Source organism: Pituophis catenifer, unplaced genomic scaffold (genome assembly GCF_029215685.1).
Source record: "Pituophis catenifer annectens isolate HBS135680 unplaced genomic scaffold, rPitCat1.0.hap2 SCAF_19, whole genome shotgun sequence".
NCBI classification, from domain to species: Eukaryota; Metazoa; Chordata; class Lepidosauria; order Squamata; family Colubridae; genus Pituophis; species Pituophis catenifer.
Genome location: NW_027256899.1, coordinates 3,605,250 through 3,677,338, shown reverse-complemented (window position 1 = coordinate 3,677,338; position 72,089 = coordinate 3,605,250).

The following is a 72,089-nucleotide window of genomic DNA, read 5'->3' as shown; positions in this document are numbered from 1 at the left end:
ACAAAGACGTTGACTTGTCTCCACTTAGAGAGGGAATCCCTGAAGGATGCTGTGTATCCAGTTGTTGAGAACAGTTGTGATATAACCACACAAATTCCACTCCTGACAAGCATAGGAGGAAAAATCCTCATGAAATTCTCTCCCTTCTCTGTGTCTGAAGCAAAGAGGCCAATCAGGGTCCATCTGAAATGGAGGAGCAGCTGAACAATTGCTGGGTACTGGATTCCTTCTTTGGGGAGCATCCGGTGGAAAAATGGGAAATGACTTTTATCACTCAGAGCCTCTGAAACAATTGTATGACTGATCTGAAAAAGCAATGAAGAAAATTGTGTTATATTTGAGATCAGATCAAGTCCAAAATATTAGATTTTAATAAATCCAACCTCGTTCTCATGAATGTATTAGAATACTTTGTTAATCAGACATTGTTTAAAATATTAAATACAGACTATTAGCAAGATAGTATAATTTATCACAATTAGATTAACACGTGAAAATGCCAACTGGAATATTTTATTCCAATAAAGGGCCTATAATAATTTTTGAGGATTGCTGTATCTTTTTTTGCTTCTATATCCCAGATTCTTTCTGGAGGAAATTTTTTAACTTCTTTCTCCAGTTATACAAGAAACAGGCAGACCTCAAAGCCTAATAAGATTTGTCAGTTGCATAATCCAAGTTTGGTCTTTCATTGAAGTTTTGTCTGTTCCAACAGCCACAATTTTCAGAGTCTGTCAGTTTCCATATGTTAAATTTAATGCCAATGCCCATATTTTCTGAATTTAGACAAAGCAGAAATTGTGTAAATTCCCAAATCAGCTCTGAGGGCAGCAGCTGGAGTCCTTTTACCCACCCAAAGATCCTCCTCAGAGGCTGAGATTGGGTTGGTTCTGCTGGTGGTTTCTCTCTGGAGCCCCAAACATCAGATGGATGTAAGAACATGGGGGAAAACTGGGCCTCAGATACTTTAATAGTTTGGGGCTGAGGAAGCTGGAGAGCTATGAGGTTTTCATTTAAGCACCACTTTCACTCCTGCCCTTTCTCTAACTGAGCTCCTTGGATGATGAGGGAGCCAAGATTCAGGCTCAGAGAAAACAACCCCAGGTAAGGAAAGGTGTTACTTGCTCTAATGGCTGATCATTTATGGCTATGATGTCATTTCACAAAGACCATAGCTTTTGAACTTGCTTTATAAATTATCAGATAATTATTAAGACAAAAGAATCCAAGTCTACCCAATCCAATGTGTAAGTATGATAATATCACATTATCTGTATAAATCAGTGTATTCCAATAGGAATTTAGCAGGCTAAACATGTGTACCTATAACAGAACTTATAACAAAATAAAAGGGTTGGAAGGGACCTTGGAGGTCCTCTAGTCCAACCCCCTGTTCAAGCAGTAAACCAGGCTTAATAGCAGTAACTGTGAGAGGATCCTGGAGTCTTAGTGGACAACCAATTAAATATGAGTCAAGAGTGTCCAGCGGCAGCCAAAAAAGACAATGTAATCCTAAATCGCATTAACAGAGGGATACAATCAAGATCAAGAGAGGTACTTATACCACCCTATAAAGCCTTAGTAAGACCACACCTAGAATCCTGCATCCAGTTTTGGTCACCACACTATAAAAAAGATGTTGAGACTCTAGAAAAAGTGCAGAGAAGAGCAACCAAGAGGATTAGGGGACTGGAGGCTAAAAAATACAATGAACGGTTGCAGGAACTGGGCATGGCTGGTCTAGTGAAGAGAAGGACCAGGGGAGACATGACAGAAGTCTTCCAATATTTGAGGGGCTGCCACAGAGAGGAGGGGGTCAAGCTAGTTCTAGGTTGTTTCTCTCCTTGATTAGTTTCCATCCATTGTTTCTTTTCTTGCCTTCTAGTACTTTGGAAAATAGGTGGACCTCCTTTTCTCTGTGGCACCCCCCCCAACCCAAATATTGGTACATTGCTATGATGTCACCCTTAGTCCTTTTCACTAGACTAGACATACTGAATTCCTGCAACTGTTCCTCATAAGTTTTAGTCTCCAGGCCTTTAATCATCTTTTCTGCACTCTTTCCAGAGTCTCTACATCTTTTTTATAATATGGAGACTAAAACTGGATGCACTATTCCAAGTGTGGTCTTGCCAAGGCATTATTAAGCGGTACCAATACTTCATATGATCTTGATTTTATCCCTCTGTTAATGCAACCTAGGACTGAATTAGCTTTTTTGGCTGCTGCCACACATTGCTGGCTCATATTTAGGTGATTCTCCACTGGGACTCCAAGATCCCTTTCACAGTTACTGCTATTGAACCAGGTTTCACCTCATCTGTAAGTGGACATTTGGTTTTTCTAAGTGTAAAACATTACTTTTCTCTACAATGAATTTTATTTAGTTAAATAGGCCCAGGATTCAAGTGTATCTAGATCCATCTGGATCTTGAGCCTATTTTGATGTTGGCTATTCCTGCCATTTTAGTGTCATGTGCAAATTTGTTGATTTCCCCATTTCTCCCCTCATCCAAATCATTCATGAAGATGTTGAAGAGAACTGGGCCTAAAATGGAACCTTGGGGTCCCCCACTGCTTGTTTCCCTCCATGCAGACGTAGTTCCATTAAGGACCACAGGCTGAGCCCATCTGGGTGTGATGCTGTCTATCCCACATATTTTTAGTTTCCTGAGAAATAGGTTGTGGTTTCTCTGTCAAAGCCTTTCTGAAATCCAAGTACTGTATACTACATGCCCTGCATTTCATTGGTCCACTAATTTAGTCATTTTTGTCAAAAAATAAAATAAGATTTATTAATGATCTGGTTTTTTTTTATCCTTCATTATTCCTAGTAAGTCATTCATATTTACACTGAATAAGAAGGGTTTAAATATGCACTCCTTCTCTTCCTCCTTGGTAAGTGTTATGTCCTTATAAGGACATCCGCCGGGGGATTGGCTGATTCCACCGGCGGGAACTTTAAATAGCTGTCATTGGCCGGCTGACTTGCCGGAGCCGCATAAAAGGAGGCTCGGCAGCTCACCCGGCAGTTCGTTTTCCTATTGAAATAAAGTGCTGATCGGACTATAGCTGAGTCGCGTCTCTTTTCCCTGCGCCGATCTAACACTGGCGACAAAGGATGAGGAAAGAACCGACAGCAGATCAGCGGGCACGATCGCCACCACCACCCAGAAAAAGAGCTGATCACTGAAGCGGAATCGCCAAAGCTGAGTCACAGAACCATGTCTGGACCACAGATCTCGCTGGCTCCGTTCGAGCCGAACCAGGAGAAATGGAAGTCCTTCATGGTCTGATTCAGACAACTCCTGGTGGGCAGCGGATTCACCGATCTGGATGACAACAGGAAGAGAGCCCTCTTCCTGGCTCACTGTGGCTCAGGGGTCCTGGAAATGGCCATGGACCTCGTGACACCGAGAGACATCGAGCTGATGCCATGGTCTGAGCTACAAGAAGTCCTTCAGGAACATTACGCTCCATCAAGCACCCCGTTAGCCAACTGGTTCGACTTCCATCAGTGGAACCAGCACGATGGGGAATCAGTCAAGGACTTCATATTGGCGCTCCGGAAAATCGCGGCCAGCTGCAAGTTCGAGAATGTGGACGTCCAGCTGAGGGACCGAATCGTCTTCGGAATGAGGGACAGCACAGTCCAAAAGAAACTCCTCAGCCAGAAGAAAGTGTCCTTAAAAGACGTGATTGAAGAAGCTACAGCCGCCGAATCTTCCGACAGAGCAGCAGCCGCGATGCGGAGATCCAAGGGGATCCACAAGATCCACAGGGATCCACAACAATCTTCAGACGAGAGCACCACCGGGTCTGACTCTGAATTTGAAATGGCCGTCCATAAGGTCACAAGACCCCAAAGGCAGAAAAAGCCTCAAGATGGCAGCCGGGAGGAATGCTGCGCCAGCTGCAACGGGGACCATCCACACGCCAGATGTCGCTGGTGGGATGCAACCTGCAGGCGCTGCAGGAGAAAGGGCCACATCGCTGAGGCATGCAGAGCGGCAGAACCAGTCTCAGAGGCTCCCAGGACCACGGACCGCGAATACCAGAGGTCATCCAAATGGTCCCAATACCCTCGGCAAGACGGAGAGAGCCACACAAAGAGCAGAGGGGTCCATCAGACCACTATAGCACACGCCGCTGCCAAGGGATCCGACAAGTTCCACATGACCGTCCACGTGGAAGGGACACCATGCCCCATGGAAATCGACTCGGGATCGCCTTACTCGATCATAGACTGTGGGAAGCTGCTCAAGCCGCAGCTATCCAAAAGACACCTCGAACCGCTGCAAGCAAGACTGGTGGATTTTGGGGGCCATCCCATCGGAATCTTGGGGAGGACCAGGATCAAAGTACAATTCAAAGACTTCGCAGGGGACCTACCCAGCGCTGTTGTGAAGGAGACCCGACTAACCCTTCTATGAGTGGAGTGGTTCAATCCTCTAGGGCTCACCATTGGCGGCATTAATCAGATCCGGCAGAATGCACTCGACCAGCTCCTAGACGACTTCAAGGACGTCTTCGACGGGAGCCTTGGTAAATTTCAGGGGAAACCCATCACTTTCAATTTAGACCCAACCATTGCTCCTATTCGGTTTAAGCCTTGCAGAGTTCCATTCGCCCTCCGGCCTAAAGTTGATGCCCAGCTGGACAAATTAATCGCCCAGGGCGTTCTGGAACCGATTGATCATGCAGCATCATGGGAGAACCCCATTGTGTTCTGTCCCCGTCTCACACACGCACACAAACAGTCAGCCAGGAGTTAAATAAAACTTGCAGACAATAAATTCCTTCGATAACAGGATTGGCAGCAACCCAGTAGCTGCTTGCCAAGAACTTTACTCACAGAGAACCAAAACAAATACACAAAGCCACAGAATTGTCAAGTCCAGTCCGTATTAAATCCAAGGCAGGTAGATAACGTAGTTTCAGACATACAATGTGACTCACTAGTTGTTTAGTTTTGTCTGTCACAGAGCCTGAATGGCCACCACACCCCCTTTTATCCCCTGTGGGGTGTGGTCCAGTGACTCAGCTTAATCTCTGGCACGCCTCCTTTTCTGCTGCGTGCGCTTGTCTCTCCGACGCTGGCGTGGATCCAGCCAAGACTTATCTTCATCACTGTCCAACTGCAACTGCTCGGCGATACCTGGCTCCTGGCCAATCTCTTCTCCTTTGGGAGACACCTGAGGCATTGCCAGAGAGGAGGGTCCTGGACAGGGAGGCCTGGCCAACTCTTCTCCTTCACTTTCGGAGCCTTCTCCCTCCGATAAGACGGGCTCGGGGGTCGGAGTCACAACACATTGTGACCCCAATGAAGCATGATGGATCTGTGTGTATCTGCGCAGATTATAAGTGTACCATTAACAGGGCACTTCAGCAGAGCGCATACCCAGTGCCAGTGCTGCAACATCTGTTGCATTCACTTGGTAGTGGGACCGTATTCGCAAAACTGGACCTGGCCCAGGCTTACCAGCAACTGCCAGTCGATGAAAAAACTGCGGAGGCACAGACCATTGTCACACACAGGGGCGCTTTTAAATGCAACCACCTCCAATTTGGAGTCAGCGCTGCCCCGGGCATTTTCCAGTCGATGATGGAATGCCTGCTTCAAGGAATTCCAGGGGTGGTGCCATATTTCGATGACGTCTTGGTCTCTGGAGATTCGGAAACCCAACTAATGGAACGGCTCAGGCTTGCCCTGCAGCAGTTCCAGGCGAAGGGTCTAAGAGTCAGGAGGGACAAGTGCGTTATCGGAGTCCAGGAGGTCGAGTTCCTGGGCTACCTAATTGATAGCAAAGGCATCCACCCCACCAAAAGCAAAGTAAAGGCAATCTACGAAGCTCCAGCCCCCAAAACCAAAATGGAGCTTCAGGCTTTCTTGGGACTACTGAATTTTTACAGTGTCTTTTTAAAACAGAAAGCCACCGTTGCTGAGCCACTCCACCGACTCTTAGGGAAGGCGGTCCCTTGGAAGTGGGGAGAAAATGAAGAGGCAGCCTTCCGGAAAATCAAAAGACTCCTCTCCTCAGACAGCGTCCTCATGCAGTACCATGAGTCACTCCCCCTGTCTCTGACCTGTGATGCCTCACCGTATGGAGTCAGAGCTGTCCTCAGCCATCAGCTGCCCAACGGCTCTGAAGCCCCCATCGCCTTCTTTTCAAAGACAATGTCCTCGGCAGAGCGGAACTATTGCCAGCTGGACAAAGAAGCCCTAGCAATCCTAGCTGGCATCAAGCGATACCACGAGTACCTTTATGGAAGGACCTTCACAATTATCACAGACCACAAGCCGCTGCTGGGACTACTCGCAGGGGACAAGCAAACGCCCACCTACATGTCGCCCAGGATGACACGCTGGGCCATCTTCCTCTCCGAGTATTCCTATAAGCTAATCCACAGATCCGGCAAGAACATTTGCAACGCCGATGCCAGGGCCGGATTTAGATGAAAAGAGGCCCTAGGCTATTCCACTTATGAGGCCCTTTCACCTATAGTGAAAGTGTAATTTTAATTTTGCTAACAATTTGAATATAGGCCCCTCTTGATCTTGAGGCCCTAGGCTGAAGCCTAGTTAGCCTATAGGAAAATCCGGCCCTGGCCGATGCCCTCAGCAGATGTCCCATACAAGAACCAGTGGTAGACTCGGCACCCACTCTCGGGCTGTTACACATCGATGATGACCAGCTTTGCCCAGTTTCATCAACTACAGTGGCAATTCACACCCAGAGGGACAAAACCCTCAGGCAAGTTCTGTCTTGGATCTTGAGGGGCTGGCCTACGGGGAGAGTGGGCGAAGAATTCAGCCCATTCGTGCGAAGGCAACAAGAACTGTCCGCCATGAAAGGGTGCCTCCTCTGGGGTGACAGGGTGGTGATTGCTCACACCCTGCAGAAAAAGTCATTGGAGACCCTGCACAGTGGCCATCCGGGCATAGTCAGGATGAAGGCACTGGCACAGAGCTATGTCTGGTGGCCAACGCTGGACAAGGATATCGAGGCTTGGATCGCCAGATGTGACCCATGCCAAGCGGCGAGACTGGCGCCCCCGCAAGCCCAACCGACGGAGTGGAAACCACCCAGCAGCCTATGGTCAAGAATCCATATCGACTTCGTGGGGCCAGTGGATGGAAAGTTCCTCCTTATCGTGGTAGATGCATTCTCGAAGTGGCTGGAGGTATTAGCGATGCCCACCACCACGACAGAAGCCACCATCAAGGCACTCCGCTGGCTGTTTGCCACGCACGGCCTGCCGGACGTCCTGGTGTCGGACAACGGCCCGCAACTCACATCCAAGACTATGGAGGCCTTCTTGGCAGAACAGGGCATCAGGCACGCCCTCATCGCCCCGTACAGGCTGGCTGGAAATGGACAAGAGGAGAAAATGGTGAGACTCACCAAAGATACGCTCGCCAAAATGGGCGCAGGGGACTGGCAGGAAAAAATTGACAAGTTCCTGTTCGCCCAACACATTACTCCGCACTCTACCACCAAGAAAAGCCTGGCAGAACTCCTGATGGGGAGACGGCTGTGATCACCGCTAGATCAGCTTCACCCCCAATACAACCCACAAAGCAAACCGAACAACTCACAGTCACCGCGGAGTTTCGGAAGCGGAGACCTGGTGTTTGCACTAATCTTCCAGGGCCTGCCGAAGTGGATAAAAGGCCAAATCAGAAGAGTGACCAGTCTGAGGTCGTACAAAGTGGAGCTGGACGACGGACGAACCTGCAGACGGCACATCGACCAGCTCCGGAAAAGGTGGAGGGAAGTCGAGGGAAACCACCCCAACGAGGTAGGCCTGTGCCACCCTGACGAGGTAGGCCTGCAATACCCCGATGAGGTAGGCCTACAACACCCCGAGGAGGTAGACCGGCACTAACCCAGTGCGACGGGCCGTCATCTCACCAACAACGCTGACCGGCGATTCCTCAGCGAAAGGGACTCCCACCACCATGACAGGGTAGACCGGCGACAACCCAACACGGCAAGCCTACTCCGACCCGGCGGGGTAGGCATCCGCCACCCCGGCAAGGGAGACCAATACCACCCCATCGGGGGAGGCCTACCTGACCCCGACAAGGTAGGCCAACCCCACCCCAGCGGGACCGGCCAACAACAACCACAACTACAAGCGGGAGGACATCCATGGGGATGTTCCGCCACTGCCGACGGCGAGAGACCCAGAACAAGAGGCAAAGAAAAGGGAAAAGAGCCAAGGGTCCTACCGCGATTCAGCTGTCCAGTCTGAGCGAGAAGCGAACGCCAGGAACCGAGCATCTGTCATCCCGGCCAGGAAGAGGGACCTCACCGACCGCAGAACGATTCCTCCACTCCAGCCGGAGGCGCTAGGCGAGGCCCCGCACACTCAACGGCCGAGTCCCGGGATGTTCCACCACAGGGATGGGAGAGAGCAGGAGGCCAACTCATTCGGAGCAGCGTCGATGAAAGAACTGAGCCGCACAGGTCAGGTAGGACTATTAGCCGCCCCGCCTACCTGCGCGATTACGTGACCTACGTCGGCCACGGATTGACTGACTAAGAACTAGGAGAGGGGGGTGTTATGTCCTTATGAGGACATCTGCCGGGGGATTGGCTGATTCCACTAGCGGGAACTTTAAATAGCTGTCATTGGCCGGCTGGCTTGCCAGAGCCGCATAAAAGGAGGCTCGGCAGCTCAGCCGGCAGTTTGTTTTCCTATTGAAATAAAGTGCTGATCGGACTATAGCTGAGTCGCGTCTCTTTTCCCTGTGCCGATCTAACAGTAAGCATGGATCCTTTTTCTCTTGGCTCCATTGAGCCCAAACCTCCCTCTCAAACAAGGGCTTGGATCAGGGCCAACAGTCTAAGCTCCATTTTGAGGGCAAAACATTTTCTCCATCATATTTCTCTGTTTATTGAGTCAAATGTTGCACTAACATCTAGAAAGCCTGCAAACCTTATTTTACCTTAATGATATAGATTAGACATTTCAAGACAAATTTGTTGCCAATATTAGATTGTTAACTTGTGCATTATTCCTTATAAAATCTATATAGCTTTTAACTCTACCTTCTGGTTCTTCTGCAAGGAATGATTTTTTCTCAAGTTTAACTAAGAGGATCATGGCATAAATTTTAACGACAATATCTGCTAGTCTATTTGGCCTATAATTTTTATTCCATTTTTTTAGATAGGTAAAATGCTACTATTGCCAATTTCAATCCGACTGGATAGGGCAGGCATCATTTATCTGTGAAAATGAAGATGCCAATAGGGGCCCCAACAACCAAGGATATTTTTTGATCGGTTAAATAGTTGGTAGAATGTCTTCTCCAGGGAATGTATTGCTTGAATTTCAGGCCTTTTATGATTAATCTCAACATGAACATAATGGGGTAAAATATTGAGAATATGGAGAAAAGCAGCTATTGAATTCCATGGAGGAGACATGATTGCATCTATTGCTCACCCACCACCACCCACCCCTCACTTTACCAGAGGGAGAAAAACACATACAAACCTGAGGGACTTTGTAGGTGCCTCCTAATGTTGACATCTGGATGGAGATGTCCCTGTCAGCTGCATCAAGAAGAGCCAGGAGGTTCTCCTTCCTTCCACAGCTGTAGTTGGGGACATTGGCTTCTCCAGTGGAGAGAATGTCCAGCAAGGCATCTGAAGTGCGGAAAGTGCTCAAATGGTTGTCATGAATGTTGTAGCCAAGTGTGAGATTGTGCAAGAGATGGGAATTCTTGTTGGCCAGTTGAATGTTGAAAATGAACCGTAAGCCATATGAAAACCAATGAAGACTCCTATTGTTCAAACATGTTATTATAATCAAAAGCAACAATAAATACTGATTTTAATATATAATCCTCCACAAGTCTACAGAGCCTTAAGCCAACATTTTTCCAAAAGTAATGATCAGTTACACAAATATGGGAATGGGCTGAGGTATGGCAACTACAACTGATTTCACCACTACTTTAAATTCATTATTCAAGTGATAAATTAAGGATTGAAGTGAGAAAGGAAAATAATCTGCACCCCTTTCAGCTTTTTTTCAGACCCCTTTTTGAGTCTCTTTCACAAAATCAGACCAAAGAGAGAAGCCATGGAAATCAAAATCATTCAGGAAATTAGACATATTCCCCAATACAGGAATAAATGAAAAATAAAAAACTGAAAAGAAGGAGGGGGTTAGAATGGATGAATGACTGAATGACTTACAAATCATGGAAAACAAACTGAAGAGAAGGAGCCATGTTGAAAAGCAACTTTCTATGCAATCTTTCACTTCCAGTGATGACTATACCAATGAGATGGTCTCCTGGGCTGTAAAAGCTCTGTGGTTGTTTTCCATCCTGGTTCTCCAAACTCAGCGGGCATTTCATTCCAAGCTTCCCAGAGACTGGATGGGACGAAAGCAGCAGCAGAAGCAGAAGCAGGAGGTCCATCATTCATAGCGTGAATCAATGAATCCCTTTCCTGTCTCTAAAGAAGAATTGGAAGAATCAAAGGAGTCTCACAAGGTGGAATCTGAGGTGTCTTTCCTGATTCAAACACAGAGAAACACTCAGCTTTATCTTGAAAGGAGAGAGACGTACATTCAAGAGCACAGACTCTGCCTCTCCCAAAACTCCATATTTCTCTGCCTTAAGTCTCCCCTGGAGGATTCGGCCAAAGAGCAGAGCTGAAACTTTTACCATAATTCTCCCTCTCAGGAGGGATCCCTGGATAATTCAGCTAGTTCTTGCAGTCAGAGATTGTTGGGAAATTCTCTGGAGGGAAATGAAAGGGAAATAATTTCCATGTGATTCATAATAACAGGGGCAGAGATGGAATTAAATCGGTCATCTAGAATTGAGAGGTTTGGGAGCTCCATGCTTGAAAGTGGCCCCAGAGGGAATATACGACACCTGTGGCTGAAGAAACAAATAAACCTGATATTTATTTGCATAGTGATAAAAGACAAAACTCCGGGGGCCAGTTAATGCCGGAGCATGTCACAGATCTGAAATAGCTGCCAGCTGAGTTGGAGCCAAAATTTACTTTATTTTGAAAGCTAATACTCAAGAGCACCACACAAAAGGGCTGATGCAATAGTGCAGCCAGTCTCTAAGAATAAAATCAACCTTAGTGAAAAACTAGTTTTTCGAACTTTGCAGAGTTAAATAAATCACATCCAGAGAGACAGAGAGAGAGAGAGAGAGAGAGAGAGAGAGAGAGAGAGAGAGAGAGAGAGAGAGAGAGAGAGAGAACCTGATGGTTACAGAATCTAGTATACCAGTATATCATATTCTAGTATTATTTATTATATCCTTATTATTGTTTCCCTTCATTCCACACTTTTTATTTAAATGATGGAATGCTTTCCATCGCGGGAATCATGTGACTATTCTTTGGATTAAAGGAATGAGACAAGGGAGAAGAAGGAGACCTCCAAGGGTTAACAATCATCAATTTTGCAAACAAAATATGTGAGATTAATTTTTCCATACACACCTACTTTTGCTAACAAATAGTGTACAGCAAGTCTATTCTGGGAGATTGCTGTTTTCAACAGAGAGTGCTGTTTAACTAAGAAATTTAGAGCACTAGCAGTTGTATTAGGTATTATTGCAATCATTGGCTGTAACCTTACAATTCTATTCAGCATATAAAGGGAGTTCTGTACCATCTTCTGCCCGGGTGGCTGGTCCGTATACCTGAACTATTATTTCTGGAGGCCACTCATCTTTCTGTGGCCTACATCCACATAAATAGGTATTATTTAGGTAATAGGTATTATTATTGTATGGGCAGTAGAAAAAGGAAGAAAAATAGATTTCACAGTTCCTAATACACATGCTTCATACCATCGTCTAGGCAATTGCACATAGGCAAATTTTCCATTTATCCAATATAAGCCATCTGGAGCATGCCAATTAAGAGTTACCACATCCGTCCATAACCCACTCAGTCTAGGTATATTTTCAAATGGGTTACTAGGTTGTGTCAGGTTAATTCCAGACTAAAAAGTAACAATAAGCAAAGAAAACACCCTTACGTGTAAAATGATTTTTCACACTGATCATTGCATTATATTCTCCTCATATTAGTCCTATGCAGAAGAAAATTAGTCCCAAATATTGAACCATTGCATTAAATCAAATATAGAATTGAATCATTCTATATCTTCAGGGATCATGATATCACTATCTCCTAGGACTACTGTGTTCAAGTCAGATTGACCTGATTCAATGTCTCAATTCTCCAGTGTAGGACAGATATATACATAGGAATAGAGTTTCTATGGGGAGCCATCCCTTGCACATTTACACAAGCACAGTGTCCCATTATTCCCCACAGGTGCGTATAAGTTCACAATTACAACAAGAAAAACAATAACATTCAGTGATACAGTTACAATCATGGGACCAACACAATCTGGAGAGTGTGAAGTTGCACAGCTACTTCTGGGATCTTCAGATGGAATAAAAGAGGCCACCACTCAGGCTGGAAAGTCCAAAAAGTTGCTACTCCTGCAACAAGAAAAATCACAAACAAAACCCATTCATATCACAATGACCACACCAGTTTTTGGAAAAGTTTATTCTCAGCAGGTCTTCTTCAGGAATCACTTACCACTCTTTAAGTTCTTCCACTGGTCCTTTTACATGGGTGTAGTGGTCCACCCTTTGTCTTTAGGTTGGACTGCTGTTTCAGTAGTCAGCAGGACTTGGTAGGACCTGTCTCAGGCTTGGCTAAGTTTGTCCTCACGTCAGGTTTTATCAGGACCCAATCACCAGGCTGGAACTTATGAATGGCAAAATTAAGAGGTAGGGTTTGAGCTAGGAGTCCTTTGATTCTGAGGTAAGATGAAGAAGAAGAGAGGCCAAGTATACAGTTCTTTACAAACATTTCTTTAGTTTCATGGTGTGGAATTTCCCCCATTCTGTCCAAGCGTGGTAATCCAAACATCATTTGGCAAGGCAAGCGTAAAGATTTGGATCACAGAGAAGAAAAGATCTGAGTTGGAAATGGAAATAAAGAATAAGGAACAATTACTTATTAAAAACCCAACAGATGAAAGAATACGAAGTGCTATAAAACTTTTGAAAGACCAATTTCAAATGCTTATGGCGGAACAAGTTGCAACAAGTTTACAATACGCGAAGCATAATACATTTTGCAATGCCAATAAACCGGGCAGATGGTTGGCTTACACACTGAGGAAAAAACAAAGTATACGGACTATTGATAGTATTAACATTGGAGGGAAAGAAATTTTTCAACAAAAATTAATTAAAGAAGCTTTTGTGGATTATTATACTAAATTATATGCCAAAGAAGAGGTGCAGAATGGACTTATAGAAAAATATTTAAAGGATAAGAGAGTTACAAAAATTACTGATCAACAAAAGGAAAGAATGAATTATCCTATAACAGAGGAGGAGATAATAGCAGCAATTAAGCAGTTAAAAACAGCCAAAGCTCCTGGCACGGATGGTTTGACTGCAGTGTATTACAAAACTTTACAAGCTGAAATGGTGGAACAACTTAGAGACTTATTTTGCAATATTCAACAAGGGGGTAAAATACCCCCATCTTGGACAACTGCTTATATATCTCTGATACCAAAGGAACAAGTTGGTCCTAAAAAACCAGAGAACTACAGACCAATATCTCTTTTGAACACAGACTATAAAATTTATGCGAAGGTATTAGCCAACAGGTTGATGCCAGTAATCCAAAAAGTAATTCATGAGGACCAAGCGGGATTTATTGAGGGCAGATATATGAAGGATAATGTAAGGCAAGTAATAGACTTATTGGAATATCTTGATAAGAATAAACAGATTTCTGCAGTGCTGGTTTTTTTGGATGCGGAGAAAGCCTTTGATAGAGTGGATTGGAACTTTCTACTAAAGACTTTAAAAAAGATGGGCTTTGGGGACCAATTTATACAGTCGATCTCAGCAATTTATCAAGAGCAAAAAGCACAGATTATTATTAATGGAAGTTTGACGACAGAGTTTAAAATTGAAAAAGGAACAAGACAGGGATGTCCGTTGTCCCCACTTTTATTTATATTAACATTGGAAGTCTTGCTAAATACAATACGGGACTCAAAAATTTTGAAAGGTATAGTGATAAGGCAAGAGGATTATAGAATAAAGGCATTTGCAGATGATCTGGTTGTTACCCTATCACAACCAATGGAATCAATAATCCTGATGAACGACATTATACAAGACTATGGTAGAGTTTCAGGTTTTAAACTGAACTCAAAAAAGACTAAAATGATAGTTAAGAATATGACACAAGATCGTAAACACGAGCTTGAAAGGAGGGCAGGTTTTGAAATTGTACCTAAGGTAAAATATCTTGGAATTCAGGTTGCAGAATCAAATATGAAATTGTTTCAAAATAATTATGAGGTGTTGTGGCGAGAGGTTCAGAAAGACATGGAGACTTGGAAAAAGCTGCAACTGTCTTTACTTGGAAGAATAGCAGCAGTTAAGATGAATATTTTGCCAAGATTTCTGTTTTTGTTCCAAATGATTCCGGTGCTTAAAAGTGACAAACAACTGAAAGTCTGGCAGTCTGGTGTGAATAAGTTTGTCTGGAACGAGAAAAAGCCGAGAGTGAAATTGAAAATTATGCAAGATGTTCCAGAAAGAGGAGGCCTTAAACTCCCAAACCTACAGTTATATTATGATGCAGCAGCTTTAACTTTAACAAGTGACTGGTTTGGAAATAAAAAGGCTGGAATATTGAATGCAGAAAGTTTTGATCTTGAATTTGGATGGCATGCTTACTTATTCTATGAAAATAAAGTGGATAAAGTATTTAAAAGTCATATACTTAGAGACTCCTTGATGAAAGTTTGGAAGAAGCACCGACTCAAATGGGATTATAAAATACCGCTATGGCTGGATCTTGGTCATACCTTGTGGAATACAAATATAATGTCACTCGGGGGGTTTTTATATAAAGAGGTTCTTTTTACAGATGCGGGCAGATGGCAGCTGAAGACATTGCAGACACTGTTGGACGAAGGGATTAATTTAACCTGGTTACAATATAATCAATTACAAATGAGATGGAAAGAGGACCAAAAAACTGGTATTATGTTGCATGAGGAAGAATTGGTTAGACATATAAGAGAGAAAGGTCCAATGCATATTAAAAGGCTTTATAATGTTTTGTTAGAAAGAGATTCAGAAACGGAATTAGTTAAAGATTGTATGATTAAGTGGGCACAGAATTTTGAAGAACCAGTGATGCTGGAAACTTGGGAAAAAATTTGGGTTCAGAATGTTAAATTTACACAGTCGCAAAACCTGAGAGAAAATTTTTATAAAATGTTTTATAGATGGCATTTAGATCCTAAAAAGTTGTCATGTATGTACCCTAATGTTCAGCCAAAATGTTGGAGATGCGAATGTTTGGATGCTACGTATTATCATGTATGGTGGACCTGTAGGAAAGTTAAGGCTTTTTGGATAAAAATTTGGTGGGTCATGCAGAATGTTTTGAAGAAAAAAATTCAATTTTCTCCACAATTGTTTTTATTGGGTATAGTTAAGGGTTTTACACGGGGTGAAATAAAACTAATATTGTATATGATAACAGCAGCAAGATTGTTGATAGGTAAATACTGGAAGAATGAAGCTTTGCCTACTATCGAGGAATGGACTTTGAAGATGGCCAGTTTTGCAGAGATGGCGAAGATTTCAGCGTATTTAAAAGATTGTTCACAAGAGACTTATGAATGGGAATGGAAAAGGTGGATAGAATATGTTCAGAACAAATACCAAACTAGAAAGTATCAAATAGTTTTTATTTGAAAATAATGTATTAGAAATATTTTAACGTAAAGAGACAAAGAGGAAAAATTATATAGGGGGAGGGATGGGTTCAGGTTTATTTATTAGTGTTATTAGTTATGAGTATGTAATAGGGAAGTCTGGGGGGGGAGGGTTAGGGAGGGTTAGGGAGGATGGGAAGTTTGGGGAGGGTGGTGGGGGGGTGAAAAAAGGGGTGAAAATGTAATTGTAAAACTTTTGCAATAAAAAAAAAAAAAAGATTTGGATCACAGCAGAGATGATTTTGCATTCCACGGAACATGACATTCCCAGTGCCTCCATTATTAATTGAAGCACTTTTGCAGTAAAATGAGTCTCTTGGTTGCTGTCTATAGCTTCTACTATCCCATATTTAGGTATTATCTGTTAATTTTGGTGGCTACTGCTGAGTGGCTCTCATGGCTGGATAAGCCTCAACCCATCCAGTCAAGTGACCCACTATCACCAATAAATATCTAAGTCTCCCCACTTAAGTTAGACTAATAAAATCAACTCAAATGCATTGAAATGGTCTCATGCTCTAAATCTCCTCGTAAACTGAGCTGGATTCAAACAAAAACAAGCATACTCTCATCAAGATCACCCTCACTTGAGGAGGGGCACTAGGGCTCCTCCAAAAGTCAACTTTCTGCTTTCCTTCACTAACACTGCCATAGCTGCCACTGCTTGAACACAAACTGGAAATCCTTAACAGGCAGGATCTAACATTTTAGACAAAAATGCCACTGACTCTCCCTTACTACATATTGTAATTTCTAACTCATCTTTGTAACAATTCCTAAAAGGGCAGCAACTTGTGATGCTAACAAACAAGCAAGCAAGCAAGCAAACAAACAAACAAATAAATAAATAAACAAACAAACGTACCATAGGATAGAGCACCTTGTCTGCTAAGTATGCAAAATGCACGCAGACATAAAGACATAAAAGAGTAAGAAAAACAGCTTCAAAAATAAAACAAACAATCTAAATGAGGTATTTTGAGTCAATACTCTGAAATATAATTGGGTATGTAAGTATTTGAAACCTCAAAAATTTCCAGAAGGAAAAAGAAAATCAAAATTGTATTCAGAGTCAAACACAGTGCAACTGTAAAGGCAGGTATCAGATATCACCCTTTACCCCGCCTTTCTCAGGCTTGTTTATTTTATTTATTTATTTATTATTATATTTCTATACCGCCTTTCTCCCGTAGGACTCAAGGCGGTGTACAGTCAAGAAAAATATAGACACACAAACATCATAAAATTGTTCAGCAGAGAGGGAAAAAAATGGTGAAAAGAAAACCCGCAGCCCCCCTTTCACCCCTGCACACACACCCCAATCCTCAGAGGACTGGGACTCCCCCCCCCATTCGCCAACCCTTGCAATATCTGGGACCCTTAGGAGCCCCTCCCATTCTATGTAGAGCTGACCCTCCATCTCCCTGCTTCTCTCGCTCCTCCAAGGGGGTGGGGTCCTTGTGTAAAAGAATAATGGGAAGGGGAGGGGAAATACAGGGAGAAAAAATGTTTAAACTACATAGAATTCTCACCTCCTTTCACCTCTCAGCATCCTTTCAAAAAAACAACCCTCTGCATTTCTCTCTAGCCTCAACAAGTCACAGACATTTTCCACAAATTTATCTCCCACATCCTCAACACACAGGCATTCACAGGTCTCAGGATCACTTCGCCATATCACTCCTTATGAGCTTCGGGACATCTCACACACACCCATTCACATTTGTACTGCAATCAGACTTTTTGTATAAACCAATTTCACATACAAAAATTTCATTTAATGCTTCCTCCATGCAAACCAATCATAATTATTTCAGGGAGCTTTTTCACAAGCCAATGAGCTCCATTTTCTAAATAACTTTTTGTCTGCTGTTGTTAGAGGGTCTCATCCTTCCTGCAAGTTTGGAAATGATTACACACATACAGATACACACATGTACCACCAAACATTTCCAGACCTGTGGAGGTTGTTTTTTTTTTTTTAAAAAAATTTATTTCCTTGGGCAACCTGTAGTTTATTCTTAAAGCAGTGGGGAAACTCAGAGAACAGTTTAAATCATAAATATGATTGTGGGCCCTAACTACTTTCCGTTTCCCACAGCTCCAAGCCGAGATGTTTACTTAATTTGCAGGCTGGCCAGACATATCACAATCAATTCTACATGCTATTATTATAGATGCATATCCAGGAATTTTGTAACAGAAATCACACCAAATTGATCAAGTCAAATTATATCAATCTTCCCATTTAGGCAGGTTTTACATTTTTTATTACCTGCTAAAACCCAGGTGGGAAGAACAATAAACAATTTCTTCTTTCTTCTTAGTTCTTTCAGACTTCTCTGGCTCTTTTGAGAATGGTAAATTATCAAGATCTTCATAGCACTGCAATATTTCTTTGCCACCCATAGATCTCTCTTTAGGCACTAGATTGTTACTACGTGCCTCTGCCCTGGGGGTGTTCTGTGTGTTCTCATTCTAACTTGGAGCGCTCAGCAATCGCTGGCCCATTTTAAAGATCAAGATGTATAAGAGGTATACACATCGTTTGCATTTAGCCATGGCTCTCATGAGCAAGTTTGAACTCCACTTTTCTTTTTACAGACAACTTTCACTGCCACAACATTTTTCATTCGTTTTTTTTATACTCTTTTTGTTTTGTTTTTTCACAACTTGTTTGTAACGTGTTCCAGTGGGATAACATAGCCAAATGGAGAACACGGCCCAATTCTTGTTACTAGTTATTTGTTCCAAACAGGCTACCAGCATGGTTGCCCATTTTTCCCAGGGGATTCCTTTCTGTCAGCTCGAAGCCTGACTAGACTCTCTTTCTTCCTGAGGAGATTTCCCACACCTTTCCGTCGGTGCGAAGCCTAACAAAACTGTGGAAATTGGGATCGTAGAAAACACCCAGGAGCATAGAAGAGTCCAAAGGCAGATGCATGAGTAAATGTGATGAATGTATTTATTCATATAACAAAACATATTAACTATATACAAAGGCTGTCTTAATATCCATTAGGATAGGGGGCACACAGCGTGTGTGACTACCCCTATCAAAGATCATGTCTCATGGAGAACAAACGTAAAAAGAGAGCTTAGTGGAAAGGTTAGAGGGGGTTTTATACTCAGTGTAAGCCCCTCCTCTCCACATAGGGGTGGGGGGCACTTTCTGCCTCCACTAGTGTTCTGTATGATATATGTGCCAATGGCTTGCAAATACTTGACAAAAACCCTTTCCCAGACTTCCCCTGTGGGTCCGAAGTTTGGTCAGAGCCCTCTCCTGCACTACAGATTCTTATTCCAACAGTCACACTCCTTTCAAAGCAATCGTCTCTGGCTGATCTCCTCTCGGATAATCAGAAACGCAGATTGGATCTCCGCACATCGCTGTTGTGGCCCCGCCCTCTGAGCCTGTCCCATCGGAGGAAGAAAGCTCCGAGCATGAGGAAGAGGAGTCAGCCAGGCCTCCCTCTCCAGGCCCCTCCCCTCTGGCATTGTTTCAAGTGCCGGCCGAGGGAGAGGAAACAGCTGATTCGAGTCAAAGTGATAATGAAACATCATTCCTGGACGCACGCCTCCGAAGGCATGATAAACGTTTGCAGCAGCTTGGGAGGCGTGCTAGGGATTAGAACTGAGTCACTGGACCACACCCCAGAGACTATATAATAGAGGGTAGTGGTCAAAGGATCCTTGTGACGAACAAAGCAAAACCTTGGAGTCACTAAAGCCTCGTCCGGAAGTGCTGGGAGGAATATTATTTCTGTTTGGACTTTCTTGAACGTTCGTATCTTATCTGTCTGTTTGTGAAAATAAAGACCCTTGGCAGACGGTGTGTCTATCGCTGCCAAGTCGGAGATAAGACCTGGGTGCGTTCCAAAGTGTTTCCTTAACCCTCGACTGACTGTGTGGGTGTGTGTGTGGGTACGGGGACAGATCAATCGCTTCGAGGGCAAACCTCTGAGGAATTTCCCTCGTCTCATTCACACACTCACAAAGCAACACTCCCCTTCCCAAGAGAAAAAAAAATTCTATTCACCCAGAAGAGCTGAGTTCCATAATCCCCCACAGTGCAAGCCTCTTTGATAGGCGTTCAAGGCAGGCAGAATTGGAACCTGCCAGCAAATGACCAGATCAAAGTCACTGGATAATTTTTTTCCAGGAGCGCTTTTGACTTCGGTACTGGTCCAAGCTGGTTTCTTCCATTTGCCTTTAATGAAGGCCACCAAACCTCAAAGCGGCTCAGTTTGTGGGAAGCTGAATGCAGCCACCTTGAAGAAACTTTGCCTTCAAGTCCCTGTTCGGGCACCAGAAATGTAAGATCCCAAAATACACTTGAGTCACCAGAATGCCAAAGAGAGAGAGAGAGAGAGAGAGAGAGAGAGAGAGAGAGAGAGAGAGAGGAGAGAGAGAGAGAGAGAGAGAGAGAGAGAGAGAGAGAGAGAGAGAGAGAGAGAGAGAGAGAGATGAGGCTTGCAAAAAAAACAGATTTTATTTATGGCCAAAATCAAAATACTGGGTGGAACTATATCCAGAACATACAGATAATATGCATGCGCGGAGATAGCCACACCTTGGGGAAGGTATGGCGTCCTTTTATACCCTCAGAGACATCAGCTTAGTACCCAATTCTGGCCTCCTAATTTAGGTTTGTGTATTCCTTGTTGCCCTGCAAGGGGGAATAGAAACTTCCCAATTAGTCATCCTTGAGCATTTCTTTGTTTACTCAATTGGCCACTTAGGCCCCCTGGCTCTGGAAAGCAGGAGTTTATCCAGATCAAACATAAATTAGGGCTGAGGTGTAAATTATCCCTTTGTTGATGGCTGTAGTTTCAACTGAGATACGTACCATGCTTTTAGATAGATTGATATGAGTTCAGGTCAAATGGCAGGGACATATGTTTGACAAATACCAGATACATTACAGAGGCCTAATAACAATATGTTTGTAACAGGAGATACAAATAGAAAGGAATAATATGTATGATACAAATACAAAGGCATACATGTATTACAGGAACCTAATGGTTACAGAATCTAGTATACCAGTATATCATATTCTAGTATTATTTATTATATCCTTATTATTGTTTCCCTTTCACTATCTTTGGATTTTCCGAATGAAAATGTTCATGCTAGGACTTTCCCTTCTAGGTGCCAATCATTATTATAATATGGCAGCTTTCTCAGCACATGTCATAAGACGTTGGCTGGGCTGTCCTGGCTCATTTTAAATTGCTACACTGCAGACATGGCTGGAAATTTCTTTTACAGAATCAATAAGAAACTCCACCGGAGAAACAGAGGTAGGAGACAATTAAAAAGACAGAGTTATTATCTACTTAAGTTTAGCAGCAAGTGTGAAGAGTTTAGATGCCAGAAATATCAGCTGACACCTAAGATTTGGGAATAAAGAGCCCAGATAAAGCTGCTGGTGTAAGAATGAATGTCAATAAGTTTGTGTTTTTAAAGTCTATTTTTTCCCAGTGGTTCCAGAAGAGCAGCTGGACTTTGGCCTCTGGAGACACACGGAGGTATGTACTATATAGTTACAACCAATATATAGGACATATACCATGAAAGTAAACATGGCTCTTTTGGGTGAGGGGGATTAACTGGGCTTGAGGGTTTTCCCTGTGCTCAGGCCCAACTTCCTTATGATCTCCATGGCTTTTCAGCAGAAGACTTCACGGGCTGGCCAGTTGCTCCCAATCCAGCAAGGGCATCCCTCTCAGCGGTCCATCAGCCCCCCGTCCCCCTCAGGTAAGCAGTCTAAATCTTCTGGGGAATGTTTTGAGTGCCCATTACTAAGTACGACAAATGATCATTTTATTATATGAAGGAATCAGGCTGAGAGATCAATTCTCTCCCATAACAAATAACCTTTTCTTTTAACCAGGAGAGGCTAGCTGCAGGGAGCTGGAGGAGAGGCAGAGGAGGTGAGAAAGTGCCAGGTATTTTGAGGGAGTTTTCATTTTAAACAAGTTGGATGGTTGGAGTGAAAACCTGAGGAGGCTAATTTTGCTCTTGTCTTCCTCTTTTACAGAATAAATATTTTGGAACAACAGCTGCAGTTTGAGAGAGAGGAGTACAAGATCCTCCTCTGCAGAGTTCTGCAGCACGCTGGGGAGAAACGGGAGCTCCTCACGGAGATTAAAACTCTCCAAGAACAGCTGGAGAGGTGAGAAATATTTAGAAGGGAATCCTTCCTTCCTTGCTTCCATGAATCGATGCGTTGGAGGAAGAGGTAGAACGAGAAAGACAGGAATATAAAAGCTTCCTCTGTAGAGTTCTGCAACAAGCTGGCAAGAAACAGGAGCTCCTCACGGAAAACAAAAGACTGAAGGAACAACTGGACAGCTGAGAAATATTTAGTATCACCTATCATGAGAGGGCTAATTTCTGTCTGCTCATAATTTACAGACATGCAATGTTATTTGAGGAGATGGTGCAGGAAAGAGGGCAGAACTAAGAAGAACTAAAGGCCTTAAAATCAAAAACTTGAAGTTGAGCGAGGAGAAGGAGACCCAAATTTACACCATGGTATATTAAAGTCACTAATAGAGAAGCTCCTTTACAAAAAACGCTCATGTTATTATTGTATCATCATGAATAGAAAGAACAAAATCCTCTTTTTTGTCCCAATTTAATCTTCAAATAACCTTTTCTTTTAACCAGGAGAGGCTACACCTGATCGTAATAAGATGTGAGGGTGAGGATAGTGGAGGGTGGGTGAGCTGATTTAAACAGAAGGGAATATGCTGATCTATGCTGGTGCATCTATGCTCCCCTCCTTTCCCTCCTCACCCCTTCCTCATCACCAAGGAGAAATGATTCTCTGTCTCAGCCACATCCAGCCATCCCTGAAAAGTGCAGGACAACAGAAGAAGGTGGTCTCCTTGCTCAACTTCCATAGGTTGTTATTGCTTTATCTTGTTATTTCTCAGTTATTAATACAGTTATTATCATTAACACAGTTATTATTGTTATTATCATCATTATTGTCATCGTTATTTCATTAGTCCTGGAACTGACCAGACTTGAATGACCGGAGTGTCCAACAGTGGCTCATGTCTGCACTCTTGTCTTATCACTTCACAAGTGTGCAGCAGGAGGCCCCAAACACTGGGAGCTCCTGAACAAATCTTCCCAGCTTCACCGACGCAGAATTCTGCAGGGAGCTGGACGAGAGGCAGAGGAGGTGAGAAACACGTAGACAGCAGCCCTGACTGAGGGAGGGAGAGGACCAGGATTCCCTGAAGCAGCTTGGTTGAAGCAGGATTCCAGGGCGAAGAACCTGCCCTATAAGGGATGGAGGGAGAGAGGAAAATTAGAATGGGGAAGCCACATTTGACCACTTACTACAAAATCTCCCTTTCTCCTTCTTCCAGAGCCAGAGACCGACCACCATGCTGAAGGGGCTGAAACATCAGGAGGAGGACTTGGAAAAGCTCCCCAGGATCCCAAGATGGACAGAAACATCTGCCGGGAGCTTCAAGTACAGGGAGCCTCCTCCTCCCCTCCCCCTCTTCCTCCCCCCTCCCCTCCTTTCCCTCCTCACCCCTTCCTCCTCACCAAGGAGAAATGATTCTCTGTCTCAGCCACATCCAGCCATCCCTGAAAAGTGCAGGACAACAGAAGAACATGGTCTCCTTGCTCAACTTCCATAGGTTCCGTAGTCTGTGAGAGACCCTTGTGCCCATTTTCCTTCTGCCTCCATGATTTTCTCATTATTGTTACTATTGTTATACTATTATTACTATTATTGCTTATTATCATTATTGTCATTGTTATTAATACAATTTTAATTCTTATTATCATCATTATTGTCATCGTTATTTCATTAGTCCTGGAACTGACCAGTCCTTGAATGACCAGAGTGTCCAACAGTGGCTCATGTCTTCACTCTTGTCTTATCACTTCACATGTGTGCAGCAGGAGGCCTCAAACACTGGGAGCTCCTGAACAAATCTTCCCAGCTTCATAAAACCGAGGCAGAATTCTGCAGGGAGCTGGAGGAGAGGCAGAGCAGGTGAGAAAGTGCCAGGAATTTTTAGGGAGTTTTAATTTTAAGCAGGTTGGATGATTGGAGTGAAAACCTGAGGGGGCTAATTTCGCTCTTATCTTCGTCTCTTACAAAGTAACAGCTTGAATTGGAGAGACAGGAGTACAAGAGCCTCCTCTGTAGAGTTCTGCAACAAGCTGGGGAGAAACAGGAGCTCCTCACGGAGAACAAAACTCTTAAGGGACAACTGGAGAGATGAGAAATATTTAGAAGGGAATCCTGACATTCTTTCAAATTCATCCCTCCCTCCCTCCCTCATCTATCATGAGAGGGCTAATTTCTGCTTTTCTTAATTTACAGGAATTCAAAAATGTTGAATGAAATGGCGGAGGAGCGAGTTCAGTTAAAAAAGGAAAATAAAGACCTTAAAATCAAGAACTGGAAGTTGAACGAGGAGAAGGCGACCATCCTGCGGAATTTCAGGGAGAGGCTGAGGAGGTGAGAAACACGGAGACAGCAGCCCTGACTGAGGGAGGGAGAGGACCAGGATTCCTTGAAGCCGCTTAGAACTGACTTTCTAAACAAATGAGATCTCCTCCAGCCAATCCTGAACCAGGAGGAGGACTTGAGGAACTTGGAAAAGCTCCCGAGGAATCCCAAAATGGATTGAAACATCTATTGTACTACAAATATCCCTAATTTTGTAAAATAAAGTTCCAAAAGAAGGAGAAAACTCACGAATGTCTGGCTCCTGACACTTTTAGTCCTACGTGTATAAAGTTAGATCTACTATGAGGAGCTCCTGAAGGAAAATTTCCAGCCTGTGGAAAACAACGCAAAACTCTGGAGGGAGCTGGAGGAGAAACAGAGGAGGTGAGAAATTTTCTGACAGCACCCCTGACTTTCATTGTTGGTTCAAATTTATCTCCAACCTTGTGATTTTTCTAGAGAGAAAGAACTGAGGAAGAACCTCTGCAGGTGACTGATGTACAGAGACCAGCTGGTACCACTTAATAGTACAGAGTCCAAAAGAAACACAAGGGCAGACATTAGAACAATGGAAGACAAGAGAGAAACTCTTGAAGACGTGAAACCTTTGATGCTGCCGTATAAACCGGAGAAGGAATGGCTGAAAGCTTCTGGGGAGAATCTCAAAGCCAAGAAAGCCCCACAGAGGCTTCTCCTCAGCCATCCAGAGACTCCCTGGCAGGAAGACTCTTCTGGCATCCCTGGTCAACCTTCCAAAGGAAGGTCCTGGAGCCTCCAGAGGGGTTGGCTGGATGTATCCATAATTCTTCTCCAAGAAAAAGGAGCAGAAACACCTCATTGAAATGTGCAGAAATGGAGGGAAGCATCTGTTCAAGCCATTCAAGATCGACAGACGTCTATGGTGGAGATCCACACTCCATGCCTTGAGGTGATCTTCCTTCCAAGGGGATCCTTTGATGGGAAATGAGGGTTCTCCTCTTCCTTTTTCCTCCCATCGAGCACAGAAATGGCTTCTCCTCTTGCCTTTTTGGCTGCTGTTCCTCAGGCCTTTGAGGTCCCAATGGAGCTGGATAGGACTCTCCTTCCAGGTCACGTCAGACATCAGATTTGGCTCTGAATCATTCTCATCAACTCCCTGATAAAAATAAAGAAAAGCCCATTAAAATGCAAGAATGAGAGATCCGCCTATGTAAATGGTGCGTTTGTGGCATTGGGTTCCTGCACGGGGGATGGGGTTGGACTAGATGGCCATGAAGGTGCCTCTCACAGTTTACATTCCGTGATTCTCTGAATGCCTGCAATACAGGTAGTCCTTGACTTATGACCATTCATTTAGCAAGGGTTAAACGTTATGACAAAGCTGAGAAACGCAACTTAGAAGGCAGATCCTCACAGTGTCCCTGTTTAGGCCTGGAGACTGAACCACAGGAAGAACAGCTGCAGGTTTTGGGTCTGGCTAGTCTGAAGAAAAGAAGAATTAGGGGTGACGTGATAGCAGTATTTCAATATTTGGGAGGCTGCCACAAAGAAGACGGGGTCAAATTATTCTCCAGAGCTCCAGAGGGCAGGACAAGAAAGAATGGGTGGAAACTGAACAAAGAGAGAAGCAGCCTGGAATTAAGGAGAAACTTCCTAACAGGGAGGACAATTGACCCGTGGAACTGCCTGCCTCCAGAAGTTGTGGCTGCTTCATCCCTGGAGGTTTTTCAGAAGAAACTAGACAGCCACCTGTCTGAGATCATTTAGGTCCTCCTGCTTGAGCAGAGGGCTGGACTAGAAGACCTCCAAGGTCCCTTCCAGCTCTATTCTATTCTATTCTATTCTATTCTATTCTATTCTATTCTATTCTATTCTATTCTATTCTACGCTACGCTACGCTACGCTACGCTACGCTACGCTACGCTATGCTACGCTACGCTATGCTACTCTGTTCTGTTCTGTTCTGTTCTGTTCTGTTCTGTTCTGTTCTATTCTGGAGGTGGAGGCCTCAGACACAGCCGGTCCCCCATTTTCTGGGCTGCTCTCTCATCAGCCCCCAGGAAGATCAAGACCGTTAAGACAGGACGACCCCTGAGAATTTTATGAGTTGGTACATTCTAATGGCTCTCTGACTACCCAGAATCCCCCTGTCCAAGTGGTTCAGACCGAAGCAGCAGCAAAAACCCTCAGCTAATAAAAAAGTAAACACCGTTGCCATGACTACATCTCCAGGCATCCACCTTGAGATTATCAAAGAGAATAGAATTAGAATTAGAATAGAATAGAAAATACGGAACGGAATGGAATGGAATGGAATGGAATGAATGGAATGGAATAGAATAGAATAGAATAGAATAGAATAGAATAGAATAGAATAGAATAGAATAGAATAGAATAGAAATGCGGAATAGAATAGAATAGAAAATATGGAATAGAATAGAATAGAATAGAATAGAATAGAATAGAATAGAATAGAATAGAATAGAATAGAATAGAATAGAATAGAATAGAAAATATGGACTAGAATAGAATAGAATAGAATAGAATAGAATAGAATAGAATAGAATAGAATAGAATAGAATAGAAAATGCGGAATAGAATAGAATAGAATAGAAAATGCAGAATAGAATAGAATAGAATAGAATAGAAAATATGTATAGAATAGAATAGAATAGAATAGAATAGAATAGAATAGAATAGAATAGAATAGAATAACAGAGTTGGAAGGAATAGAATGGAATAGAATAGAATAGGAATAATAGAAAAGTAAATACAGAATAGGATAGGACAGGATACCCTTAGAGTCTTCTAAGGTATGAATTATTCCCCTTTCGTTTTCCTTTTTTAATTTATAGGCCAGCCACCTGCCCGATTTGTTAGTATTCTCAAAAAAATATTGTTTTGTTCTTTTCATTCTTTGTGCCAGCTCTTCTTGCTCCATGATATTTACTTTATGCTTCCACATCATCCAATTTTCTTTGGCTGTTTCATCTTCTGGGTTATCTTGAAGTTTTCTTTCTGATTCACCTATATGATTTAAATATTCTTCCAAGGTCTTCCTTTCTTCTTTATTTTTGTGTGCGGTATATGAAATCACGACTCCTCTCAAATAGGCCTTCATTGTATCCCAAACTATTGTGCGAGGTGTGCCTTTGTTTTCATTTTCCTTAAAGAAAAATTTATTTCATCTTTGAGTTTTTGTATTCCAAATTAGTAAAGGAGTAAGGCAAGGTTGTCCCCTATCCCCACTATTGTTTATTTTGGCCCTAGAAGTTCTTCTATGGAAAATCAGAACCAATGAGGAAATAAAAGGATTGAGGATCAGGAAGGAGACCTACGAGACGCAAGCATTTGCAGACGACGTAGCTCTAATCCTCGAAGATCCCATAGAATCGGGACCAAAAGTATTAGAGGAACTAAGTAAATATGGAGAGGTGGCAGGTTTCATATTGAATAAAACTAAAACCAAAGTATTGATCAAGAACACAACAGAGAGCCAGAAAAACGAGATAGAAGAAGTATTAGGATTACAGGTTGCCAAAAAAATGGAAGAAAGGCAACCCCAAACAAATATAAAGATATTAAGATAAAGAATGAATTGTTAAACTTTAAAGAATAAAAGAGAACAAATATGAACAAATAGCAATACTGTAATTAGAAACACACATACAAACATACAATGTATTTTCTTTGAACAGAGTATTTGGCCGGTTCACAAATTTAAACAGTGTTTAGTCATTTCAATTAAATTTACAATTTCTATATTTCCTTTTTGCCATATTTATTCCTCATCTATTTTTTTAAAAAACCAATATTACCCTTCATCCTCATCTCTAATCTTAATCAAATTCAATTTTTCCCTTCTATTCTATATTATACCCCTTCCCATTGTCATCTATTTTTATATCCATCCTCACATTGGTTAATTATGTAATATTACATTGGATAGACAGAATATTCCTATAGTCACAGAGGAACAAAGAGAACGGTTGAACCAATTAATAACAGAGGAGGAGATCCTCTCAGCAATTAAACAGTTAAGAACTGGCAAGGCTCCTGGTACGGATGGATTAACAGCTGTGTATTATAAATATTTACAATTGGAGATGGTTGTACCTCTTAAAGAATTATTTAATAGAATTCAGTTGGGTGAAGGGGTACCACCTTCATGGAAAACAGCTGTTATTTCGTTAATTCCAAAAGAAGATCAAGATTTGACATATCCCAAGAACTATAGACCCATATCATTATTGAATACAGATTATAAGATATTTGCTAAGATATTGGCAAATAGGTTAATATTAGTAATGCAAAAAATGATTCATGCTGACCAAACTGGTTTTAGACAAGGTAGACAAATGAAAAATAATGTAAGACAAATTGTTGACATATTGGAATATTTGGAAAGGAATAACCAAATCCCTGCGGTGCTTATATTTTTGGATGCGGAAAAAGCTTTTGATCGATTGGATTGGCAATTTTTATTGAGAGTGGTTAAGAGAGTGGTTGGGAATTGCTTTATGCAGTCCATAAAAGCAATATATCAGGAAGAGACAGCTCAGATAATTGTTAATGGCAGTTTGACAGAAACTTTCAAAATTGAAAAAGGTACGAGGCAGGGATGCCCTTTATCGCCATTATTATTTATATTAACTTCAGAGTTGTTGTTAAACAAAATACGTAACATAGATGAGATAGAGGGAATTAAAGTTAGAGACTATGAATATAAGGTACGGGCATTTGCAGATGATTTGGTTATGACCTTAACTCATCCAGTGGAATCAGCAAAGGTTTTGATGGATATAATGAAACAGTATGGTCAAGTCTCTGGGTTTAAGATAAACATTGGAAAAACAAAGATGATAGTTAAAAATATGACAACAAATCAAAAAGAGGAGTTACAAAGGGTAACGGGATGTGAAATAGTCAAAAAAGTTAAATACCTAGGAGTTTATATTGCATCTTCTAATGGTAAATTGTATAATTATGAATTGATATGGCATAAAATACAAGCTGAAATGGATAAATGGAAAAAATTACAACTGTCCTTGTTAGGTAGAATAGCAGCTATAAAAATGAATGTTTTACTTAGGTTTTTATTCCTCTTTCAAATGATACCAATACTAAAAAAGGATGCCAACCTGGAAGAATGGCAGAAAGGTATTAATAAGTTTGTATGGCAAGGTAAGAAACCAAGGATAAAATTGAAAATAATGCAGGATACACGAGAAAGAGGAGGATTGAAAATGCCAAATTTAAAATTGTATTATGAAGCAGCTGTTTTATCAGCAATTAGTGATTGGATTAATTTAACAAATGGAAGGATATTGAATATTGAAGGGCATGATTTGGTTTATGGTTGGCATGCTTATTTAGTGTATGAAAAAAGGGTGGATAGAGCATTTAAGAGTCATATACTGAGAAATGCCTTATTGCGTGTCTGGAAGAAATATCAATATAAGTTAAATGAAAAGATACCTATATGGACAGCACCCAGGCACGCAATAGAGAACACGAGCATAGAAAGTAGACATGATGTAATTATATATATAGATATTCTCAATATGCAGGGAGGTATATTAAAATTAAAACCTGTGAATGTGTTGAAAGAGGAGAAAATAATTCAAACTTGGTTTCAATATGTACAATTACAAGCCAGATGGAGAAAAGACCAGAAAATTTGTGTTATACAAAGTGATGAAAATTTAATTAAACAAATTAGAGACTAAAGTCCAATGCATATAAAAAGATTGTATAATATATTGATAGAGATGGACTCAGAAACAGAGTTAGTTAAGGACTGTATGATAAAATGGGCGCAGAATTTTGAACAGCCAATAATGGTGATGGAAACTTGGGAAAAATATGGGTGACAAATGTGAAATTTACCAAAGCGCAAAATTTAAGGGAGAACTTTTATAAAATGTTTTATAGATGGCATCTAGATCCAAAAAAGTTATCTCGTATGTATCCGAATGTACAACCAAAAAGTTGGAGATGTTATTGTGAGGATGCCACTTATTTCCATATTTGGTGGACATGTAAAAAGGTTAAAGCGTTTTGGATAAAAATTTGGTGGATTTTACAAAATATTCTTAAAAAGAGGTTGAAATTTACGCCACAGCTGTTTCTGCTGGATATAGTTACGGTTCCGTGAGTCATATCGTTACCTCTACCGGCTCGGCGGAACCAGGAGGAACCCACCACCGCTGCAGATCCTCTCCACCTCTTCCTGGATTAGCGGAGGGCTTCCTGTCACTTCCCATCGGATTGGGGGGTTTCTGTGACCCCCAAGTCATCCCTGGCTGTGGGGTGTACCTCCCCTCTTCTCATCCAGTGCCACCCAATCCCCAAACTCTTCCTCCGGCAGAAATCTTCCTCTGTGAAAGGAGGAGCATCCATCCCGGCCAGATGCTTCCAGCCCCAGAAGAGGAAGGGGGGGTCTGAATTGGGGATGGAAACGTTGATCTCGACTTGGAGGTGGGAAGGGCCAGAACCAGCAGCAGCACCAATGGGAATTCTCCCTGCTTGAGCGTCATCGGTCTCTGGGCAGAGTCCTTGGTGGCTTCACCTGAAGGAGGAGAGCCAGTTCTGCAGAGAGAGAGAGAAGCGGAGAAAGTGGGAGAGGGGATCTTGGCCTGAAGAACCGAGCGGAACTCTCTCCTGCATTGGGTGAAGTCAAGGGAAAGTCTGCCCGGAGACCGATGACGCTAAAGAAGGGAGAATTCCCATTGGTCCCCCTGTTCTTTTTGGACCCTCCCAATTCCGAACTTGGAGGCAGCCCCATTCTGGGCCAGGCAGCCTTTCTGCGTTCCCTTCGCTTTGCGGAGAGAGGGAACCGGTGGGAAATTCCACTGCGTGAGCCAAAAGGATCTACAGCACGGGTGAAATGCTCCCGGTTTGGACCGGATTGCCCAATCCGGTAGCGATGGAGGCGGGTGGTTCGGAGAACCGGTAGCAAAAATCCCTGCCCCCCCCCACATGCCCAACTGAACCATGCGATCCTCAGAGGCTTTTTTTCTTTTAAATGCCTCTGACGATCCAAGCTGAGTTGCCTGATCGTCAGAGGCATTTAAAAGAAAAAAAGCCTCTGACGATCAGGTAACTCAGCTGGGATCGTCAGAGCCTTTTGAAAGGATTTTTTACAACCACTTCGCCGAAGAGGTTGTAGAAAAAATGGTTTTAAAAGTTTTTTAAAAATCGCCACGCCCACCCAATCACATTACCCCACCACTACCAAGCCACGCCCACAGAACCGGTAGTAACAAATTTTAGATTTCACCCCTGGTTTACGGGATCTTGAGACAGATCGTTTTCTCAGGGGCTGGGGGGGACCCTCAGGAGGGGAAGGGCCAGGCGGGGCCAGGCGAGGGAGGCCAGGAGGCGGGGCCAGGTCGAGGCAATGTCAATAAGTTTCTGTTTTTAAAGCAGTCTATTTGTTTTCCAGTGGTTCCAGAGGAGCAGCCCGTCCTGTGGAAACGGGGACCGACGGAGGTATGTCATATTTATTTCTTTAATTGTTTGTCAACACGTACCCAATGGGACCCAAACGCTGGAAGTCAAAATGGCTCTTTTGGGTGAGGGGGCCTGGATTAACCGGGCTTGAGGGTTTTTCCTGGGCTCAGGCCCAACGTCCTCATGGCCTCCATTGCTTTTCAGCAGACGAATTCACGGGTCGGCAACCTGCCCCCTATCAATGAAGGTCCTCCCCCTCAGCGGTCCTTTACCACCCGCCCCCCCAAGGTAAGCAGTCTAAATCTTCTGGGGCAGGGGTGGGTTCTAATTTTTTTTACTCCCGGTTCTGTGGGTGTGGCTTATTTTGTGGGCGTGGCTTGGTGGGGGTTAATGTGACTTGGTGGGCGTGGCCAACTTTTTTTTTTAACTTTTAAAAGCATTTTTTCTACAACCTTAAGAGGTTGCAGAAAAAAAATGCTTTGAAAAGCCTCTGATGATCAGGCAACTCAGCTGGGATCGCCAGAGGCTTTTAAAGGCATTTTTCCCCCTACAACCTCTTCGGCTGAAGAGCTTGTAGGAAAACTACTTTTCAAAGCCTCTGACGATATATATATTTCACGGCTGTTATTTTAACTTTTCCAGACTCCTGCAACATCTGGGGGGCGACCGCTGAGGAATCCGAGGGAGAAGAGTGGCACGTAAGTCTACATTTTATCTAAAGAATATAAAATATAACATTTATTTTTTAAAGGAATCCTTTGTTGAAACACCTTTAGATTTTATGAGAGCATCTAGTCTTTTGGCCTTAGAGCCGATCTTCCTTCAAAAGGGCTCCAAAATTGGAACATTGGGCGCTATCTAACAAATGAAATTCAAGGGTGAAAAAAGTAAGGTTCTACATTTAGCCAAGAAAAACAAAATGCACAGGGACAGTATATGGGGCACCTCGCTCAACAGTAGTAACTCTCAGAGGGATCTTGGAGTCCTAGTGGACAACCGTTTAAACAGGAGCCAGGTGTGTGCAGCAGCTGCCAAAAAAGCCAACCCAGTTCCAGGCTGCATCAATCAAGACCACGTGAAGTGTTAATGCCACTTTTTAAGGCCTTGGTAAGGCCACACTTGGAATATTGCATCCAGTTTTGGTCTCCACGATGTAAAAAGGATGTGGAGACTCTAGAAAGAGTGCAGAGAAGAGCAACGAAGATGATGAGGGGACTGGAGGCTAAAACATAATGGATATTTCACATATTTAATGACTACTATTTAACATCAGTTTTTTCCCTTCAAAGATTTCAGTTTGTTTTTTGACTTGAATTGTACATCTTATATGTTATGTTAAAGGAGGAAGTACTCTGAAGGGATTTATCTTGGTCTGATTTTTTATTTTACATTTCCAAAACCTGGCCTTTTAATAGGGGTTTGTAGACTTTTTACTTAAGATTACTTAAGTAAAAACTTAAGTAATCCAAATCTTATAAACAACTCTTATCAACACATTAAACCTTAATATTTAAGTCACTAATCAAATCCCTTAAGACTACCCTGGAGGTGTATCTAAAGTCCCTCAAACTGTACCCATTGGCCATTTTTACGGAGCCTTTCTAAAAGACCCAATAAATGGTGAAAGGATTGTTAGTAGAAATAGCAACACTGAATTTATACAGCGACACAAACATAAAGGTATTTTTAATATTTTTTAATGGAAGAAAATGTTTGATGAGTCAAGTAAAAAACTTAAGGGTCTAATTTCTCTCTGGTTTTCCTATTTACAGCAACAGAAAGCACAAGTCGTTCTCCCTGACTGAGGAGCTCCTGAGTAAAAACGCCCAGCTTTCGGAGAAGAACGCAGAACTCTGCAGGGAGATGGAGGAGAAACTGCGGAGGTGAGAAACCCTGACTTTCTCTTCCAGGATTTCCTCTTCAATTCTCCTTAGCTCCCTACCCTGGACACACATTACACAACGTTCTGCGTTGAATTACGTTGCCTGGATGGGTAGGAGACATCATGAATCTCTTGACAGGGACTTTTCCTGGCCAAATCCTCTGAATGTAGGAGGTCCCTGCTTTGATCTCCTCTTCTGCTGCTCACTGACCTCAGTTCTCGGCTCCCCCTCGGCTCTCACCAGTTCAGTCTTCTCCCCCTTCTGTCCCCATTAGAAAGTTTGGAAATTGTTTTGAATTTTCTGGTATGAAAGCCAAAAAAGGGGGGAAAAAGGTTTTAAGATCTGAAGATTCCTTTATGGCAAAACTCAAGTAATTAAAAAGTAAGGCTAGGTAAAACAAAAGAAGTGCTAGGCATTTTAGTTAGTTTTCATTTTAAAAGGGTTTGATGATTTGGGTGAAGACCTGAGGGGGCTCATTTCCCTCCTGTCTTCCTATTTTACAGAATCCAGATGTTGGAACTCCGAAACCTCCATCTCCACTGCAGGGTTCTGACGGAAGCTGGAGCAAAGCAGGAGCTCCTCAGGGAGAACGAAGAGCTGCGGGAACAACTGGAGAGGTAAGAAATACCGTGTTTCCCCGAAAATACAACCTTCCCCGCAAGCAGTTGTTGTTGTGGCTAAGCTAGTAAGTAAGAATCTTTGGCTGCTTCTCCGCATTGACCTCTCCACGTCTCCTTCTTCCAGAGAGAAACAATGGAGGGAGCGTTTCCTGGGAGAAAGAGAACGGCGGGAATCCCAGTAAGACCCGGGAGGAGATCTCACAGGATCAAAAGAGATCTGAGGCAGCCTCCAAGGACCTCTAAGACCTTCAAGTAGCTCCTCCTCCTATTCCTCCTCCTCCCCTCCCCCTCCGGGACACATTCTCTGTCTCCACCACATCCTGGCAACACCAAACAGCCTCTGAGAACCAGGCAAAAAGTGCACCCTATTTTTTCCATGACTTTTGGAGGTTCTGTACAGGATCATGGACCCAACTTCCAGAGGGTCTGTAGGCCCTAAGAGACCCTCCCTCATTCTTCTGCTGCTGGATAACTTGTAAGAAGGTTCAAAGAAGAAAAAACTGAAGGACTGAAGAGGAAATGCTTTTGTAAAGTCGATTTGATCCTTTGAAATTTATTTTGTAATGTAAATAGAGATCTGGATTTGGAATACCCCTCAAGATCTTTTTTTAATTCCTTCAATTCTGCTATTGGTTCCTGCTTTTTAATATGCCTCAGTGTTGATTTTAATTCTAAGAGATTTGTGGGTTTTTTAGTTGTTAATTCTTGGGGGCATAAACTGTCAGTATTTTAATTTTTCTTGTTCTCTTTAATGCTTTTGGCATGTGACCGTAATAAATGTTGAGTTTAATTGAATTGAATTGAATTGAATTGAATTGAATTGAATTGAATTGAATTGAATTGAATTGAATTGAATTGAATGGCTCTTTGGACCTGATTCCTTCAGGATCCTTCATTAGTCCTGGAAAGTCTTGAATGACCAGACTGTCCAACAGTGGTTCCTGTCTGCACTCTCGTCTGACCACTTGACAAGTCTGCAGCAGAAGAAAGACCCCAAAGCAATGGGATTGTTCTCATGGAAGGACAGGCCTGTTTTGACCCTTCCCCCTCCCCACTCTGGATCCCCCTCCCCAGCCAGGACATCTACACCAGTGAAAAGCAGCTCTTGGATTCCATGGAGAAGATACGGTTGAATCTATCACTCCCCACTCCGTCTGCCAAAGAAAGAAACACACACAGGGACCTGTGGGGCTTTATAGGGTCCCACTAATGTGGACATCTGGATGGAGATGTCCATCCTGTCAGCTGCATCCAGAGGAGCCAAAGGGAGTGGTCCTTCCTCCCACAACCGTCCCTGGGAACAGGGGCTCCTCCAGTAGAGAGCACGTCCAGCAAGGCCTCTGAAGGGCCAAGTGGATTCTCTTAGTTGTCAGGGAGGTTGTGGCCAAGTGTGAGATTGTGCAGGCGCTGGAATCCTTACCCACCAATTGAATGGCAAAAATACACCATAGTATATTAAAGTCACTAATAGAGAAGCTCCTTTGCAAAAAATGCTCATGTTATTCTTATATCATCATGAATAGAAACAAGAAAATCCTTTTTCTTCAATTTAATCCTCTTTGTCTCCACCAGCCGACTGAGTCTCAAGCCAACCCTGATCCAAAACCAGAGGCAAATGGTGGTTACTCATCACCTTGACATTGAATGAGTGTTGAGAAGATGGGATGGAGATAGTTCTCCACCAGAGTTAAGAGTCACAAACACACCATTATTTGTAGAAGGACTAATTTTTCTCTGGTCGCTAAAGGGGATTCAAAATAATTCAATCCTTAAAATAGAACTATCATAAAAGGAAGAAGATTTTTTTAATGTGAGAAATATTTACCAATTCTAAAAAAAACCTCATTTGTTTCTATAAGGATCAGGAATTGTGTATCAATGAGAGGTTATAAAAATATGGGACTGGGCTGGGCAGGGGCCACTACAACCATTTTAATCACTACTTTAAACAAAAGTTAGCATTCAAGTGATGAGCTCAAGTTTGGATGGAGAGAGGAAAATAATCTGGAGTTGTTACGGTTTTTATTCCGTCCCATCTTTGGATTCCAGCGACTTCCACAAAATAAGATGAAAAGAGAGAAGCTTTGGAAATCCAGACCATTCAGGAAATTAGACAGGTCCGTCAATACAGGAGTAAGTGAAATAAAGAGAAAAGAAGGAAAGTGTGAGGACTGCAAAGACAGGAAAGGAAACTCCAGCACAGGGAATGACTCAGGAATGAAACTGACAAGGAGGAGCCTGGTTGGAAGTCCTTGTTCTATGTAATCTTCTTGTTCAACTGAGGATTCTCCCCATGAGATGGTCTCCTGGCCTGGAAGAGCTTCCCCTTCAGCCTCTCCCATCTCAGGTGGCCCAGGAGAAGCTCCGGGTATTTGGGAGGCCGTTGCCCGGAGGGGATGAGATCTCCCTGGACCAAATTCTGTCCCTCCGACAGCCGAGGCTCTTTTCCTTTGCACTGGGAGCACCTAGAGATCCCCTGCAGCAATCCCACCTCTGCCACCAATTGTTGCCAGTATATATATTTTTTTAAACTACCAAAGACCAGATTGACCCAAATTCCATACTCACAAACTAGAAACTTGAATTTGATTTGGGTTTTTTTGTCTCTCCCTTCAATGGCTGGGTGAGATTTTTATTTCAGAAATAGGAAAGCTTACACATTTTTTTTAATCAAAATAAAGGAAAATTCTAAATTCTACATCCTTTCAACATGTGCAGAAAGCAAAGTTAACGCTGTAACTATATTAGCTATTTTCTATAAGCTGTTTGATGACACTATTTTTTTAAACGTCCAATTTCACTTCATCTTCTGATCTTTCTTCTCTGCGTCTCCAATAGATTTGCTTAAGGCTGACTTTTATCATTCTTTCCTTTAATTGCTGTATATCTCACGGATCACACTCTACAGAGCTAAAGAACTTTTTCTACAGAGTTTGATAATTTATCTTTTTTTGGTGTTCGCTTTTTATTTTTCTTCTGTCAAAGTCTAAGTTTTCCTTTGTTTTTTTAAATATATTTTTAAATATTCCTTCATTTTCTCTGACCCTTCCCTCCTCCTGATTCTGGGCTGCATCTGAAAAGAAGAAAGCAGATTTCCCATTCAAATCCTCCAGTTCTTTTCTTTTTTTTTAAACATTTTATTAGATTATAGAATAAAATACAAAAAAAAAAAAAAAAAACCAACCCAAGCAGAGGGAGAAATGGGGGGAGGGGAAAGAGAAGTGGGGGGAGGGAGAAAAAAAGTGCTGACTTCAGACTTCCTCTGTTGCAGTAAAATAAAGCATTAAAATCGAATCTCAATTTTTTACTTTTCCATAATAATATAAATGGTTTTGTAAAAGAAAGCAGATTTCGCATTCAAATCCTCCAGTTCTCAGGGACGACAAAAGTTCCGCCTCTCTTTCTCTCTAGTGGCTGCTTCTATTCCTGGCCTGCCCCCTTCGTCATGACAACCCTGTAGCCAATCAAAGAGGGGGAAGAGCCAGTTGCCTGGGAGCTTCCCTGCCCTCAGCCTGATGGAGAAGAGGCTGAAGAAGCCAAGCCAAAGGGGAGGGGAGTCAAATAAAGAGCAAATTTCAAAGCTTTGAGGGGGAAGAGAAAAGGGCAAAAGCTCCCAGCACTGCAGAGGGAGGGGGGCTTAAGCCCCTTCCCCAGAAAAGGCTGCAATGAAGAGGATCTCCTCAGCTGGGGGCTCTGAAGGGGCCACAGGGGACCCCCATCTTCCTCAGAGTCATGGAGGGTCCCCTCCAGGGTGAGGCTGACCTCCTTTTCCTCCAGGGCAAGTCCGGAGATCCCCCTTGGAAGACCCAGCCCTGCATGGCTTCTCCCCCACAGGAGCCTCTCCTGGAAAGACACGGAGCCCAAGCTAGGCTGGAGAAACCCCGGGGGGCTGCGTCCCCCCCATCATGCAACCCTGGGACCCATAAACCAGGTTAGTCTTGTAAGGTCCAACTATACGCTTAAGCTCTCAGTGAACCAAAAAGAAAGACTTAAAGTGGCTGTGGTTTCCGACGTCCCGATATAGTCAGCTGGTGCTATCGCTGACTATTGGGGGCAAATCATTGGCCCCTACGGAAAGGGCTCGCAACTTGGGTGTCCTCCTGGATTCACAGCTGTCTTTAGAAGAGCACTTGATGGCCGTGACCGGGAGGATTTTTCATCAGGTTCGCCTGATCCGCCAGTTGCGTCCCTTTCTAGATCGGGACTCCTTACGCACGGTCACTCATGCCCTCGTCATCTCCCATCTGGACTATTGTAACGCTCTCTACATGGGGCTCCCCTTGAGGAGCACTCGGAGGCTCCAACTGGCGCAGAGTGCGGCCGCGCGGGTGGTAATGGGAGCGAGGTGGCGCTCCCATGTAACACCTCTCCTGCGCGAGCTGCACTGGCTTCCGCTGGTCTTCCGAGTGTGCTTCAAGGTCTTGGTTATCACCTTTAGAGCGCTCCATGGCTTAGGACCTGGTTATTTGCGGGACCGCCTGCTACCACCAATAGCCTCCCACCGGCCAGTACGCTCCCATAGAGAGGGGCTCCTTCGGGTGCCGTCGGCCAAACAATGTCGACTGGCGGCCCCCAGGGGGAGAGCCTTCTCTGTGGGGGCACCTACTGTCTGGAACGAGGCCCCCCCGGAGATACGGAGGATCCCGGATCTGCGTACCTTCCGTCGCGCACTCAAGGCGTTCTTATTTCATCAGGCTGGCCTGACCTAAGTTTTTCCCCTTTTTAAATGGAAATTTTAAATTCGGTTTTAAATTATTGGGGTTTTAAATTTTCAGCCAAATTATTTAATTTGTTTTACTTTATTTTAAATTTTGTATTCATATGTTTTATTTTATGGCTGTTCACCACCCTGAGTCCTTCGGGAGTAGGGCGGTATACAAATTGAAATAATAAATAAATAAATGAATAAATAATAAATAAATAAATAAATAAATAAATAAATAAATAAATAAATAAATAATAAATAAATAAATAAATAAATAAATAAATAAATAAATAAATAAATGGAGGCTTGAATAAGAATCAACATTTAATCTTTGATCAAAGACAAAAGGCTGGGTAAAACCATTCCAAACACATACAAAGAGATATCTATATGGGAGGGCTCACACCTTCAGAGAAGATGTAACCACATTTTATACCTTTAAAGCACAGTTAGGTCCCCAACTCTGGCCCCTTAATTTATGTTTGTGTATTCTTTGTTGCCCTGCAAGGGAATCTAAACTTCCCAATTAGTCTTATCTTAAGGATTCCTTCGTTTACTCAATTGGCCATTTAGCTCCCTGTCTCTGGAAGACAGGAGCTTATCCAGATCAAACATAAATTAGGACTGAGGTATAGTTTATTCCTTTGTTGATGGCTAGTCGTACCATGCTTTTAGATTGATATGAGTTCAGGTCAAATGGCAGGGAAATACATTTGACAAATACCAGATACATTTCAGAGATACATACATTTTCCTAATAACAATATGTTTGTAACAGGAGATACAAATAGAAAGGAATAATATATGTGATATAAAAGCACAATATATATGTTACAGATCCCCTCCTCCTCCTGGCCATCCTTGGCTTTGGGGTCTGGCCTTTGCTTTCCCCCCCCCGAGTGCCCCATGCGTAGAAAGAGGTGGCTGAGCAACATGGGATATGGTTTCCCCCCTTCCCAGGACTCAGAAGATGGAAGTTGGATTTTGCAGATCAGCTTTCCATCTGCAACACAAGGATCCTGAGCTCCCCTTCCCTCCTTTCGTCCCTCCCTCCCTCCCCACATGGGGAGAGAGGCAGCCCTGATTTCTCCATCTCTTTTCACTTGGCTTTCTCTAATTTCTCTCTCTCCCTCTCCCTCCCTCTCTCTCTCTCTCCCCTTTTCTCCCTCTCTCTCTCCCTCTCCCTATGATTTTTTTTTTAACTCCGCAAAGTTCGAATAACTAGTTTTTCACTAAAGTTGATTTTGTTCTTAGAGACTGGCTGCACTATTGCATCAGCCCTTTTGTGCGATGCCCTTGAGCATTAGCTTTCAAAATAAAGTAAATTTTGGCTCCAACTCAGCTGGCAGCTATTTCAGCTCTGTGGCAGGCTCTAGCATTAACTCCCCCCCCCCAGTTTTGTCTTTCATCACTATACAAATAAATATCAGATTTATTTGTTATTTCAGCCACATGTACCATGTATTCCCTGCATGGAGCTCCCAAAACTCTCAATTCTAGATGATGGATTTAATTCCATTTCTGCTCCTGTTATTTTGAATCACATGGGGATTATTTCCCTTTCATTTCTCTCCAGAGAATTTCCCAACAATCTTTGACTGCAAGAAATAGCTGAATTATTCAGGGATCCCTCCTGAGAGGGAGAATTATGATAAAAGTTTCAGCTCTGCTGTTTGGCCGAATCCTCCAGGGGAGACTTTGGGCAAAGAAATATGGAGTTTGGGGACAGGCAGAGTCTGTGCTCTTGAATGTACGTCTCCCTCCTTTCCAGGTGAAGCTGAGTGTTTCTCTGTGATGAGAAAAAGCAACTGGATCATATTCCACCTTGTGAGAGTCCTTTGAATTCTTCTAATTCTTTTTTAGAAACAGGAAAAAGATTCATTGATTCACCCCATGAATTATGAACCTCCGGCTTCTGCCTCTGATGCTGCTTTTGTCCCATTCAGTCTCTGGGAAGCTGAGAATGAAATGCCCACTGAGTTTGGAGAACCAGGATGGAAAACAACCACAGAGCTACTACAGCCCAGGAGACCATCTAATCAATATAGTCATCAGCGGAAAGGAAAGATTGCATGCAAAGTTGCTTTTCAACCTGGCTCCTTCTCTTCAGTTTGTTTTCCATGATCCGTAAGTCATTCAGGGTTATGGAATTGCACTCCCTCCATTCTAACACTTTCCTTCTTTTCTGTTTTTTTATTTTTCATTTATTCCTATATTGGGGAATATGTCTAATTTCCTGAATGATTTTGATTTCCATGGCTTCTCTCTTTGGTCTGATATTGTGAAAGAGACTCAAATCCAAAAATGGATTTGAAAAAAAGCTGAAAGGGCTGCAAATTATTTTCCTCTCTCAGTTCAAATATTAATTTAACACTTGAATAATGGATTTTATTTAAAGTAGTGGTGGAATCAGTTGTAGTTGCCCATTTCCATACTTGTGTAATTCATGATTGCTTTTAGATCAATGTTGGTTTAAGGCTCAGTAGGCTTGTGGAAGATTATATATATTATATATAACTAAAGTATTTGTTGTGGCTGTGGATTATAATAACTTTTTTTTCAATAGGATTTCTTACGAATTTTTGTATTGCTTACTATACATTTTCAACATTCAACTGGTCAACCAGAATTCCCGTTCCTGCACAACCTCACACTGGGCTACAACATCCATGACAACTATTCAAACACTTTCCACACTTCAGATGCCTTGCTGGACATGCTCTCCACTGGAGAAGCCAATGTCCCCAACTACGGCTGTGGAAGGAAGGAGAACCTCCTGGCTCTTCTTGATGGAGCTAAAAGTGACATCTCCAACCAGATGTCAACATTAGGAGGCACCTACAAAGTCCCACAGGTTTGTGTGTTTGTTTCTCCTTCTGGTAAAGTGAGGGGTGGTGGTGGTGGGTGAGCAATAGATGCAATCATGTTTTCTCCATGGAATTCAAGAGCTGCTTTTCACCATATTAACAAACATGTCAATATTTTACCCCGTTATGTTCATGTTGAGATTAATCATAAAAGGCCTGAAATGCAAGCAATACATTTCCTGGAGAAGATATTCTGACAACTATTTGACTGATCAAAAAATATCCCTGGTTGTTGGGGCCTCTATTGGCATCTTCATTTTCACACATAAATGATGCCTGCCCTATCCAATTGGATTGAAGTTGGCAGTAGTAGCATTTTATCCATCTAAAATGTGGAATAAAGATTACTCTAGCAATTATAGGCCAAATAGACTACCAGATATTATGGCTAAAATTTACGCCATGATCCTCTTAGTTAAATTTGAGAAACATTCATTCCTTGCAGAAAGTTTTAGGTAGAGTTAAATGCTATATAGATTTTGTAAGAAATAATGCACAAGTTAATAATCTAATATTGGCAACAAATTTGTCCTGAAATATCTAATCTATATCAGTGTTTAGTCATTTCAATTAAATTTACAATTTCTATATTTCCTTTTTACCACATTTATTCCTCATCTATTTTTTTAAAAAACCAATATTACCCTTCATCCTCATCTCTAATCTTAATCAAATTCAATTTTTCCCTTCTATTCTATATTATGCCCCTTCACATTGTCATTTATTTTTATATCCATCTTCACATTGGTTAATTATGTAATTATGTAATACAGTTGTTTAATACAAATTCAACATTTTAATATAAATCAGTTAGTTATATAACTATCTTTTTTGTATATTAATCAATATGAACATGAATATTCCAATTATTTCCATGCAATCCAATTTCTTACAAATCAATTAATTATATTTACCAATAATAATAAACCAAAAAATTTCCCCCATATATTCCTCCAAACCACAACTTAACCATTTCTGCTTTCAACACAATATACAATTAATAGTATCTCAATTATTACAATTCCTTAGTTAAATAGAGCTTCTTTTCTTTTGTGTTTTAAAATCTTGAACTCTCCTCTTTTCCCCTAAATTTCCCATTGTTTGCAGTTTTGCACCTACCTTTTTTGGTGAGGAAAAAGAAACCTCTTTGCCTCATTTTGTCACGTTGCAGCAAAGACCCTTCTTTACTTTCAATTTTGCTTTTTCAGCATAGCGAGGGGGAAAAAAAATTGCTCCAGGAATTTACCTCTTTGCAGCTAGCTCTTTGAAGCCTCGTGACAAGAATTTAAAGTTTTTTTTCCCTCTAGCCATCAACTGGGACTCAGGAGGCAGCAATAGATTGGGAGTGGGTCGGGGTAAGTGAACGGTGACTGAGCGATCCAACAGAGGCAGAGGGTGAGGGTGAATGAAGACATGGGGGGAGGGGCGAGAGAGAGCTTTGGCGACCCCTGTGAAATGGCCGTTCGACCCCCAAAGGGGTCGCGACCCCCAGGTTGAGAACCGCTGCTTTATTGAAATAGAATACTCCAGTTGGCATTGGCACGTGTTAATCTAATTGTGATAAATTGTAGGGGTGATAAAGTAATATGATTTACATTTTTATTGTTTAATATTTTAAACAATGTCTGATTAACAAACTATTCTAATACATGATTGATCCCAAATGTAACAGCATTCTTCATTGCTTTGTTAGATCAAACTTGAAACTGCTTCAGAGGCTGTGAGTGATAAAAGTCAATTCCCCTTTTTCCACCAACTGTTCCCCAAAGAAGGATTCCAGTACCCAGCAATTGTCCAACTGCTGCTCCATTTCAGATGGACCCTGATTGGCCTCTTTGCTTCAGACACAGAAAATGGAGAGAATTTCATGACGATTTTTCATCCTATGCTTGTCAGGAGTGGAATTTGTGTTGTTATATCACAACTGTTCTCAACAACTGGATACACAACAGCCCTCAGGGAGGCCCTCTCTAAATGGAGACAAGTCAACGTCTTTGTTCACTTCATGGAATATGATTTCATTTGGAACAAAATTCTTCCTTTCCATTTAACATTTATACGTCTGCCAGGACCCATTGAAGGGAAAGTCTGGATCCTTACAAATTTTGTAGGGTATAAACTAAACAAACCCAGACTTCTCAAATACATCCATAGTATTTTGAACTTTGGTTATCTGGTAAAAAAAAGGCCAAAGGATTCTGCCTTTGAACCCCATTTCTTTGTGGAAGAAAAGTTTCAAGATCCTTATTTTCTCTGTTCTCTTTCAAAGAACGTCTTTTCTGTCAAAGGCCGCAGAAGATGCACCCAGAAAGCCCCACTGGAGACCCAATGGAAATGGAACAGAGGAAGGCTCCCAAATGGCTATCACTTTTACAGTCTCATGAAGACTCTGGCCCAGGCCTTGAATGCCGCATATTCCTCCAGATCGAGGAGGGGAAGGAAGGAGGGAGAAAAGACTTTGGGGTCTTCAAGGCTGCAGCCATGGCAGGTATGGGGGGTCCCGATAAGGATCCATCAATCTTAGATCCTTTGGAGAAGGAATCCAGAGGAGAAGGAGGAGAACCAACTTAAGAGATCTGTTCAATTCAATTACTCAGGGAATAATGGTTGCAAAGAGTAGATACCATGACATTTTTATATTAAACTCTGCTCATTTGAAAATGCTGTATTCTTTTTTAAATGAATTCCTGTATTTGTGGGTTTGTGATGAGCATGGTGGAATTTCCCCTTTGTTCTGTCCCCACTGCAGGTGGGTCTGTGTGCAGCTCAACAGGCAGCTAAACCCCCCTCTTCTCCTCCAGTGAAAGGGAGCCTGGGGTGGATCTGGGTGTTTCATTGGGAGAAAAGGGCACGGAGAAACTGCGGAAATGCAAAGAGTGAGAATCAAATATAAATAGGAGATAGGCAGCATTAACTATCAGCCAACAAAGAAGCAGCTGGAACCTCTCCAGCGATGCTCCATGTGAGGGACAGAGGCCGTCTCCGGATGACCATGTGTCTCGGTCAAACCGGCTGCTTCCGTCTTCTCGAAAGGCTGAGAGAAAAGGGAGTCTTGGCATTTTGAAATGCCAAGTTTCAAGAGTCTGTACTTTCCTGAATGAGGAGGAGAGGCTGGACCTTACAGAGTCCTTTACTGAAACCCAGTGATGTCACCAGAGTTCCCATAATCTATTTAGGAAGTGTAATGATGTGTGAGAATGACTTTTGGGATGAGGGGAAGAAAGGCTGCCTAGGGAAGGATCAGAGAAGAGGGGAGAATCCTGCAGCTGCATAATGGGAGAGAAAGAAACTCAGAAAGGATCCTGACTAACTTTTCAGTCTGGGGAAAAAAAAAAAAAGCTGGTGGGAGATTTGTTCTTTCAGATCTGCAAAATTTTGTTAATGTCATGTTACAATCAAGTAAAATTAGCATATCTGGGTGTGTTTTCCATCAGGATGACCAGGGAGAAGATTAGCCTGACAACTTCTTGATAAACCCATGTTTTCTGGGAATCAACATGTTGTTTTCAAAGAGTTTATGAATCATCTTTTTTCCTGTGTTCATTTTATTTGTCATCTGCTCTAGAATATTCCCTATAATTGACCATTGTGTCAATTATATTTTCTCTATTTTTGTCAGTATATGATTGACAAATTTTTCTCAAACTTTTTCTTTTTTTTTTAATAGTTTTTATTAATAATAAAAAGAAAAAACAAAACCAACATAAATACATTGAAACAACATACAAAACGAACACACATCAATTCAGTCCAATGACTGACTCTTAGAAGATATTACAACGGTGGGTTATTTTTCATATTTCTATTTGTATCAATATCTACAGTCACCTATTTACTTAGTTATATATGTACATATATAGTTGACTCCTTATTTACTTCTATGCATTTCTATTAAATAGTCGAAAGTCATCTTTATATTCCTATTTTTGCCTCCAGCCAGCTGTGCCATCTTTGCCATACTAAATAGTAATCAGTATCATCTTTCTCTTGTATTTCTTTTGTGAGCTTATCCAATTCTGCACATTCTGTAATTTTAGCTATTATTTTGTCTTCTGTGGGTAGCTGTTCAGATTTCCAATGTTGGGCAAAGAGTATATGTGCTGCTGTGAGGATATGGATAATCAGATATTTTATTTCTTTGGTATATTGTGCTGTGATTATTCCCAATAAAAAGGTTTCCGGCCTCATTTCCAGTTTTTGTTTCGTAATTTCTTCAATCATTGTTTTGATTTGTTGCCAGTATTGTTTTGCCCTTCGGCATAGCCACCAGAGATGGTAATATGTCCCTTTCTGTGATTTACATTTCCAGCACATCAGAGATGTATTTGGGAACATCTTGGCTAGGCGCGCCGGTGGGAGGTGCCATCGGTAGAACATTTTGTAAAGGTTTTCCTTGTAGGGTATAGACAATGTCATCTTGTAATTTATCTTCCACAGATTCTCCCACTTATCCAATTCAATAGTATATCCTATATTTTTGGCCCATATTATCATATTCTCTTTAACAACCTCCTCTTCTAATTTGTATTTTAATAGGTACTTATAAATTTTGGTAATCATTTTCTGATCTGTACTTTGTAATATTTTATCCAATTCATTTGGTTCATTTTGGAATCCAAATTGTGCCCGATCAATTTTATATCTTGATTCTATTTGCATGTATGGCCACCAATCAATGTCTATACCCTGATTTTGTAATTCTTGTCTTGTTTGTAATTCTCCTTCACTGTTCAGTAATTCTTTGTAAGTCCTCATTTTCTCTATATCCATGGCATTGGGATATATTAGTGCTTCCATTGTCGATAGCCATCGTGGAATCTTGGTATAATGTTTCCTAATCTCTTGCCATGATTTGTACAGTGATTCTCTGATAATATTTTTAGTTTTGGCTGTGCACCGCCCTGAGTCCACTAGGAGAAGGGCAGTATATAAATTGAATAAATAAATAAATAAATAAATATGTTGCTGGAAGTATCCGTGGTGCTTGTCCTTTCCCTCCCACAAAAAGGCGTGCCATCCGCGTTGTAATTCAAAGCCCTCTAGTGATAGCATTCTTTTATTCTTAAGGTCTATCCAGTCCCTTATCCAGTTTAGCGACGCTGCTTTATAATATAACTCCCATTCACTTTTGAAGATAATGGAAGTATTTGTATCCTAATTAAACATATTTGGAGATCAGACAATTGTAGAAGAAAGATTCAATGTGGGATAAGAAACAAAGTTCTCTGTTTTTCAAATTCCTGGACGTTCCCATTCTAGTTTCATCCCTTTCTGGAAAATAATGAATTTTGGAATATTTCTGAGAGGAAAATGTACTTGGACCAAAATGGAGAGATAACTGCAGATCTGGTCATTCAGGTCCGCTTGGTTCTCCCCAAGGAGGATGTCAGAAGAGGGCTTCTGGCATATTTTGAAAGGCAGAGACTTACTATCGACCAAGATGTTCTTTCATGGCTAAAGTCACTCAATAAGGTGAGAGAAATTTTGGTGTCTTTTCTCTGTTTTCCAAAACCTGAGGTCCCATTTCCAGTGGGAAAAGCCTAGAGTCTCCAGGGTGGTTGGCCTCCCATGCCAGGTGGTGTCATCTAATGGAAGTTCTTCAACAGACGGGACCTACCGTATTTTTCAGAGTATAAGACGCACCTCCCCCCCCAAAAGAGCCTGAAAATTTGGGTGCGTCTTATACTCCAAATGTAGCTTTTTTGAAGATTTTTTTTCAACCCTAATGAGGCGCCAGCCGAGTGAAGCGATCTCCCTCCGTGCTTTGCCTGCTTTTCTCATTGCTGCTTCCTTTCAGCTGTTCCTTAGAAGCTGTTTTTCATCCCCAAGCAGGGAATAAAAAATCAGGAAACTCATGTGCTGAGCTGACCAGACTAAGGATGCTAGCCAGATGAATACCTGGTAGGCAGATTTTCCTCCCCTATTTTCCTCCCCAAAAACGAAGCTGTGTCTTATACTCCGAAAAATGCGGTAAGTGGAGTGGCTTTGCCATGTTTTATGGAAACCTTTCAAGATCTTACTGGTCAGAGGTTTCTTTCTTTCTTTCTTTCTTTTAAATTGAAAAAGTTTTTCAAATACAGATTTCCCCCCCCTTTTTCCCCCCTCCTCCCTCTTTCTTCATCACAGTTTAACTTCATATTAAAAAAACCTAATAGAATAAAATTTCCTAAATCTTTTACAGTAAACTTTATTATCAGTTTTAATAAGAATATATCATCATATTTAAATCTTTTTTCAATTCCATCCCTCCTGACTTTTATTAAGTAGAAAAGTACTTTATTGTAATGTTAAATTCTGAAAGCGAAAGGGAGGAACTAAAGGAAGAATCTGCCAGTTGTTTTACCTCCTGCATCTGTTTGGAAGTAGTCAGAGGTTTCCTATTCACCTCAGTGAAGACCAGAGGCTACTTGTCTCCATCCATTTCTACCTCCATTTTCCATGGATGGAGAGTCCTAATCTCTTTTCTTTGGCATTCCTTGGTTTTTTGCTTAGTCCCTGCCTCAGTCCAAATGTGTGGAAAGTTGTCGTCCTGGATTTGTCAAGAGGGCTCGAGAAGGAGAGCCAGTTTGCTGCTATGACTGCGTTCCTTGTCCGGAGGGGACCTTCTCCACTCAGGAAGGTGGGTCACACTGAGGAAAATGGGAGGCTTTGTGGAACTGGATCCATCCAGAGAATTTTCATGAAAGTGCAAGTTAAAAGACAGATTGAAGCTCATCTGTTTTTTTTTTTTAACCTGCACAATTTCTTATCTAAACGGAAGTAAATCAAAAAGACTTGGAAGGAGGGGCTGGGAAGAGATGGGAGGAGGGGGTGGCAGACTGGGCAAGCTTTACTAACAGCAGAGGAAATATCTCTTACGCCTTTTAGTTTGGATATGTGCTGCTAAGTTTACCTTTCTTTTTTTTTTTAATTTTTTTTATTGTAATTTTTTCTTTTCTAAAAGACTAATATGTGGTCAAACAGACAGTGTCATTAATTATAGTAATTGGATTAACAGTTCGTATAAACACCACACTATACACATATACATATAAATACCTCTTCAACTTCCATATAAATATTATCTATTTTTATTTCTGTTGTCTATCCACCTATACTATTTTTCTCACACCGCATAGTATTCTGAATTATCTTTTTTCTCTAATTCTAAAGTTAATTTGTTCATTTCAGCACATTTGAATACTTTTTGAATAATCAGTCCATCTGGTGGTAGGTTGTGTTCTTTCCAATATTGTGTGAATGAGATTCTTGCTGCAGTAAGTACAGTATATGTAGAATTAAGTATTCTTATTTCTAAGTTTACCTTTCTAGGAACATCTGAGGTCTTTGAAACTAGATGAATTGTTTCAGGTCCACCTTCTGAAAGACCTTTCAATCCACTGCATATTGAATCCTCCCCTTGAGGATCACTGAGAAGGGGTCACTGGACCATAATCTGGTGCTGTGGATAGTTATGGGGGGAACTCATTACACAAATAGTTTGCCAGTCATGTAGATCAATCAATCAATCAATCAGAATAGAATAGAATAGAGCTGGAAGGGATCTTAGAGGTCTCTTAGTCCACCCCATGTACCCTAAACCCATGATGGTGAACCTATGTTGCCCCAGTTCAGCTCTGCCACGAATGTGCATGTGCCTCCCGCTAGCCACCTTGTCTTCGGGTCTCTGAGGTGCATGCGCGGGGGGTGGGGGGTGCGCAGGGATGGGGGGCACACGCTATGCGCTGGGGCACAGCCATGCATGGCGTGCACAGACAGGGGCCGTGTGCACATTGCATTTTGGGGGTTCAGGCACACGCACGCACATTCACGCACGCACACACTTTGGGCACACGGTCCGGAAAAGGTGAGCCATCACTGCCCTATAACATTTCAGACAAGGGACTGTCCAGTCTCTTCTTAAAAACCTCCAATGTTGAAGCACCCACAATTTCTGGAGGCCAGCTGTTCCACTGGTTAATTGTTCTCACTGATAGGAAGTTTCTCCTTAATTCCAGGTTCCTTCCAGGTGTTACAGGATACTGTAGGTAACCTCCAAGTCCAGGATATTAACTGCCATGTGGCAGGACTCAGGATGTTTGCTTAAAAAGTTTATATGATTCATTATAAACCTCTAATAGTGTAGGTTCCTATGAAGATTCTACACATTACACTGGAAATAATTAACACCGTAGAATTTCGCTCAATTTACTATATCTGGCTACATTTTTTAAAAAAATCCTTCTTATACTCTTTTTAAAGAAATCTTTAATAAATACTTCTTGGAAAATGCCACTGCTATCAGCTGTTATCCAAAGAAGGCATTTCTTGTAAGATAAAAGGACAAAATATTAAGGAAAGTTGCTTTTTTGTTTTCTCAGATACAAAAAAATGCACCAAGTGCCCAGATGATAAATATCCAAATGAGGCCAGATTCCAATGTATCCCCAAAGTTATAACCTTCCTATCCTATGAAGAACTTCTGGGCATCATCCTGGTCTCTTTTGCCCTACTCTTCTTCTTAACCACAGGCCTTGTTTTAATCATCTTCATTAAATACCGAGAAACTCCCATAGTCAAAGCCAACAACCGGGACCTCTCCTACATCCTCCTGGTCTCCCTCCTGCTTTGCTTCTTGTCTCCTCTTCTCTTCATTGGTCAACCAAGGAAAGCCATCTGCCTTCTCCGACAAACGGTCTTCAGCATCATCTTCTCTGTTGCTGTTTCTTCTCTCTTGGCCAAAACCATCATGGTGGTGCTGGCTTTCCTGGCCACAAAACCAGGAAACCGAGCGAAGAGATGGTTGGGGAAGAGCTTGGCCAACTCCATCATCCTTTGTTCTTCTGCTGTCCAAATTCTCATCTGCTCCATCTGGCTGGGAGTTTCTCCCCCCTTCCCTGACTCTGACCTCCACTCCCAGCCTGGAGAGATCATCCTGCAATGCAACGAAGGGGCCGTTGTCATGTTTTACGTCACCCTCAGCTACATGGGCTTCCTGGCTGCCATCTGCTTCACGGTGGCTTTCCTGGCCAGGAACCTGCCTGGGGCCTTCAACGAAGCCAAGCTGATCACCTTCAGCATGCTGGTCTTCTGCAGTGTCTGGGTGACTTTTGTGCCCACCTACCTGAGCACCAAAGGGAAATACATGGTGGCTGTGCAGGTCTTCTCCATCCTGGCCTCCAGTGCTGGTCTGCTGGGCTGCATCTTCATCCCCAAGTGCTACATTATCCTTCTGAGGCCAGACCTCAACACAAAGGAGCAGCTCACAGCCAGACTGTAACTGTAAAAACATGAGATATAACACCATTATGATATTGGAAGAATTATTAAAGTTTCTTTATTTGAAAGGAGATATTATTTACATTTAGATAGTATGGGGGAATCAAGAAAATCATATCTATATGTTACATAATTGGAAATTGTTGAATGACTGGCATTCTTGTAGATCCCTTTCCTTTCAGCTCAATATATTTTGCCAAAGAGAACTCTGTAGAAGTCATTTAGAGGAATTTGCTGTTCAGCAACAGCTACTGAATGTGACACCTTATAAAAAATAATGTGGGCACTTCTTCCTACTGACAGCAGCTATAAGTGTGTGTGAGAGGGAGAGAGAGTGAGCAGGAAAAGAGGCCAGGAGGAAGCTGTGGGAACCAGCCTGGTTGCCTGATCCTCTCCATGAAAATGCCGGAATGATGTGAAATGCCATGTTTGATTGGCTCTCAGCTGAAGAGGGAAATCTTCATCCCTCTTATATAATTCTTTCTTGATTTCCTCATAAAAACCTCCTTTGCAGAAAGAATTCAGCAGAACAGCTCTCTGGGATTTCAGTTTGGGATTGTTTTTATTTTGGTGTGTACTTCACACAAAAATAAAAATAAAAAGGTAAATAAAAAAACTAAAGTGTGTAAAGAAATTTCAACTGTATATTTATTCTTTCATCAACCAGAAACGGCCTTTCATCATTTTCAGGCCATTTAATTTTCCACTTTACAATTTGTACATAATGCATTTCTTCTTTGTGAAGGGCTGGACAAGATGTCCAGAGCAGGGGTGGGTTCTAACATTTTTTACTACTGGTTCTGTGGGCATGGCTTACTTGGTGGGCATGGCTTGGTGGTCATGTGACTGTGTGTGTGTGGCTTTCTGGTCACGTGACTGGGCGTGGCTTGGTGGTCACATGTCTAGGCGTGGCTTGGCGGTCATGTGACTGGGTGGGAGTAGCTGGGTGGTCATGTGACTGGGTGGGCGTGGCTAACTTGACATCACTCACATCAAGGGTTAGGGTTAGGGTGCCTGGCCTCTCCTCGCCTCAAAGGCCTCAACGAGATACAATTTCCCTGTCTATTTATTTACTACTACTGAACATCCAAAATATAATATGCCATTTGTGTACATACATATTACATAGTATAGTGTATAGGCACACAAAAAGATATATTATCTACTATACATACTGTATGTGTGTGTACACATACACACACACACACCTCTTCTAAAACTATACACATTCAACCTCACTACATTTGGAAAAACACACCCAGAGTCCACTTTCTGCCACATATTTAACTATAACTTCTGTACATTTAGAACATTACACACACCTTCAGATTTACTTCCCTAGCCTGCACGTGACTGTTAGAGCCAGGAGAGATCATGGAAGGAGTAAAATGTAGTGAAACTCACTTAACAACGCTCTTGCTTAGCAACCAAAATTTGGGGCTCAATTCTGGTCATAAGTCAAGGACTATCTCTGCCTTTCTCTGCATGGCAGCCTTGTCCTAGTAAACTCCTTCTCCTTTCTGGCAATTTTCCTCTCTGTTAGAGGCACCAAAATAATCCAGATGATATAAGGTTTCCTGCTGGAGCAGGGGGTTGGACTAGATGGCCTCTAAGGTCCCTTCCAGCCCTAGATTGCTGTCCTGTTTCAAAGCGTCTTCTGAAGCCACATCTAGTACCAGGGTTTGTGTTCCTTCCTTCCTTCCTCTTCTTTCTTTCTTTCTTTCTTTCTTTCTTTCTTTCTTTCTTTCTTTCTTTCTTTCTTTCTCTCTCTCTCTCTCTCTCTCTCTCCCTTCCTCTTCCTTCCTTCATTCTCTCTTTCTTGTCTCTCCCTTCCTTCCTTCCTTCCTTCCTTTCTCTTTCTTTCTCTTTCTTTGTTTTTTTCTTTCTCTCTTTTTCTTTCATTCTTTCTTTTTTCTCTCTCCCTCTTTCCTTTTCTTTTTCTTCTTTCTTTCTTTGTCTCTCCCTTCCTTCCTTCCTTTCTTTCTCTCTTTGTTTTTATGTCTCTTGCTTTCATTCTTTCTTTTTTCCTTCTCTCCCTTTCTCTTTCCTTCTTTCTCTCTCTCTCTCTCTCTTTCTTTGTCTCTCCCTTTCTTTTAGTTTTAGTTTAGTTTAGTTTTATTTGATTTGTATACCGCCCTTCTCCCGAAGGACTCAGGGCGGTGAACAGCCAACAATAAAATACATACATACAAAATTTAAAAGCAGGAATAAAATCGAATTAAATAGTTTGGCCCAGACAGATTAAAACCCCAATCAATTTAAAACAGATTAAAAATATTAAAATATTAAAATTATTTAAAAAGAGGGAGAAAAGTTAGGCCAGGCCCGCCTGGTGAAATAAAAAGGTCTTTAGAGTGCGGCGGAAGGTGCACAGGTCCGGGATCCTCCGTATCTCCAGGGGGAGCTCGTTCCAGATAGTAGGTGCCCCCACAGAGAAGGCTCTCCCCCGGGGGCCGCCAGTCGACATTTTTTGGCCGACGGCACCCGGAGGAGCCCCTCTCTATGAGAGCGTACCAGCCGGGGGGAGGCTATTGGTGGTAGTAGGCGGTCTCGCAAGTAACCGGGTCCTATGCCATGGAGCGCTTTAAAGGTGGTAACCAAAACCTTGAAGCACACCCGGAAGACCACTGGAAGCCAGTGCAGCTCGCGCAGGAGGGGTGTTACATGGGAGCGCCATGTCGCTCCCATTACCACCCGCGCGGCCGCACTCTGCACCAGTTGGAGCCTCCAGGTGCTCCTCAAGGGGAGCCCCATGTAGAGCTCCTTTCTTTCTTCCTTCCTTCCTCTTTCTTTGTCACAAAAGTCTTTCCCTTTAAAGATTGCTGAAAGGCAGAGCTTTCCCTTCCTGAATTCAAAACTCCTGGAATCAGTTTATTGTTCCTAGTAAGGCAAGCAAGAAACAAACACATCTTTTATTCTTCCTTTGTTGTGGAAAATAAGGTGGCGTCTCAGTTTCTTAATGGCCCATTGGTAAAGGTAAAGGTGGGGGCTGAACTCTGCCTGAGTTTCTGCTTATTTTCTTTAGGGAAATTTCCCTGCTCTTTTAATATTGAGCTTCTCAAATCTTCCAACACTCCCTTCACTGATTAAGTGTATTCAAATGCTTTGTTCACTTAATCTGATCTCTGTCAACGAAAAACACCACTTCTCTTTTACTTCTTTGGATCGGGCAATCTTTAACGCTGTCTTCCCTGCCCATATCACCACTTACGGCACCTCCTCACTGAATCTCCGTGGACTTCAAAGGAGTCCTAATGGCCGGCCAGTGAATTTTCCTTGGAGAGGCGTCGATTCCCGCTGAGGCAGGCTGTCTGGTAGAACAAAAGTTCCTCCTTAGTCCCATCTGGAGGGTGCCATAAATGTTGTGGATTTAATAAGACAAACACAACTTTTGGATTAATCAGAGACAATTTGTATATTGCGCAATAGGTTCAAAGCTCTGTACATGAAGCATTGAACAAAGACAGAAATTAGGTACAATGGTTTTATACCCTTCTAGACAAAGGATTCTGTTAACTCAGCAATTCATATGGTCATATACATTTGTTATTTTTAATTGACATTTCCTAATTACTGAGTTTCTTTGCAAAACAGTTATAATTCTTTTTGTAGATTACTGAAGCATAGACTCAAATCATCTTCTGACGATAGACAACTTTTAACTCATGTGGATCCCCTTGACCTAACCAACCTTTAAGCTGTATGTCATTAGAATGTTCCTTTCTTCTGACAACTTAGAGGCCTCCTAGAGGTACCAAAAGGATTTTGGCTGAGTTTGTACTTTTTCCAACCGGATGCATTGCTTTGTAGAATAGAGTGAATAGAAAGTTATCCAGTGGTCATCTATCAGAGCCCGCTTCATTTACATTAACATGGCTATCATAAACATTCCTCCACGTTAAGAGAATCTCAGGGCTCTTTGGCGCCAGGATATAGGTTGTAAAATACCTGTTGACACAGCAATGCTAGTAAATCGAATCCAAGTCTCCCTCTTCTCCCAGTTGATTGGCAGTATCACTCTTAGGGATCTGACAGGTGGTTTAAATAGATTGGTTCACACTACAGGTGGGAAATTCAAGAGATCTCAGTGGCTGAGCTGTCAGACAGCCCTTTAAAAGAGGGAGCTGCTGGACACTCACTCACTCACTTCTTCTACCAGTCTACCAAATAAACGAGCTGTTGTCTTAGCTGAGAGTCCTGTCTCTTCACTCTTCACTCGACCCACACTTAACACTTTCCACACTCCATGCATGGATCTGGTTTCCTCCTGAGTGGATCCTTTGATGGGAAGGGAGGGATCTCCTCTTCCTGAGACTCTTTCCACCCATTAAGAGTTGAAATGGTTTCTCTTCTTGGCTCTCTGGCTGCTTTTCCTCTGGCCTTTTGAGGTCCCCATTGAGATGGAGGGGACTCTCTTCCTGGGTTACGTCCAGTTCCTTGCAAGATTTGGCTCATCCACTCCTAGACACAAATAAAGAAACTCCCATTAAAATGCAAGAACAAGAGATCTGTCTACCTACTTTGTGTGTCTTCTTTTATCACCCCCAATATATTTTTTCCCTCTGCTTATAATTGGAGGACCCTGAGGTTGTTTTCCTTCTGACTCCGTCCCAGACAATTTAAGGCCTCCTTGCTGGGCCTTTCCTGTCGGTCACAAGAGAAACTGATTTGTCTCTATTCCTAAGTGGGTCCCACTTCCGTTAGACTCAGAGAATGAGGGAGTGGCAGGAAAGACCGGAGTAAAGAGGAAAAAGTCATCTCTAAGAAACCATAAACCTTTTTTCCATCTCCTGCAGAGGGGAGTGAAATGCGGCCTGAAGGAGCTTTTCCTCCAGGAGCCCCTCCTGCTTCTATAAAGCCCCCTCCTCGTCCTTGTTTCTGCCCCTCCAAAAGGGGAGACTTTGCTTCTTGGAGCACCCACAACTTTCCTTTCCTCTCTTTGGGAAGACAAAGGGGTTCCGGGAAGAGAGACCAGGGTCCTTCTCCAGGTGCCTGAAGGTCCCAGCGCTTTGGATGGGGGACAAAACCTTCAGCTGAACCTGGCAGGAATGAAGGGAGTTTTTGAGTTGTTTTTTCCTTTTGGTTCTGGGATTTATCACCTCTGAGGATGGATGAATGGGGGGGGGCACCAGCCCAGACCCCCCCCAGAGCCTGATCTGGGGGCCCTTCTGGAGCCACAACTCCTGCCTGAGGATCGGGGGACAGCCGTAGTTAGGAGGGGCCATGGCAGAGTTTTGGGTTTTGCCCCAGTTGCTCCCTTTCCTGGGCCACCTGGCTTCCTTCATGGCCACTCACGCCCTACTCGCCCCCAGGATGGACTACTGCAGAGCTCTCTCAGTGGGGCTGCCCTTGGAGAGCATCCGGGGACTCCGACTGAGGCAGAAGGCAGCTGCAAGGACAGTTGTGTCTCTGCTGAAACAGCGGTGGACAAAGAACAAAGGGACCTCGACTTACAATGGTCCATTTAGTGACGGTTCAAAGTTACGAGGACAATAAAAAAGGACTTATGACCGTTTTTCACACTTACAATTATTGCAGTAGCCCCATGGTCACGGGATCAAAACTCAGATGCTTGGTAACTGTCTCAAATTTATGACGGTCATAGTGTCTCGGACTCAGGTGATGGCCTTTGGGGACCTTCTGGCAAGCAAAGTCAGTGGGAAGCCAGATTCGCTTAACGACCATGTTGCTAACTTAACAACTGCGGTGATTCACTTAACAACTGTGACAAGAAAGGTTGTAAAATGGGGCAAAACTCACTTAATGACTGCCTTATTTAGCAACATAAAATTCTGGGCTCCATTGTGGTCATTAGATGAGGACCGTCTATAGACTTATTTGAAATCCTCCTTCCCAAATGGTGAAGTGGCATTCGACACGAAGACACACAATTGCACACAAAGGGCCAGAGTGTGATTGTGACAGAAGGGGATGAATGGGGGCAGGTGGGAAGTCCTGGGACTTTGCTGCCTTCAGACGGAGCCCTTCCTCCCCTGGGATGAGCCCCGAGTTAGATCCCCCAGGAGGAACACACACACATACACACACACACACACACACACACACAGAGTGTGGGTGTTGTGGGGGGGGGGTGCTGTGCAGGTTCCCTCTTGCCTGGGAGGGGTCCCCTCCCTGACAGCCTCTTCACCTGGAAGCCAAGAAAAGGGGGAGTCAAAGGGGAAACCCCCAAAGGGCAGGAGGGATTCCTTTCTGGGGCTCCCAGAGAGCATCCAAACTTTCTTGGCACGGAGAGGAAAAGAAGCCTAAAAGGAGAGAAATTCCTGCATTGGCTGCGATTGTGGCTGGGAGGAGATAGGAAACCCCCCTCCTTGCAAGACACCCCCCCACTGCAGCCTTCCATCTGGTGGGACCCCCTTCCTGGGGATGCTCCTCCCAGCCCCTCCCTCCCTGCCAGGCCCCCTTGCAGCCTCTTGGCCCCAGAGGGGGGGGCTGGGTGGGTGTCTGGGTGCAAAGGGTGGGGGTGAGGGGACCCCCGTGTTTTTCCATCAGGTGAGGGAGCGAGAGAAGCAGAGATGGGCAAAGGGCAGAGGCACATACTCAGTTCCCTTCTGAGGCTAGCAGGCTGCCAGGACTTCGCCGCCTGCAGAGGGAGCCCCCTGGTGGTCCCCACCAGCCACGGCAGCTCCACTTGCAGGAGACGTGTCTTTGCCTTCTTCGCGCCGCCATCCAAGCGGGGTTGAGATCTGATGGGTGGGGGGAGTGGATGACGGGACACAGAGGAGAAAAGGCCCAACACCAACTGACTGCCTGTAGTCTGCATACATAGGCCACAGCATCTACGTTGGTCTGATTGAGGCGTAGCGCAAGGGTTAAGGCCAAAGAGGTGTTGAGTCCTAGAGCAGAAAGGAGTTCCGGCTTCCTTGCAAAAGATCCTCCCACATGGAACTCTCCTCCTCCATCCAGGAGTGACTGTGGGCAACGCTCTCTTGCGCATGCTTCGTTTGTCCTCTGAAGCTGCCAAGGCCACTTCTCCCAGGCGTTCTGCGCGTGAGGCTCGGAGGCTTCCCTCAAGCTGGGGAGTTAGGGGGGGAAGGAGAGGTTATCCGGCTCAACTCTCCCCCCCCCCCACAAGGAGGCAGGGCCAGGGGAACTTTTTCCCTGCCTTGAAGTGTTCGGATGGGCGCCATTGGGGGTTTGAGGGGCCTGTGGGGGGCGCTACAAGGGGCCTTTCTGGGTCCCCCCTTTGGCAGAGTGGGGGGGAAGGAGGGACTTTTGGCGGGCACTGCTAAAAGGGCCTGGGTGCCCCTCCCCATGGGAAAGGAGCAGTGGATTATCCCATGGGGGGAGGGGGGAGAAATCTGGTATTAAGAGGGAATTATGGCTTTTTGGTCCAGGATATCTGTTGGAGGGTGGAGTTCTGGGGTTGTTCTAGTGTTTCTTTCTTTTTCCCCTCCCCCACTCTCACACAGACACAAAATATCACAAATGACAGAGTAGAATTATTAATAACTACCCAGCCCAGCAAAGTGACATCTCTCTTCCACATCTGGAGGAGCCCCAAAGGTCCCATTCCCAGCCAACTCCCCAGTGGAAGAAGGGGAAAGTTCTTACCCCACCACATCTGGAGGGCCCAGGATCCCCAACCCTTCTACATGATAAAGAGGGGCTTGCAGGGGGGGCGTTGAAGGGGGACAATACAAGGGGTTCAACAAGAAACTTGCACCTGTTGGAAGAAAGCAGAGCTCTCTTTTGGGAAGATGGAAAAGGGGGATCTTTTGGGGGGTGATCCTGGGCAGCAGAAAGAGGGCTCCCTTTGCCCTCAGCTCTTCTTTTCTCGAGATTAGCCCCCTTTGATGGGAAGGGATCCAGGCAGCCCTGATCTTCAGTGGGGAGGGAAGTCCAGAGTCTCAAATTGTTCAGTGAAACTTTTTGCCTGAAGCCAAGTTCTCTGGCAGGAAAAGTTTCCATTCGGGGCCTTTGGGGCCAGGGGGGAGAAGAGAGAAGCTGCCCCCGACTCCCTGGGTCTCTGCCCAAAGTCTCCTAGGAGGATCCAGCCAAACAGCAGAGCAGAAACTTGAGGGAAATAATTCTCCCTCTCAGGAGGGATCCCTGGATAATTCAATGAGTTCTTGAACTCTGAGATTGTTCGGCGTTTCTCTGGAGGGAAGTGAGAGGGAAATAATCCCCATGTGGTTCATAATGGTAGAGCAGAGATGGAATTAAATCTGTCATCTAGAATTGAGAGCTTTGGGATCTACAGCCTTAAAATTGGCCCCAGAGGGAATTCACGGCACCTGTGGCTGAAGATAAAAAGAAATGTGACATTTGTTGGCATAGCAATTAGAGAGAAAACCTCAGGGGATAGTTAATGCCTGAGCATGTCACAGATCTCAAATGGCTGCTTGTTGAATTGGAGCCAAACTTTACTTTACTTTGAAAGCTGATGCTCAATGACAAAAGGGCTGATGCAATAGTGTGGCCTGACTCCAAGAACTAAATGAAAAAACTACTTATCAGAACTTTACATAGTTGGAAAAAAAAAACCACATGCACACACAAACAGAGAGAGGGAGAAGTGAGAGAAAACCAAGTGAACAGAGATGGAGAAATAAAGGAAGCAATTCACCTCTGGAAGGGAGAGAGGGAGGGAGGGAGGGATATGGAAAGCAGTTATGCAAAATCCCCTTCAAACTTCCATTCTCTGAGACCAAGGAATGAGGAAGCTATGTTCCCCTGCTTCCCTTTCCCATGCCCAGGCCAGGCAAGGGGGCTCTTGCAGGGATGCCAGACAGGACTCTGCCTGGATGAGTGGGGAGCCCCTCTTGGGAGAAGGAAGCTGGGGAGCCTTGTGTTGGGGAAGGAAAGCAGAGCAAAATCTCCCTCCAGGTTCCATCTTCTGAGTCCTGGAAATGGGAGAAACCATATCCCATGTTCCACTGCCACTTCTTTTCATGTATGGGGCACTCAGGGGAAAGCAAAGCCCAGACCCATAGAGAAGGCCCAGGATGGCCAGGAAGGAGGAGGGGATCTGGGGCAGCTCCCCACCCTCCACCCCCCATTCCTGGTGTTGGAAGGGAAAATTGGTTCAGTTCCAATCCGGAGAAAGACGCTGGAAATAAAATGGAGGCTCCTTGGGAAGAAGGTCCATTGATAGATGAAGCAGAACCACCAGGGCTCTGGACCAGCTGAACAACTAGCTGGACGAATGCCAGGATTTTGTGCAGGTCCTGAAATGCTGCTGGGGGGGGTGAGGGGTTGTGCAATGCCTGAAATTCCCTTAGGAAATTAAGCCATGTAGTGAGCTCTGTGTCTTCTGCTAAATGGTGGTGGGTTAATTCTAAATGGTCCTGTCCTGTTCTTAGAATTTGGGAGGAGAAGGCAAATTTTCAGTCCCATCGTTGGAGGCGAAGGTCTTTTGTTTCTTAATGGGCACAAAATATTTGCTGGGGTCTATTAAGAAAGACCGAGTCTGTTTTCTGTCTTTAAAAGCCTCCTTCTCCATTTCTCCTTTGGGGAAATATAATATGTTGCCTTTTTAATATTTCCCAAAATATTTCATTCTTTGGGGGAGGGGAGCTTTCCACACTGGGAAGAGACTAACCTAGTTTATGGGTCCCAGGGTTGCATGTTGGGGGGACGCAGCCCCCGGGGTTTCTCCAGCTTCCCTTGGGCCCCGTGTCTTTCCAGGACAGGCTCCTGTGGGAGAGAAGCCATGCAGGGCTGGGTCTTCCAAGGGGGATCTGGGGTTACCCTGGAGGAAAAGGCAGCAGGCTTCACCCTGGAATAGAGTAGAATTCTTTATTGGCCAAGTGTGATTGGAGACACAAGGAATTTGTCTTTGGTGCAAAAGCTCTCAGGGTACATAAAAGAAAAGGTATGTTTGTCAAGTGGGGAAAGTTGGACAGGGAGGGGAGGGAGGCTGGTGCACTTTTGCCTGCTCCCTTAGGGACCTCTTAAGAAGCGCGTAAGGTCCATGGTAGACAGTTGAAGGTCAAAGGTGAGAGGATCAGGTAGAGTGTTCCAGACGTTTCCTATTCTTAGGGCTGAAGTCGTATTTTCTGCAGTCAAGATTAGAGGGGATGGATTGCATGTGGTTTGAAGGGATGGATAGCCCTTGTGATATTGCGGTTGAAGTTAAAGTGGGCATTAACAGGTAGGATGTTATGGTAGATGATCTTGTGTACTAAGCTGAGGTCAGGACGGAGGCGGCCTAGTTCAAAGCTATCCAGGTCTAAACTTTCACGTCTGGGGCTATAAGGGATTTCATGGTGAGCAAAATGACTCTGGACCAGTGGTGAAATGTAAAATTTGTTACTACCAGTTCTGTGGGCGTGGCTTGGTGGTGGTGGTGGGGTAATATGATTGAGTGGGTGTGGCCAACTTTTTCTTTTTCTTTTACTTTTAAAACCATTTTCTCTACAATCTCTTCGGCCGAAGGGGTTGTAGAAAAAATGCTTTTAAAAACCTCTGATGATCCCAGCTGAGCCACGCAATCATCAGAGGCTTTTTTTTTAACTTTTCAAAGCATTTTTTCAGCCAAAGAGGTTGTAGAAAAAATGCTTTTAAAAATTAAAAAAAAAAGCCTCTGATGATTGCGCGGTTCACTTGGGCATGGGGGGGGGAGGTGCATGGATTTTTGCTACCGGTTCTCTGAACCACCCATTGCTACCAGATTGGGTGATCCAGTCCGAACCAGGAGCATTTCACCCCTGCTCTGGAGCCTCTCTAAGGCCTCGGCCTCCGAAAGACAGCCAGGACTCCAGGCAGCCTCCAAGGACAGGCCTGGCCAAGGTTTCGGAGGCCCCACTTGGAAGCAGAGCCTTCAAGGGAGGAAGGTTCCCCCCCACCAGAATGAGGGAAACAGAGGGAGCCTATTTCGGAATCTCAGTCCCTGTTTTCAGGGCCTCCATGGCCGACCCAGGACAAGGCCCCTGGTCCTCCGCTCTGCAGGCCTCCTCCACACCCACCCACACAGGCCGCCCTCAAAGGGCCCACAGGCAGCTCAGAGGCCTTGTAGGGAAACCTCGAGGAGGGTGGAAGAGCTCCTGCTTGGGCCGGGGGTCCGGCTGGATGACCTCTGGGGGCCCTTCCAGCCCTGGGATCCTCTGGGGCTCCCCCGAAAGAACCGAGAGGGTATGCTGATCTCCCCTCCCCCAACCTCCCTCCCCCCCTTTGGGCAACCTTCCCAACTCCTGGCTGGAGAGGAAAATCTCCCCGCAGCTTTTTTCTCCCCTCAAAATGGAGGGAGGGAGAATCGCCTCAGGAAAAAAGAGGCCACAAAATGGAGGAGGCTGCGGGGTCTTTGGCCACTTTAGCTGTCCTTCTCGCTGCCTGTGGGGGCCAGCTGGGGCTGAAAGGCCGGACTGTAGGCTGCCCCTTACAGGCAGCGTGAGGGACAGCTAAAGCGTGGAAAGAGGACCCCGAGTGCTGGACAGGGGATTCTGGGAGTTGAAGTCCAGCGGCCTTTGCTGAGGTTGAGCCACCTGCCCTGGGAGGCCCTGCACTGGACACTCGGACAGATGACCTCCACTGAAGGGCCCCCAAGGGGGGGAGGCCCAACCCCCCCGTCCACTTTTCCCTGATTTCATGGAGGCAGGAGGGGGATATGGGACACTGGGGGGCAACCAGGGAATGAAGGATTTTTCCCTCTTTTTTAACATATGTATATATAATATTTATTTTCCTCATCCATCAGCAGAGGATATAAGCCCTCCACCTTCTTCCTTCTGGTTCCGTTGCTGGGCAGAGGCCGAGGCAGAGCCGAGGGGAGAGGAAGGGCCAGGCCTCCCTTCCCCCCTTAGAGCCTCCATCCTGGCTTCTCTCCTCAGGGGGGCCTGCTGGCCGATCGGCCCAGGAAGCTCTTTGGGGGCCCCGAAGCCTCTGGATCCAGGGGGGGAGGAAGGTGGGAGCCTGGATGGAGACCATGCGAGAGAAGCCGGAGAGGCTCTTCCTCCTGCGAGGCTCCTCTTCAGCCGAGACTCCAACCTGGAGTGGCACCAAACTCCATACTTCTGGGTGACCTTCTCCAGCAGACTCTGGAGACAAGAGACCCAGTTGAAGGATAAAAGAGGTCAATTCCATGGTGTTGAACTATCTTCCTCCAGCATCACTTTCCTGGCATGTCCTGACAGGAAGGTCCACAACCAATACAGAAATTGACCCCAGGAGTGTAGTTGTGGCTTTTCACAAACAACATTTTCTCCATCCTCTCCTCTGCACATGGAGCCCAGAAGAAGCTCAGGATCCCAAGAGGAGAAGTTTCTCCTCACTGTAATTAATAATGATTATCTGGGCCTTGGAGATCTCCACACCTGTGATAGAGAGAGCAGATTGAAGCCATAAGCAAAAGATCTTGTATCAGAAAAGGATAAATTTGTCAAGCTCTGTTGGAACAAGTTTTGCGGCAGGCGGGATCTGTGCTCTTGATTGTACCTTTTTCTCCTTTCCAGGTGAAACTGAGTGTTTCTCTGTTTATGTCAGGAAAGTCGCTGGTATTTCCATCATCTGAGAATGCTTTGAATTCTCCCAACTGTTCCTGCTGTGGGTGTTAGAAACAGGAAGAGGATTAATAAAGCTCCATGAATTATGGATCTCCTGCTTCTGCTTCTGATGCTGGTGGTGTCCCAGCTGGTCTCTGGGAAGCTTGGAATCAAATGCCCTCTGAGTTTGGAGCACCAGGATGGAAAAAGACCATTGAACTTTTACCGGCCAGGAGACCATCTCATTGGTGCAGTTTTAACTGAAACACAAGGGGTGCCTATAATGTTGCCTTTCCACAGGGCTCCTTCTATACCTTCTCATTCGTAAGTCATTCACGGTGATGGAGTTGCATCCCCTCCATTTGCAGTCCTAACACTTTCCTTCTTTTCTTCTCATTTTGCTTGCTTCTATATTATAGGACTTGTCTAATTTCCTGAATGATTTTGATTTCTATAACTTGCCTCCTGTTTTATTTTGTTTTATTTTGTTTTGTTTTATTTTATTTTATTTTGATCCAGGCTCAAGGTTGACTCAGCCTTCCATCCTTCCGAGGTAGGTAAAATGAGGACCTGGATTGTGGGGGCAATAAGCTACTTTGTATAAAAAAGAACACCGCTTGGGGGGGGGGAAGCCCTACTAAGCAGGTATATACAAAAGTATGAAGGCTATTGCTTAACGCATTGTAAGCCGCCCTGAGTCTCCGGAGAAGGGTGGCATATCAATCGAACCAATAAATAAGTAAGTAAATAAATAAATAAATAAATAAATAAATAAATAAATAAATAAATAAATCCTAAGATGAAGGCAATGCAGATTATTTTCCTCTTCCCGTTCACTGCTGAATTCATTACTTGAATTCATTTTGTGTAAAGGAGGGACTGAAACAGTTGTAGTTGCCTCTGCCCAGCCCATTCCCAGATTTCTATAACCGATTATTGGTTTTGGATCAATATTGGCTTAAGACTCAGCAGGCTTGTTGAGACAAAAAGGAATAAATTCTTTTAATACGTTTGTTGTTACTGTTGATAATAACTTGAACATTTTTTTACAGTGTGCTTTCTTATGGTTTTGTATACACCCTACCATTCATTCTCAACATTCAAGAGGTCAACAAGAATTCCCAGCTCCTGCACAACCTCACACTGGGCTACAAACTCTATGACGACTATTTGAACACTCTCCGCACTTCAGATGCCTTGCTGGACATGCTCTCCACTGGAGAAGCCAATGTCCCCAACTATGGTTGTGGAAGGAAGGAGAACCTCCTGGCTCTTCTTGATGCAGCTAGAAGAGACATCTCCATCCAGGCGTCAACATTAGCAGACACCTACAAAGTCCCACAGGTTTGTGTGTGTTTTTTCTCTGTCTGGTAAAGTGAGTGGTGGGGGAGCAATAGATGCAATCATATCTTCTCCATGGAATTCAAGAGTTGCTTTTCTCCATATTAGCAAACATGTCAGTTATGCTTTTTTCTCTTGCGTTCTTGTTCAAATTTCTCATACAAGGCCTGAAAAGCAATAAGGTCATTGAAGAGGATTTTCTCCCGGCTATTCAGCTATTCAAAAAATATCCTATTTGTGGATAAACTATTGGCATATTGATTTTCACATAGATATAACACCTGCCATATGCAGTTGTATTCAAGCTAGCAATAGTAGCATCTCTCTCTATATAATTTAAAAATGGAATAAAACGGAATCTAGCAATTACAAGCCCGTTAGACTAACAGATATTGTGGCTGAAATATATTGCTTGTTCCTCTTAAGTAAATTTGAGATTGGGTGGAACAAAAGTGAATTCCTTGCAGAGGAACAAAAAGGTTTAAGAAGACTAAAAAGTTTCATAAAATTGTATAATAATCAATCAATTAATAATCTAATATTGTCAACACATTAGTTTTGAAGTATCTAATTACACAATATGTCAGTCGGGTAAACCACAGTTTTCTAGCTTTTATAGATGTTAGTGAAGCATTTGACACAAAGAGCAGATCAATATGATGGAGGAAACTGATTGCCCGCAAAGTGTAACTAGCCTGTTGGCCCTGATTCAAGCCCTTGTTTGAGAGGGAGGTTGGGGCTCAATGGAGCCACGAGAAAAAGGATCGATACTTACCAAGGGGCAACACAGAAGAATGAATATTTGAACCCTTGTTTTTCAGTCTGGATATTAATGACTTACCAGGACTAAGGAAGGATTCTCATGTATATGGCTAAAGTGCTAAAATATTTACTTATTTAGCATAGGGCAAAGGTATAATTAGCCAGGAGTCTACAATGTTAGTACATAGTATTTGTTTCGCTGCCAAAGAGTGCGAGTCCATTCATTTGTGCCCATGAGCTTCTCCAGGGTTCACCACAGGGGGTGAACCAGCTCCACACCAGAAAGCCGAGAGGTGTCCTGTGGCATCATCTGGGCCTTCTCTCGCCACCGATGGTGCCTCACAGTTGGGTGTCACATCCAAGCAAGTCCAGCATTGTTAGAGGCCTGACATCTGTACCAAACATGCCACATTTCCCACCAAAGTGGTACCTATTTATCCACTAGTGTTGTCACATGCTTTTCAACTGCTACCGTGTTTCCGTGAAAATAGGACATGTCCCGAAAATAAGGCCAAGCCTGATTTTTGGGGTGAGCGTAAATATACGCCCTCCCCCCCAAAATAAGCCCTAGTGATGGGGTGGGCATGGCCAGCACAGGAGACAGCCCTTCCCTTCCGCCGCTCACCTCAGGGCTTCTCGGCGAGTTCGAGAAGTTTGATTGAACTTGCAAGGTTTTATTTTAACCCTACAAAATGTTTGCCTGCAGACAGGAGAGAGACATGCAACAGAGCTGCAAGGCAGGTAAGACGCGCGTCTCGTGTCTCTCCAGTCCCTGGTGAGGTGGGGGGAGAAGAGACAGCAAGAGGAGCAAGCCACGTCTCACTCCACGTCTTTTACTTCTCCCCCGCCCCAAATGCTGAGCACATTGTAAGCCGCCCTGAGTCTTTGGAGAAGGGTGGCATATAAATCAAATTAAAAAAAAAAAAATGCCACCCCCCTTGATAAAGAGCCGGGTGCTGCGGAAAAGGGAGCTGGGTGGGCACAGACTTTGGGTATCTGGGGCTGCCGGGAGTCGCCCAGAAGAGAGGCAGGAGTGAGGCTGGAGTTTGCAGATGAGGGATGGATGGATGGATGGGAGGTGGGCAAATGCCAAGAACACCAGGGAGATTCCCACCTTTGGTTGTCCCAGGGAACAGCTGATGAGCTTCTGTGTTGCGCTGCCACAGCAGCGCAACACAGCAGCAGCCATGAAGTGGCTACACTCACCGCCTCCTGCAACCCCAAAATAATAACCCCCCCCCCCAATAATAAGGCCAAGCCCTTATTTCAGGGTTCAAAAAAATATAAGACGGTCTTATTTTCGGGGAAACATGGTAGGTGGGCAGAAGCTGAGGCAAGTGATGGGAGCTCACCCCACCATGCAGTGGTAGAACTCAAACTGCCGAAACAGATCCAGTGTCTTTAAGCCACTGAGGCTCCTACTTGCTAAATACACGTTGGTTTAAACTGATAGTACAGGACAATTATCCTGTGGGTTAGATTGCGTAGACCAGGGATCGGCAACCCGCGGCTCCAGAGCCACAAGCGGCTCTTTGGGCCCTCTGCCCCGGCTCCCTGTCCCATCACTGGTTGGCCCCATCCCTCATTTCTTCTTTGGACTCCATCCCGAAGCAGCTGGAAGCGAAGGCTGCCTTATGCGCAAATGTGGCACAAAGGCAGGTACAGGGCAGCTTCGCTCCTGCACTCTCCTCCCCTCCTTCTCCTCTTGTGGCCCCCTGGCCGGCTGTGGCTGAGCTGGGAGCGTGCGCAGGCACAGGGAGACCCTCCTCTCCTCAAGCAAGCGCCAAAGCTCAGGAAAGGTGGGCACGGGTCGGGCAGCGGCTCACTTAAGGAGGGTCTCCCCATGCTTGAGCATGCTCCCAGCTCAGCCACAGCTGGCCAGGGGGTTACGAGAGGAGGAGGGGGAGGAGGGTCGCCGGAGAGTGCAGGAGCGAAGCTGCCCTGGACCTGCCTTCCCGCCTTCGCTTCCTGCCGCTTCGGGATGGAGTCCAAAAAACGAAATGAGAGGGGCGGGGCCAACCAGGGATGGGAGAGGAATGGAAACTCCTCACTTGGAAATGGCAACACAAATCCCCAAGGTAATTCCTATCTATGTTGGACAAGAGAGAGAAGAAGACATTGCTTTGGCAATTCCCATGACTTCCTAATACGCAACTATATGCAACTAACTAGTACCTAATATGCAACTATGACACATCCACCTGAACTTTTCAATGGCCTCAACAGAGTTCAAGTTCCTCCCTCAGGAAAGACGCTCCCTCCGCGCACGGTTGAAGAGCTGCAAGGGGTGGGCGATGACATGGCCAGGCGATGAAGTGCAGGAGAGTGCAGGAGAGAAGCCATGTCCTGTTTAGACCCTCCTTAAGCGAACAGCCGCCCACCCCACACACCCCTTTGCTGTGCTTTGCTCCCGGCCAGGGAGTTATGAGAGGAGAGGGGAAGGAGGGGGACGGTCGCCCGAAGGGAGGGGGAGAGAGAGAGAGAGAGAGAGAGAGAGAGAGAGAGAGAGAGAGAGAGAGAGAGAGAAATACATAGAGAGCAGGTGAGAGGCAGGGGTGGGTTCTAAAAATTTTTACTATCAGTTCTGTGGGCATGGCTTATTTGGTGGGCGTGGCTTTATTTATTTATTTATTAGTTCGATTTATATGCATCTTTCTCCGGAGACTCAGGGCGGCTTACAATGCAGTATAGCAATAGCCTTCATACTTTTGTATATAGCTGCCTATTCGGGCTTTCGGCCCCCCCTAAGCGGTGTTCTTATTTATACAAAGTCATCTTATTGCCCCCACAATCCGGGTCCTCATTTTACCTACCTCGGAAGGATGGAAGGCTGAGTCAACCTTGAGCCTGGTGAGATTTGAACTTGCACTAATTGCAGGCAGCTAGCAGCTAAGTGCTACTTAACAGCTACTTAGTCCGCTACGTCACCAAGGCTTGGTGGTCATGTGACTGTGTGGGCGTGGCTTGATGGTCACATGTCTGGGCATGGCTTGATGGTCATGTGACTGGGTGGCCGTAGCTGGGTGGTCATGTGACTGGGTAGGCATGGCCAGCTTGATGTCACTCATGTCAAGGGTTAGGGTTAGGCTGCTTGGCCTCTCCTCGCCTCAAAGACCTCAATGAGATACAATTTCCCTGTCTATTTATTTATTACTACTGAACATCCAAAATATACTATTTAATCCTATGTACATATGCCATATGTGTACATACATATTACATAGTATAGTGTATAGGCACACAAAAAGATACATTATCTACTATACATACTGTATGTGTGTGTACACACACCTCTTCTAAAACTCTACATATTCAACCTCACTTACTACATTTGGAAAAACACAACCAGAGTCCACTTTCTGCCACACATTTAACTGTAACTTCTGTACATTTAGAACATTACAGACGCCTTCAGATCTTCTTCCCTAGCCTGCACATGACTGTTAGAGCCAGATGATGTCATGGATTGAGTAAAACGTGGTGAAACTCACTTAACAACGCTCTTGCTTAGCAACCAAAATTTTGGGCTCAATTCTGGTCATAAATCAAGGACTATCTCTGCCTTCCTCTGCATGGCAGCCTTGTCCTAGTAAACTCCTTCTCCTTTCTGGCAATTTTCCTCTTTGTTAGAGGCACCCAAATAATCCAGGCGATGTAAGGTTTCCTGCTGCAGAAGGGGGTTGGACTAGATGGTCTCTAAGGTCCCTTCCAGCCCTAGATTGCTTTCCTGTTTCAATGCGTCTTTTGAAGCCACGTCTAGTCCCAGAGATTGTGGTCCTTCCTTCCTCTTCTTTCTTTCTTTCTTTCTTTCTCTCTCTCTCTCTCTCTCTCTTTCTCCATTCTTCTTTCCTTCTTTCCCTTTCTTTCTTTGTCTCTCCCTCCCTCCCTTCCTTCCTTCCTTCCTTCCTTCCTTCCTTCCTTCCTTCCTTCCTTTCTCTTTCTTGGTTTTTTCTTTGTCTCTTTTTCTTTCATTTTTCTTTTTTCTCTCCCCCTTCCTCTTTCCTTTCTTTATTTCTTTGTCTCTCCTTTCCTTCCTTCCTTTCTCTTTCTTTGTTTTTTTCTTTGTCTCTTTTTCTTTCATTTTCTTTTTTCTCTCTCCCTTCCGCTTTCCTTTTCTTTTTCTCTTCTTTCTTTCTTTGTCTCTCTCTTTCTTCCTCTCTTTCTTTCTTTGTTTTTATCTCTTTTTCTTTCATTCTTTCTTTTTTTCCCTCTCCCTTCCACTTTTCTTTTATATTTCTCTTTCTTTCTCTCTTTTTCTTTCTCTCTCCCTTCCTTCCTTCCTTCCTTCCTTCCTTCCTTCCTTCCTTCCTTCCTTCCTTTCTCTTTCTGTTTTTTTCTGTCTCTTTTTCTTTCATTCTTTTTTCCCCTCTCCCTTCCAGTTTCCTTCTTTTTCTCTTTCTCTTTCTCTCATTTTCTCCTTTCCTTCCTTCCTTCCTTTCTTTGTTTTTTTCTGTCTCTTTTTCTTTCATTCTTTTTTCCCCTTTCCCTTCCTCTTTCCTTCTTTCTTTCTCTCTCTCTCTCTTTCTGTCTCTCCCTTCCTTCCTTCCTTCCTTCCTTCTTTTCTTTCTTTCTCTTTCTTTGTTTTTTCTATGTCTTTTTCTTTCATTCTCTCTCTCTCTTTTTTTTTTATTTGATTTATATGCCGCCCTTCTCCGGAGACTCAGGGCGGCTTACAATGCGTTAAGCAATAGCCTTCATACTTTTGTATATTTTATACAAAGTCAGCTTATTGCCCCCACAAACTGGGTCCTCATTTTACCGACCTTAGAAAGGATGGAAGGCTGAGTCAACCTTGAGCCTGGTGAGATTTGAACTTGCAGTAATTGCAGGCAGCTGATGTTAATAACAGTGCTTTAGTCTGCTGTGCCACCAGGGCTCCTCTTTTTTCCCTCTCTCCCTTCCTTTCCTTCTTTCTTTTTCTTTCTTGTCTCTCCTTTCTCCTTTCTTTTTTTTCTCTTTCTCTCATTTTCTTTGTCTCTTTTTCTCTCCCTCTCTTTCTTTCTTTCACTCTCTCTCTCTCCCACCCTCAGTGGTGAAATCTAAAATTTGTTACTACCGGTTCTGTGGGCATAGCTTGGTGGTGGTAGTGGGGTAGTGTGACTGGGTGGGCGTGGGCATTTTTTTTTTTTTACTTTTAAAACCATTTTTTCTACAACCTCTTCGGTGAAGAGGTTGTTAAAAAATGCTTTCAAAAGGCTCTGACGATTCCAGCTGAGTTGCCTGATCAGCAGAGGCTTTTTAAAAAACCCTCTGATGATCAGGCAACTGAGCTGGGATCGTCAGAGCTTGGATTGTGAGAGGCATTTAAAAGAAAAAAACTTTTTTTCTTTTAAACTTTTTTTCTTTTAAATGGCTCTGACAATCCAAGCTGACATCATCAGCTTGGGGGGGGGGGGCAAAGTCTAGGAGAATGAGACTGGGTGGCTCGAGAGAAAATGCCTGGCCCCGGTGGCGGCAGCAGCGGCAGCAGCGGCGGCAGCAGTGGCAGGCAGAGGCAGGGCAGGGGTCGAAATGGGAGCTTCAGTGACCCAAAACCTTCCCTCCATAGCTTTTGCCGCTGCGACGGCGGCGGTAGCATGGAGTCCCGGAACTCCCCGGGACTTTTCCTGCGTGGCTTTTGCCACTGCAGGCATCAGTGGCGCGGGAGCAGCGGAGGGGCATCCCGAAAATCCCTGTGGCCAGGCCCGCTTGCCCGCCTTCCTCCCCCACCACCGCCTCCTTGTTTAGGGTGCTTACCTGCCACAGCTGGTCCACAGTCCAGAAGGCAAGCTGACTGTAGTTTTCAGCAGCCCCCAGCCAGCCGCAACTGCTGGAAAGCAGCTGGCAAAAAAGCTCCTGAAAAGGCTTCTTTGGCAGCCGCTTTCTCTGCAGGCCGCCAAAACATACCAACAGAAAAAGCTGCTGCTGTTTCCCCCATGTTCCTCGTGCATGTGCATCCCATTGGACTTGCAAGGCAATGGGATGCGCGTGCGTGAAGAACATGGCGGTAACGAACATGGCGGCCGGGGCAAGCAAACGGCAACCAGGGGAACCAGTTTGGGGGCATGGCCAGCTGGCCACTGTTAGCGGTTCTGCGACCTTGGGCAAATTTTTGCCAACGGTTCGCATGAACTGGTGCGAACCGGGAGCAACCCACCACTGGTGAGAGGGGAAGAGAGGGAGAGGGATACAGAAAGGGAGGGAGAGGGGGGGGAGAGACATAGAGAATGGTTGTGTGGCTGGATGGGACTGGGGGACTGGGTGGGAGTGACTGGGTGGGAGTGACTGGGTGGGAGTGAGTGACATTGAGTTGGCCCTGCCCACCCAGGTTTTTTGGCTCCCGGTGTGGTTTTTTTCTGTAGGAAACAGGTCCAAGTGGCTCTTGGAGTGTTTAAGGTTGCCGACCCCTGGCGTAGACTCTGGAGAAAAGGTGCCTCCTACTGAGAGAATAATTCTGATGATT